A 72,089-nucleotide genomic window follows, 5' to 3' on the forward strand; every position below is an offset into this window, starting at 1 on the left:
TGTTGATAAGCATGTATATGTCACATTTTATACCCATATTTATATTAGCTATGATACAATATTTTAGTTACTAATACTATTTTAGTGCTTTTGTAGAAAGTACAAGTGAATTCGATCATCCAGCGAATAAACAGCAAAATGTGAGACTTAATGGTGTTTGCGACGAAAATGGAAAAATGTGGTTGGCCTGGTACTTCCATATATCAGCAACCACAATGATGAAATGTGGTTGGCCTGGTATTTCCATGTATCAGCAACCACAATGATCAATTATGATGGCATGGTATTTCTATATATCAGCAGCACTTATTATGCTGGCCTGGTATTTCCATGTATCAGCAGCCGGGTTGGCCTGGTATTTCCATGTATCAGCAACCACAATATGAAATGGGTTGGCCTGGTATTCCATGTATCAGCAACCACAATGATCAATTATGATGGCCTGGTATTTCTATATATCAGCAACACTTATATGCTGGCCTGGTATTTCCATGTATCAGCAGCCGGGTTGGCCTGGTATTTCCATGTATCAGCAACCACAATTATGAAATGGGGTTGGCCTGGTATTTCCATATATCAGCAACCCAATGATGAAATGAGGTTGGCCTGGTATTTCCATATATCAGCAACCACAATGAAAAAAATGACAAAATGTAGCTGGCCTGGTATCTCCATATATATCAGCAGCATAAAATTGTTTCATAGGCGAGGCACAAACGCAGCAATGAATTGAAATCAAAGTGGGGTGGCACATGCAAACTGAAAATGGGAGTATTTTATCTTTCTTATTTATTACAAATATATTCCACCGGGAAAGATAATTTATTTGCCATGTGAATAATTAATTGAGGAATATTTACACGTGAGATTATTTTGGAAATAAAGTAACTCTTTCTTCATTTGAGATTTTGGAAATAAGGAGAGATTATTATTTCATTGGAAGAACGAGGTGGCAATACTATTTGGGGAAAGATACTGATGACGCCATCAACTTGCATGCAAGATATTTTCATAGAAAATTTATTTTGATTCTTTGATTAATGAAATAAAAGAAAGGGAAGGTTATAAAAGGGGTGTCGACTATTTGAGAGGGGAGGCGGCCGCAGAGCCGTTGACAGAGAGAGGCAACAAGGGTTTGGTGTATTTGAGTTTTCTTTTCTCATGGTTTGCTAATTGTTTGTTAGGGTTTAGATTGAACCAATTTATTTATATGAACTCTACGATGATATTTCCAATAATGATTCATTGATTAGTGATTTCTCTTCATATAGCTTGGTGTTTAATCGATTATGTGATTTTCTTGATTACTTATACTTTTCAATTGATATAGCGTGCTTGGTTAAATTTTGACGCAATATGCTTTAGAATTGATATGTAATACTTTAGAATCATTACCCGTGAAGCGAAGGAAATTACAGCGGAGAAACCATATTTTAGAATTTAAACATATTATCTTCCGAGACATGAGATTGATTTCGAAATTTGTCTTGAGTAATAAATAGAGATTAGAGTTTATATGATTGAATTGGTGAAATCGAAAACCTAACAACCCGTTACCCATTTGTTTATTGTTTGAATTATTTATTATTTCATTTTGTCCCGAATATCTGAAAAATCGCCTAACATCACCTTTTGATTTGCTAGTTTTGGTATTAGTTAGTAGTAGTATTTTCACACTCCTCGTGGGAACGACCTGTATTTGCCATTCTACTAGTTAGACATTGTGCACTTGCAGTATTATTGTAGGTTTCCAACCTACCAAGTTTTTGGCGCCGCTGCCGGGGAGTGGTTGCATAATACTCCTGATTGATATCTTGTACATAGTTTATTTTTTAAAATTTGTACATAATTTATTTTTTTTTTTTTAGTTTTCTTTTAGTTCTTTTTACGCAGTTTGCTTGGAAATTTCCAGGTACCTTAGTTTGAAGTGCAACCAGCGAAAAGATGCACTCGCAAAGCTTTTGCAAGAGCCACTTGGAAGATCCACTAGAGGTTTGCTTAGCTTATTTTGGGTATGATTTTGATGATGATAGTGTTATATGTGAAGTCAATACCTTATTAGACTCCACACCACTGCTAGACACTAATAAATGGAAACCCAAACTAGAACCTCTAATTTTGTCAGAGTCTCGACTAGTTCTATTAGACGAGAAAGCTCCGACCTTGACCCTTAAGTCATTAAGTTCTGAATTTTTTTGTCTTGATGATATTGATAATGAAACCGTTTTAAATGATAATGGGTCTATGAGTCGTGATATTATTGCTCCATTGAGCTATTTCTCCGCGGATGAATTTGAACCAATATTAGCTGCGGAAATCATTTCAGCTGATTTAGAACCTGATTTAGAAAGTGCTATGCGAATAGAAATTGTCAAATAATCTGAACCTGTTGCTTATGGGAGTGATGTAATTTGCACTTATAAATTTCTAGTGGGAATGAATTTAAACATCTTTCTGGAGGTTTATAGTATTTGCAGGTGCATATTTTCAGCTCACCGGATTAGTTGGGATGATCCTCAACTTTTTAGACTCTATATATATGATGATTGGATGTTTACTTTAGGGTATTAACCTCACCTTGTTTGAGACTACATGCTATTGGCAAGTTGGGAAACAAATACATTTCGCTTCATGGGAGTCAACCCATCAGATTTGTTCCCTCTACTCTATCTTTTATTTTTGTATTTCCCATCTTAATTTCTACGTTGGATGACTCAATTGCATTGAGGACAATGTAATGTTTAAGTGTGGGGGAGTGGGTAATAATCCATATTTTTGCAGGTTTTCACTTTTCTTAGAATTAAAAAAAAAAAAAATCAATTGCATAATATCTCTGTTTTGCTCGAGGACTAGCAAAATATAAGTGTGGGGGTGTTGATAAGCATGTATATGTCACATTTTATACCCATATTTATATTAACTATGATACAATATTTTAGTTACTAATACTATTTTAGTGCTTTTGTAGAAAGTACAAGTGAATTCGATCATCCAACGAATAAACAGCAAAATGTGAGACTTGATGGTGTTTGCGACGAAAATGGAAAAATGTGGTTGGCCTGGTACTTGCATATATCAGCAACCACAATGATGAAATGTGGTTGGCCTGGTATTTCCATGAATCAGCAACCACAATGATCAATTATGATGTCCTGGTATTTCTATATATCAGCAACACTTATTATGCTGGCCTGGTATTTCCATGTATCAGCAGCCGGGTTGGCCTGGTATTTCCATGTATCAGCAACCACAATTATGAAATGGGGTTGGCCTGGTATTTCCATATATCAGCAACCACAATGATGAAATGAGGTTGGCCTGGTATTTCCATATATCAGCAACCACAATGAAAAAAATGACAAAATGTAGCTGGCCTGGTATCTCCATATATATCAGCAGCATAAAAATTTTTCATAGGCGAGGCACAAACGCAACAAATGAATTGAAATCAAAGTGGGGTGGGCACATGCAAACTGAAAATGGGAGTATTTTATCTTTCTTACTTTATTACAAATATATTCCACCGGGAAAGATAATTTATTTTCCATGTGAATAATTAATTGAGGAATATTTACACGTGAGATTATTTTGGAAATAAAGTAACTCTTTCTTCATTTGGGAGATTTTGGAAATAAGGAGAGATTATTATTTCATTGGAAGAACGAGGTGGCAATACTATTTGGGGAAAGATACTGATGACGCCATCAACTTGCATGCAAGATATTTTCATTGAATAATTTATTTTGATTCTTTGATTAGTGAAATAAAAGAAAGGGAAGGTTATAAGAAGGGGTTTCGACTATTTGAGAGGGGAGGCGGCCGCAGAGCCGTTGACAGAGAGAAGAGGCAACAAGGGTTTGGTGTATTTGAGTTTTCTTTTCTCATGGTTTCCTAAGTTGTTTGTTAGGGTTTAGATTGAAGCCAATTTATTTATATGAACTCTACGATGATATTTCCAATAATGATTCATTGATTAGTGATTTCTCTTCATATAGCTTGGTGTTTAATCGATTATGTGATTTTCTTGATTACTTATACTTTTCAATTGATATAGCGTGCTTGGTTAAATTCTTTGACGCAATATGCTTTATAATTGATATGTAATACTTTACAATCATTACCCGTGAAGCGAAGGAAATTACATCGGAGAAACCATATTTTAGAATTTAAACATATTATCTTCCGAGACATGAGATTGATTTCGAAATTTGTCTTGAGTAATAAATAGAGATTAGTCGAGTTTATATGATTGAATTGGTAGAAATCGAAAACCTTAACAACCCGTTACCCACTTTGTTTATTGTTTGAATTATTTATTATTTCATTTTGTCCCGAATATCTGAAAAATCGCCAAACATCACCTTATTGATTTGTTAGTTTTTGGTATTAGTTAGTAGTAGTATTTTCACACTCCTTGTGGGAACGACCTTTATTTGCCATTATCTACTAGTTTGACACTGTGCACTTGCAGTATTATTATTGTAGGTTTCCGAACCTACCAACCTTGTCGTGGATATGACTCTTTGGTTGACCGTGTCTTCTGAGCTTTGACAGTGAAGGGATTCCGTGTAGATCCTCAGTCCCCAAGTGTGGTTTACATGTTTCTATCTTGTATGGTCGGTAGGTTGACCATGATAAAGATATCACCCTCTTGCATTCGTGCTGGTGACTTTATTACTTCTTCCACGTCAAACTAAAATATGGAGGAGTACGAGTTACCTTTGTAGTGATTGTTGCTATGGTGAAGCTCTGGCTGATATCAATAATGAGCAGTAACAGTTCTTAGGCAGAAAAGACTACGTCGTCGTGGGAACCAAAATAGTTTGGCCGGAATTACATGCGCGTTCATGGAAGCAAAGGGATTGGTTGGATGCGTAAGCGGGTAAAATTTTCATGACTTGGAAGGAAGGGGTGTGGCGGCTACGACACGATCTTTGGCAGTAAGGAGGCGTTGAAGCGGCTTCGACTCTTGGAGAGGACGTTGAAGCTTATGGAGCAAAACACTGAAGCTTCAGCCCCGGATCCTGGAGAAGCTTATGGAGAGAAGGCTGAAGCGGAGCGGCTGCTGGAGCAATCGTTGAAGCGGAGCCGCTGCTGGAGAGCGTTGAAGCGGAGCGACTTCTGAAGAGAACGTTGAAACGGCTCCTGGAGAGAAATGTCGAAGCGGCTCCTGGAGAAAACTCCAGTGAGGGCGCTATTAACCCTTGACTTCGAAAAACGACCTGATACGATATGGTATATGGGAAGACGACACAAATAGTGCTGGTCGGCAAGTCGTGTTTTTCTCTCATGGGAAAGAATACGCTTCTTTTGTTTGATTTTCCCTTGCAACTCTCAGAGCCTTGATAGTTACAATGTTGGAGTCGGAGGCCGCGTCAATCAGCATACTGTCAAAATCGACATCCTTTAAGTGAACAATAGTTAGGAGTCCCCATTTCCATCTATCAATCATTTTTTCCAGGAGAGGTTAGGGTTTGGGAACGGCTTCCCTGGCTGGAAACAGCTGCTTTACTGATGTGGTGCGGTTGAGGGCTGCAAATATTTCTTGATGTTGCGCCTTGGAGAAATATAGAATCTCACATAAATGTTTCATCATAGACTGCACGATTTTGTGGGCGAAGTCCCCAGAAATCATGCAGCTCCTGACGGGAAGAGGGTCTCTGTGAACTCAGGAAGGTTGCTGATTTTCTTTGCCTCGATTTTGGAGAAGTCGTTCCTGATATTCACGTGTGATGAAATTGGATTGCTGATTCCCTTCTATTGGGCGTTCAAGAGCAACGCGAGCCTCTTCATCTATAAACGCGCGTCCTGCTGAAGTGCCTGTGCCGGATGTTAAAAGTATTCCTTGTAAGCTCCATTTGGGGTTGTCCTGACTTTTGTGGTGGCCGCTTCGTCAGTGTCTTGAGGAAAATAGGTATCTCTTTCTGAGTTGTAGCCATGTCTGTTTGAGCCTTACGAGAACCTTTTATCTTTCCGTCAAATCAACAGTGGTAAGAGGAGGTCGGCTTCTTCTGGCTCCTCCAGTCCCTCGTCCTGACGGTGGAGTAGCAGCGGCTCTGGCAACGGTTGGAGTTGTCACGCTTGAAGAAACGTTGGGGGTTTCACCGGGATATGTGCGTAGGCTTTGAGTTCAATGTCTCCTAGTTCTTTGAAGGCTTTTACGAGATCCAAAGGTTGCAGTCTGAAGCGGTCGATGGCCCCTCTGCGGATGTGATCAGTCAACAGGAAGCAGAAATCGAAAGACTGGCCCAGGAGTTGAAGCTGAAACAGGCGGCTCTTCAAAGCGCGAAGAATGCTTTGTCCAAAAAGGACAAGCCATCGCTGAATGATTTCCCTTAAATATCTTCTGTCTTCTTGAATTCTTTTGCTTAGGTTTTTTTTTTTTGAAAGGCAAACGTAAAGCCTAGTTTACGGTTTGATTTTATGGTTTTTGGACCGATAGATAATTGTTACCTATGAGGGTTTTGGATTATTCTTTGGAATAAATTATTTTAGAATAATTTCGTTTTGATTATGACTGTAAGTATCACAAATATGCCAAGAGAGTCATGGAACCATGAATGTTGTATGACGGTGGAAAGTATGGGATGAAATTCGGGAATAACATGGTTATCGGTTTCCACCATCGGCGCGGAAACTCAAAGTAATAGGTTATGTACTTTTCTTAACAAGACTTACTCGTTTTTAGGGTCTCCCACCAAAATGGATCCTCAGGGACGCCGTCCTGACCGTAAGAAGTCCCCAGTCATTCTCGTTGTGTGATAACTGAGTCGTTGATTCCCGGGAGGATTGTTTGCTTCTACCATCTTGAGATCGGGTTGAAGAATGGAATTGGAAATTGGAAACTGATATTGTAACCGAGAGATTAATCTCCCACTGTGGTCGCCAATTGTTTGTGGGTGAAAACAGTTTCTGCTGGTTTTGGTAATTTCGTGTGTGTGGATGGGAAAGGAGTCTAAACCCTAAACAATGTACTACGCGGGAGTACTTTTGATTCAAGAGATCAATATGTACAAATATGGCCTAAACCAAGAAATGGCCGTTCCAGACTTGCTTCGGTCACAAAGTGAAGGAGAAGGGTTGGTCTTATGGAGGGAAGCGAAGAAAGTGTTGAGACCAGAATCGTTGATTCTGGAAGTATGTGAGTTTTGTGACTTGTATCAGAAAGTTGAACTGGCTAGCTGACTGAAAATCTATCAGGTGATTTTTGGATGTTGTATTGTTCTCCTGACAAAAACTTGTTGTCTGGTGGAAATATGTGAGACCTATTTATACAAGTCGCAACAAAACGTACCCTGGTCTCGTAGGAAGTGGAAACGATTGAGTGGTGGAAGAGTAATGTGTAACGTTGGGATTTATGTTTCCATAATAAGGGAGGTGGATCCGCTCACGCTATTACACTTTTCCATTACTAACCGCCCCGCTTTATAACACTTTCTTGTAACGGGTGTATTGCACGCCGCACGATGCAAACCGCCAAACCAATATCGTGATGAGTATCCCACAGTTTGTGACATGTTTGATGTCTCGAGTGTTTTCGTGGAAAACATGTAGCACTTTGATACATGTGGCAAGTTAAAATCAAGAGGCTTGCCGCATGAAAATAGCATGTGATGCTAGTAGGCTCGTCTTGGCTGGTTGCCTGAAACTTGCCACAAGTCTGCCAGTTCGGTTGCGAACTTGGATGGCTGAGATTGCATCTCATGAGGAAGGGTAGCCGTTGATTATGGCTACCTTGTGTTGGCGCCTGAAAATGGCGCAATGGCGTTTTTGGTGCACACCAGTGGAAGTGCGACATGGCTGGCATGGCTTGTGCATGCTAGTGGCACGGTGGTGCAAGTGGCGTCTGGCGTATCCATGGCCACTAGTTTTAGGCGGCTGGTCGCCTGAAAGTTGCCACAAGTCTGTCAGCTCGATGGAGAACTTGGATGGCTGAGATTGCATCTCATGAGGAAGGGTAGCCGTTGATTATGGCTACCTTCTGTCGGCGCCTGGCAACTTTGTCTAAATTAGGGTTTAGCATGCTGAAACCCTAATTGGCATATATGGCACACCGCATGCGGTAGGTGGCGTGTTTGGCATGTTTGGCATGCCATTTGGCATGTGCGCCTGGTATGTGTGTCTGGCCTATTTGGCATGTGCGCCTGGTATGCGTGTCTGGCATTTTTGGCATGCCGATTGGCATGTGCGCCTGGCGTGCGCGTCTGGCCTGTTTGGCATGCCGATTGGCATGTGCGCGTCTGGCGAGTTTGGCATGCCGCTTAAGATAAGCACGTATGTGCTACATTTTATGCTCATATTTATATTAGTTAGGACTCGATATTTTGGCTAATGATATTATTTTGGTGCTTTTATAGAAAGTAGAACCAAATTCGATTTCCGAAACAACAAATGGCTGAAGGAAAGCAAAAATGACATTTGCTTCAGAGAGATGCAAATTTATTGGCAGCCCACAATTTATTTATATAGCAGCACCTGCGTGGCTACATCTCAAGGTTAGAAAGCATCGGGGAAACAGTGCTCTTATGCAAGCACGTCAAGTCCACTAGGAGTAACGAGTGGCACATGGTGCTGTTGGAGGCTAAGGCGTGGCGAACCGTCCACCAAGGGTTTCTATATGAAAGAAATTCTCATTTTCATTTCTTAAGCAAAATGGTGTTGAAATTCCAAGCAGCTGCAGTATAACCGGGTGCGAGATTGAAATGTTACGGAGTAGTATATTTGGTAGACGAACAGGGAAAGAAGGATGATGTTCTTGATTGCCTTTCTCTTCCTTATCTCTTTGCTGGAGGAATTTGAGTTCTCGGTATGGGTTAATGGTGTTGAATGAGTCTTGGGACTGTGAAGCCAATTGATGGTTCATCCACAGCACCGATGGAGATTTCTTTTGGTAGTTGATGCTGTTCAGGTTGGATTTAAGTCGTTGCTGCTTACTGTGAACTATTGGTCTTGAAAAAAAAGAATAAATCGCAACAGCTTCAGGGTCACTGTATTCGACTAAATTGAGTCAATGGTGACTGATATGATTAATGAAGTGGCCGGAAGGGAAATGTGATAGTTGCTGGGGATAATAATTGCTGCCGTGTTTTAGACAAAGTTATTGCAGTTCTACATTGTTCCATGGTGGTGAGATGGTCGGAGAGCAGTCGTAAATATGGATGGAGTGAACCTTCGTTTCAGCTGCGAGTTATAAGGGTTTTGTTGCGCTCTGAATTTGGGTCTGATTCGAAGTTGGTTTTGCTGGCAGTGATTCGAAGTCTTCAGCTGAAACGAGATGGAATAATTTGCATGGAAAGCTAAGACGTAAATGGAGTTAGTGGTGCTGATGGATGAAGTTAAATTGGTTTGGATTGGTTGTGAGAACTGAGACGACTGTTGTGATGCCTCATTGGCTGGAAACTAAGAAGCTACTTGAAATGTGTTGTTTGATCGAATGGAGGATGGGTACTGTGCACGGAAGATGAATCTGGAGCTTGGGAATTTTATGCTGTGATCGAATTAGGTAGCTGAAGCTAGACGGACAGAATGGATCTGTAGTTGGACCCACGAAAGAAGGGAAGAAGCTCTCTTAACAGCAACGATGGGTATCCTTGTGTGTTTGCTGTTTGTGATGATTTGTTGTGATTTTGGAGATGGATCGACCTCAGAAAAGAAGAAGAAGATGGTGTTGGTTATGAGCTGAGTAGTGCAGACGTGAATGGAGAATGCTGTGTGTGTTGGCTCATCGAGTGCAAGTTCGATTGAGCTGAGATGGTTGCAGTCGGATTTGGATCTGAACAGGAATTAACGGAGAGGGGTATTAGCTTGAGTAAGGGTTCTGAATGTTGTGTTTGAATGAAGCAAACAAAGAAAGAAGAGATGACAGTAATAAGAGAACAAGTACTACAACGTAGTGATTCTTGGCATCGTGTCTATCTATCTGACGATGACGTACAAGTTCTTCATCTTAGTCCAGCAACAGTTGGTGCTGGTTTGTTGTTAACCGAAATGTGACGAGATTTAGAAGGCCAGGACTTTGGAAGCTGGTGGTTCGCCGGACTTTGGCAATTGCCTGATTGTGGAAGGTGGTCTGGGGATAGAAGTTGGAGTTATTGCTGTGATCGAGGTTGACTGAGTTCGAGATATTATAAAGCGCCGATGTAGATGGACGATGGAGGAAGTTGGTGCTTAGCCAATCAGGGAATGGTACTTGGCAGCAATGATTTGCGTTGCCATCAGTCAGAAGTGGTTCTCATAAGAACTGGTTGCAGGAGACATGGTTGAGTGCAAGAAGAAATATGGGATGGACTTTGGTGGACTGGGCCTAGGCATTTTACTAGGTCCTAGTCAGATTTGTTTTCAATACTATAAGAAGGAAACGAGAAGAACAGAAGGGAGAGTTCGGACAACGGAAAGCTGCGGCTACAGAGCCAAGAGCTGGAGAAGAAAAAGAGGCGCCGCTAGAAGCTATCAACAGGGGAAGACAGGGGTTTGCGATTCTTGTGTTTTCATTTTCCATATTTATTAGCTACTGAATCTCTTTAATATGTTAATGGCTTTTGGGGAAGCCATGTTTGGCAAGATATTTTTGTAACTAGGGTTTATGGTTGAAACTATTTGGGGATATTGGGCTATTTGAATTGATGAATTTAGCAAAAGACCATTATGATATGAATAAATTAATCTTGAATATTGTTTATAGATTTATTGAAAATTAGTTGTCGCTTCGCCGGTTTTATAAAACCTATGTGCATAATGAATGAGTTTTACAAATATGTTTCTTCTTATTATTTGATAATCTATGCTTCGATTAATTCCTTGATGGGTTATGCTTAGAAAAGCCGAATAATATTTGTGAACTAAACTGAGTTTCGTATAATTTTCTCGCTGATGCAATTTGATGGTGCATGCTTGGATTTAGTCTTTTGATGTGCTATGCTTAGGGTATACCAGTGATATTTGCGACACTAATACATATAATAGGTGATGTCGATAGAACGGACATTAAACATATTTTCATGAGTTATGTTTCATTTCAGTAATTGAATATAAATAGTAGTTGAACCTATAAACCCTGGTTATTGGCTCTCTCACTGCGAGTTCACTTTAATTTATTATTATTATTTGTTTTCATTTTCAATTATAAAAATCTCAAAAACATCATTGTTGGTTGATTAGAGATATTGATTACAATATTTCCACTGCTCCTCGTGGGAACGACCCGTACTTGCCTCTATCTACTAGTTAGACACCGTGCGATTGCGGTTATCACATATAGGATTCTTCCGGAATCCTATCAGCTTGGCATGTCAATTGGCATGTGCGCCTGGCATGCGCGTTTGGCGGGTTTGGCATGCCGATTGGCATGCGCGTTTTGGCGAGTTTGGAATGCCGATTGGCATGCGCGTTTTGGCGAGTTTGTCATGCCGTTAGCATGTTTGGCATGCTGATTGGCACATGCGCCTGGCATGCGCGTTTTGGCGAGTTTGGCATGCCGATTGGCATGTGCGCCTGGCATTCGCGTTTGGCGAGTTTAATGCGATCTGATTGGTCGATGAGAAGTAGGGCCGGCAAGTATGGGCCCAGCCACGACTTATGGGAGTGTGGCAGGTTTAAGGCGACCTGACCGGTCGACAAAGGAGCAGGGCCGGGTTAGGTAAAATGGGGGCGTGGCCAACTGGCGTCGGCTGGCCTGTGGCATGGCCATGCTTTTGCTCCTTCTCTGCGGCTCCGTTACTCTTTGTTTTTCTGATTTTGGGCAGGACTCTGCACCTATTAATCCGCGGCGGATCAATTGCTTAGTTGTTTAAGCGTAATTTCGACCAATGGAATCTAATATACTGCGCAGGGCGCAAAACCCTAATTTTTGCAAATTAGTGAGGTTCATGAGTTTTTTGTGAATTATCACAATTATTGATTGGATTTTGTGTGCTGCCACAAAATTCATTTTTTACAAAGTGCAGTGTGCTTTCTGTCTGAGCATTTCGTGCAATGGTCTTAACTTTGGTACTTGGAGATCTGTGCTACTCTGCTGCGAGTGAACATAAATTCGTCATTCCATACCGATATTAAGGGTTCTGTCGGAGAACATAGCACAGAAAAAGTATTCAGTGAGTCTTAAGTAAGCGAAGTGCTCAAATTTACATAGTGTTTGGATGGTTGCTACATCCGCCAGTCTGGGTAAATTTCATGTAGATATATTGAACACCTCAATAAGTATTCCAGTGGAGAGGTTGACACTCATGACTCTGTTTCCTTACAGAGTGATGTCACATCAGATGTAAGGTTTTATGATTTTAACCCTAAGCTAAAAACCACCATCAACAGAAGGGTACACTTATCACACAAAAGGAAACCAATGATTCTATGTTAGAACTTCGTATGATCATGGATGGTATAGATGAGGAAAGAGATGGTGGATTGTTTGTTTGTCAATAGCTTCTGGAGTTACGCAAATTGCTGCAAGTCAAGTACGTTTTCAAAATTAATTCAAATATCCCAACCTTTTAAAGTGCCTTAATTTTAATAATCCAAAGTATGTTTTCAATTCAGTCTTCGATTGTGTTTTTAGGGTTTCAAATTTGTTTTTTGGTTGTGAATTCAGGGTTTTTAGAAATCAATTCTGCAATTATTTTAGGCCAATCAAGTTATTTCCTTGGTTTAAAATCTCTGGTAATTGCCTTAATCTGCAATCTGATACTGTGAATAATTTCATTTCCTATTGGTCCAAATCTAGCTTTTCTGTTTAATATTGCATTATGAAGGTGATAGCGTGGAATGTTCAGGGGTATGAGAATATGGCTTTAATTAGGTCTAATGATCCAGATATAGTGTTTCTCTCTGAAATAAAAAAATCTGCATAGAAAAATGATTAGATACATTAGAGGTTTGAATTTCTCTAAGTATTATTTTTCTAATCATATAGGTTCATCTGGTGGCTTGACTTTAATGTGGAAGGAAAGGTTTGAGTTTGAAGTGGTTGAAATGAATGTTAGGTGTATAGCATGTGTAGTAAGTTTTGATGCTAGGAGGTGAAAAACTCGTCTTGTGAACATGTATGGAGCTTTAGATAATGTGGGGATATCCAACCAATGAAGCTTTCTGCATAATCTGGTTTCTAGATTTAATTATCCTCTTGTGATTATTGGTGACATGAATTTTGTTATTAGGCGATGTTAAAAACAAAGTGTAATCATGTTGCTCAATCTCAATTAGATATTGTTATAGGTCAACTTGATATGCTTAGTCTTGCGGATGTTAATTACATAGGGTTTCCTTTCACATGGTCTAATAGGAGGTCTGGGAATGAACTTATTTTAGAAAGACTCGATACGTCTCTTGCTAGTACATATTGGTTTAATTATTTTCCTAACTATATTATGTACCACTTGGTTAGTTTAGGAAGTGATCATGTGCCAATTATGCTAGTGAGTTCTAAGGATGAAAACCCTACTATGAAACCTTATAGGTTTAACAGATGTTGGTTTAGAGATAATAGATGCAAGTCCCTAATTACTGACTACCGGAATCATACTGAGAATGAGTCTCATGCTTTTCGTCTAAACAAGTCTTTGAAGAATATAAAGCATGTTTTTAAGGCAGTGGAACATGAGTACCTTTGTAAACATACGAACTAAACTTAGTCAAATTCGGGGCCAACTTGACACTGTTTTATAGAATGATGATAGAGTCAATAATTAAGAAATTGTCACTGAACTAGAAAATCAACTCAAGCATTGGTATGACGTCCAACATGAATTTTATATGCAAAGGGTTAAAGAGGGTATACCTCTTCAGGATAAAAACACAAGGTACTTCCATGATAAGGTTAAATTCAGAAAGCGAAGGACTCAAATTGAGTCCATACAATCCAGTGAAGAGACCTGGTTAACTGATGGAACTAGCATTGCTAGTAAACTTAGAGAACACTTTTCTAAGGTTAGTAAGACCTTTAATCCTGATAATACTGACGATTTTCTGTTGAGTTTGCAACCTTGTATCACTGATGAAGATAACATTATGCTTCTTCAGTCTCCTACTTCACAGGAGATTAAAAATGTCCTCTTTCAAATGAAGCCATGAACCTCTTCAGGTCAAATATGGAATGTAGTTGGCGAAAATGTTGTCAATATATGGTTAAGGATTTTTTCCACTCTAGACATTTACTTGAATCATATCTTTATTAGTTTCATACCTAAAACTGAAACTCTTAAAAATGCATCTGATTTTAGGCCTATTAGTCTTAGTAATTTTTCGTACAAAATCATTTCTAAGTTGTTGGACACTAGATTGAAAAAGGTTTTGGATAAACTCATAAGTCTTTATCAAGCTGTTTTCCTCTCTTCTAGGTTAATAACTGATAATATAGTTATAACTCATGAAGTAGTTGACACTATGAAAAAGTGTAGAGCTAAGAAAGACCTTGTGGTAGTCAAGCTTGACATGTCTAAGGCCTTTGATTGATTGATTGGAATTTTTTGATTGTTACTCTTAGAATATTAGGTTTCCGTGAGGATTGGTGTGATATAATTCATGAATATGTGTCGACTGTTTGAACTTCTATTCTTCTTAATGGCATCCCTGGTGAGGTTTTTTATCCTACAAGAGGTCTTAGGAAGGGAGACCCCATGTCTCCTTGTCTTTTATAATTTGTATGGAATATTTTTCTAGAGTGCTTGTGCATGCTGAAAATAGTGGGAAATTTAGGGGGTTAGAGTTACGAAACATTGTCCTTCTATCAGTCACTTATTCTTTGCGGATGATTTTCTATTGTTCACTCTTGCTATTGTTGATGGAGCCAAACATTTAGATGAAATAATACATATGTTTAGTAAATACTCGGGGTAGTCCATTAACTTTAACAAATCAGGGTTAGCTTTCAGTCCAAAGACTAACCTTAATGTTAAGAACCAGATTGCTACTATTTTGAATATTAGGAGGATTTCCTTACAAGATAAATACTTGGGAGTGCCACTTTCTAATATAGAAGAACAAAGTAGAGAATTTTGAACATCTCTCTGAAAAATTTGGTAATAGGTTGGCCGTAAGGAATGGTAAACACTTAAATCAGCCTCGCAGGACTGTGTTAGCGCAAACTGTCTTCGGGTCTTTAGCTCTCATCATTTATCTGTTTTTCCTATGCCGAAAATTGTTACTGATTAGTTTTATAGGTTTCAAAAGAATTTTGTCCTTAATAAAAAACTGAATGGTATAATTCTTAATATTATTAAGTGGAAAATAGTTGCTCAACATAAAGAGTTTGGAGGTATGAATATCAAAAAAAAACTGAAGTGATGAATAGTGTTCTTCTAGCAAAATTGTCTTGGCGATTGGTTACTGAAGAAAACACGTTATGGAGTACAGTCATGAAAGGTAAGTATTTTCCCTTTCATAATCCCCTTCATCATGTTTATGAAAACGATATTTCTTGGATATGGAAAGTCTGTGTAGGGGTATTAGTATCATTAAAGAGAATTATTTTTGGGAGATTAGGGATGGTAAAAGTATTTCAATATGGAAATATGTTTGGATTCCAGGTTGGAAATCTCCTCCAACTTCTCAATTTATTTCTCCGTCATTGCAAACAGTTGACCAGCTAATTGACCACAACACTAAGTCTTGGAGAGTAGATATTTTAACATGTTTGTTTGATGAGGAAACTGTTAGAGACATAATGAACATAAGAAAAAAAAATTCTGGTAGTAATCAATTGAGATGGGTCCCAGCTGAAAATGGTCTTTTCTCAGTTAAGACAACTTACAGAGTATTGACTCTACTAATATGGTTTTTGGTGTTGATGCTAGGGCTAATAATTTTTTGTGGACTAAATTTTGGAAAGCTTGGTTACCCTCTAAGATTCTGCACTTCCTATGGAAATGTGTGTATGATTGTGTACCGGTTAAAGGAAGATTATCTAGATACATTGTTGATATTAATCATAATTGTCCTTTTTGCAATAAAGAAACTGAAGATGTGGAACATCTACTGACTGATTTTGACATTTCTAAAGCTATTTCGCAAGCTATGGACATTAATAGTGCATGTTTGTGCTCAGGTATGAGACTTAGTGACTGGATTGCAAGTTGGTTTGCAGCTAATGGTAACTCTGCAGAAGCTAACAGAACTATGGTGGAGATGGCAGCTTTTACATTATGGAAAATCTGGAAATTATGTTGTGTTGTTGTGTTTGATAATGCTCAGGTGAATATGTTGATTGTAGTTAGTCTGTCAAAGCAATATAGACAGTATTGGGTCACTAACAATAATAATCAATTTATTAGAGATCATCATAGAACGAGAGTTAGGGTGCATGTCCCTTGGAAAAGGCCTCCTGAATCTTTTACAAAAGTTATCTTTGATGCATCTTTTTCTAAATATATTAAGCTTATGGGTACGGGTCTAATTGTGGTTGATGATGCAGGAGAGTGGAGAGCAGCAGGCTGCACACCGGCAGTAGCTCAAGATGCTGAAAAAGCTGAGGCACGGGCTGCATTGGATGGAATCAAATGGGCAGTTGCAAATCAGGTTGTGAACCTTCAGATTTAAGGAGATTATCTTAAAGTGGTGAATGCAATCAATGCAAAAAAGGGATCAATAAAATGGATAACAAATAGTAATCTACGATTGTTTAGAACTTCTTAAGTTTTTTAATAAATGAGAATATTGTTATGTCCCAGGAGAAACAAAAGAAGTGGCACATCTTTTAGCCAAATATGTTAGGCTAAGTGATAGTACTGTTTTTTGGTTAGAGAATTTACCAGAGTGGTTGATAGACGCATTTATTTGTCTACTTTAATCTCGATTTTCTATATTGTTAGTACCCAATTTTGAATTTATTTTGGCATTTTATGTTTTTATAGGTGTTTTTGGAGAAATAAACTTTTCCGGAGAAATTTGCTCGAAAAATGATACTTAGACCCTCGGAGAAACATTAAAGGCACCAAAGAAAAGTTATGAAGACACCCATGAGTTTTGTTATTTACACCCCATAAATTACTAAGGGGCATCTCACTGCTAAGGGCACTCCTGAATTTGCTAAAGGGCACTCCATCCCCAACCTTTCAAATAAAGTTTTGGCGGGAAAGGAAACCAGTCAGCAACGATTTTCTGGACAATTGTTGGACGAGTTTTACTCGGATTTTGTTACAGAATTATGTTGGATTGTGCCTGTTATAGTGTAACAGGTTTGGCAGTTGAGTTAGTTTCTAGAAAAAAGGGATGAATTGACCGGTTTGATAAAACAGGGCAGTGGAGCTGTTCTCGGTGTTTAGGTTGTATTTTTGGAGATTACGTGGGCTATTAGGATTCATATATATCTGCACGAGGAACTTTGGATCAAAACAGGGGAAGAAATGGGTTTATTCACGAGAAAAGAGGAGTCACGATCAAAACAGGGAACCGGCATAAGTTTGAGATATCGGGGTTTTGTTATATATTTGGAAGTTATCCGAGACTTGGGAAATAATCGCAAATATTAGTTATCTAGTTTAGAGACTTTAAAACAAGGCAGGAAACGCGTGGAGAAGAAAAAGAGAAATAAATTCCCGTAACTTTCTGATGAGGAGAAACGAAGATTTCCGCAAGATTTTTAGTGTTGTGGTGTATAAAAGGAGTTGCTGGGAGGTCATAGGTGGTCAATCGGAAGTTTGGGGACCGAACAGAGGGTTTAGAAGACCTGTAGAGCAAAAAATCAACAGTTGCAGGCGAGTTCATCATCAGCAGAAGAGAAGGAGAAGACGAAGAACAGTCGACGTGGAAGACGGGTCTTATATTCAACATTAGAAGTCAATTATCGTTCTTCAGTAGTTCTGGAAATAGACTTATAGCAACTGTCCTAGCGATGAAGAAACCTCTTCTAACTGTTTTCTTCGTAACAATGATGTCTGTAACACCATTACAGCATTGCAAATTGGTTGTATTATTATTTATCTCCAATAAAAACACCTTTTGAGGCATGTTTCTATCTTTTGAGTGTGTTTTGAGCATGATGAGCTAAACTCCAACATTGGGACGACGAAGGAAGCCATTCTTCACACATGTGGCAATTCTATTTAATTCATTTATGACTTTTGCACTAGTTTAATTTGAATTATGATTTTTCTTAATTGGTTGTGATTTTGTGTGACGATGTATGCTTGGTCTAAGTACTTTTCATGCATCATGCTTGTGATTTACAGTCAATCTTTTAAAATATACCTTGGAAAAGAATTAGAGTCAATATTTATTATTATTTTATCTATAATGGTTGGAATAAATATATGAATCGCATGAATGAGTTTATGGTGGAAACCCGAGTCTTAGTACCTCTCGATATTGTGACAAACTTGTGTATGTATTTGTTAGATTCAATCTAAAATCGAATCTCTACAATTCTTAAACGAACCATATTATTTACCACTATAAAAACTACATCAATTTTTGGTGCCGCCGACGCGGACTTTTATCTAGGTTTTAGATGTATCTTTATTTTTTATATTTTTTGTTCTCTTTTACGCCTTTGGTATTTTTCGATTCTTTTCAGATTTGGAGTGAAGCTACAAGGAAAGAAAAAACGCTATAAAAGAAAAGGAAAGGAAAGCCAAAGAATGAAAGAAAAGAGGAATCCAAAAGGAGGGAAGAAGATTTTTTTATTTTTTTAGATTTTTACTTTTAGAAAATTGTATTAGGGTTTGTTGTATTTACTGTAATTTTTCTTTTTATTTTTTGGAATTTATTTTTGGGACATACTTTTGGACATAATTATTCTTTACCGATCATAAAAAAAGGGTTAATTAAATATGAACTGCTACAGGGAAGGACGATAGTTATGATACTGTCTCGGCCCCTCAGGTTCGTACACTGACAGAGGAGTAGGTGGCTTGAGTCGACTTCAACGGTTCATCGCCCATCTGGTACGGGAGGTAATACTCCATCGACCCACGAATCCACTGTCAGTGGGTTTTCTTTTGTGTTGAGGCTCTAAAAAGAATGTCGAACTGGTATTACAATAGCCAATATAATGAATATCCGACTGAGTTTCAAAATGGAAGTTACTGCTTTGACCATAGTGGGAGCATCAACCTTTTCAAGGTTATGGCTCATACCATGGTGATCCCAATTACTATCCACACACGTGTCAGTCATACGATCAAGAAAATAAGGAATATTATAGTGCTAGTTCCTCGTCTTTGGACAATACAATCAAACTACTGAAAACTAGTCCTTATTATGATCCTTCTGTTCCCATTCTTCCTCTAAAAGAGTCTCTCAAACAATTAACTGAGAATACAAATAGGTTTGTGTTAGAAATGAATAAAAAAACTGCACCCATGAGTGAACCTTTTATACACGACACCCTACGAAAGTCATGTGAGTCGCCTCAAAATCTTTTGTTAGAGGCGCGGAAAAGAACTGCTCAAAATAATCTTAATTGCCAGTATAATGTTTCCGATATTACCCTTGAAAATAAGGATAGTTATTTACATAATCAAGATGACGAGGTTAGAATTGGTAACACTACTTGTTTAGATGAAGTTCAACCATTTTAATGTTATTATAATGAGGATTATGATGAGGATAATGTTGATAAATAATTTGAAATAAGTAGGCATAGTGATCAGGAATTTTCTACTCCAATTGAGATTTATAATGATAAGGTTATTTCTAGTTCAAATCCAAATAATTTTGATGATTATTCACCTCTTCAAAAGGACGAAGGATTTGACTAAAGATAACACTTCCTTAGATGATGTAGTATTTTCTTTTGATTACGAAGCCAATGATGGTTTAGAGGAACGGGTATATTTTGAGTCTAGCGATTTAGAAACAGGAGACTTAGAAAAAGAATATGAACTCGTCGAGATGAGTGAGGATGTACCTAACTTATAAGAATCAATTGACCATTTTCAGGAATCTGATGACCTAGAAATTAGGAAAGTTGTGACTAGTTTTTCTAGAGACACTGAAAACTCTAAGTTTGGAGGTGATTATCATTCTCTGTGTGTTTTAACTCTTAGAAAGATCCCTCACTTGGGACTTGACATATGTGCCTCAACCATTTTAAAAGATTATCTTCATATACATTTTTCTGAACCTAGTGATGTCAAAAAAGAAGTTCAGTTGTTAAAAACCTGTCCTCTGGTTGATGTGGTTTATCCAGGCTTTGATACCTAGATTGACTTTGTTTTCCCACCAAAAACGCTTCTTCCAATTGTGGGAATGTATGAGTTTCAAATGTGTCATTTATTTAGTTTTGAGACTAAGCCTAATTGCTTTAGGAGATTAGAATCGACACTTTTGCTTAAGAATGACCACCACTCTCATTGTGGTCAACTATGTGAGTCAAACCTAATTGACTTTAAGCTCCTCAATTATTCAGGTTATTGTATGTGCTTTTAAATTCGTATATATTTGAGTTTTTCCATACTCTACAACATGATAATTCGGATCTTACCTACGAGGAACACAAGCCCAAAGAAATTTATTTAGACCCTTTCATAGAGCCTGAACCTGAACCACATCTAGATGTAGTTGTCTTAAACAGAAAATTAGGCAAGGGTATGCTTTATTTGTTCATTTTCTTGGGATGTTGCAGATTCATTTTATTTGTGGTAGCTTTATTTGGTTTTGATGACCCACAGATATTTCGGCTATTACTTTATGATTCTATGAGGTGACTAATCCTTTCTTAGTATGGCTGAAGACTTTAAACTTATCACTTCTTGGGAGGTAACCCATGCTCATGCAACACGGTAATATCTTTCCTTAACTCTTTTGCTTAAAATGGTAACATTTTCTCCTTGTTTATGCTTTTAATTTTATCTTTAGAACAATGAGTACAATGTTAGATTTAAGTTTGGGAGTATGGGAGAAACTTTTTAGTTGCATTATTAAACTCCAGAGCCTAGAAATTTATGCCTATTAAGGATGGCACTAACCAATTTAAGTGGATGGAAGCATCTTGATTATAGGAGCTGAGGAACCAATCTGAGTGGATGGAAGCATCTAAATAGAGTCTACTCATAAAAGCACAAAACTCAGGTGTTAGAAATAACATGGTAGTTTCACCATATCTCGTTGAGTCATTTTCACCTTCTGTTTTTATTTTATTTTCTTTTTAAAATATGTTTTTATAAGTGATTTGGTGGGGAAAACTCATTGAATTGTTACCATTGCTAGAATGAAATAGCGTGACTGAGTTACCCAAAAAAAAAAAACAGACCATCAGACCAACGGAATAAATTGTTCAATAAAACCGCCGGTTCCCTTGTATATGACAGTTGTGTTGATATTAGTCCAGACCAGTATCTCAGTCCATTAGTATAGGTTCATCCCGGCAACGGCCTTCAGACATATATGGGAAACACCGATCACCTTAGTCAACATCAGAACCATCTATGTTTTTCTCTATATCCATCTTCTTACTCTAATCATGTGATTTGTTGATTTCGGATATTGATGTCCATAGTGCGACTATCTGAGTATAGCTCTGTCATTTATATATGAATTTTAGTATGTGAGTGTAAACTCGTGTACAACAATTGGAATTTTGCATCAGGATACTTCCTCCTGTAGCCAATGAGCAACCAAGGAGGTTCTTTAGTGGTATTCCAAGGTTCTGGGTAGATAGATAGGATCTGGAGTAAAGGTTTTGTGGGTACACCTCTTGTAAACTCTCCCTAGACTATAACTCGGCCACTAGGGCCACCTAGGGGTTCAAAGGCTTGTTGCACACGCTAAGTGCAATCGTGACGCATGCGAGAGTGGGTTAGGATTTTATTTTCTAGATTATATTTGCTCGAGGACTAGCAAATAATAAGTTTGGGGGTATTTGATAGACGCATTTATGTGTCTACTTAAACCTCGATTTTCTATATTGTTAGTACCCATTTTTTTATTCATTTTGGCATTTTATGTTTTTGTAGATGTTTTTTGAGAAATAAACTTTTGCGGAGAAATTGGCTCGAAAAGTGATACTTGGACCCCGGAGAAGCATTAAAGGCACCCAAGAAAAGTTATGAAGGCACCCAGGAGTTTTGCTATTTATACACCACAAATTACTAAGGGGAATCTCACTGCTAAGGGCACCCCTGAATTTGCTAAAGGGCACTCCATCCCCTACCTTTCAAATAAAGTTTTGGCGGGAAAAGAAACCAGTCAGCAGCGATTTTCTGGACAATTATTGAACTGAGTTTTACTCGGATTTTCTTACAGAATTATGTTGGATTGGGCTGTATAGTGTAACAGGATTGGTAGTTGAGTTAGTTTTGAGAAAAAAGTGATGAATTGACCGGTTTGATAAAACAAGGCAGTGGAGCTATTCTCGGAGTTTAGGTTGTATTTTTGGAGATTACGTGGGATATTAGGATTCATCTATATCTGTACGAGGAAGTTTAGATCAAAACAGAGGAAGTAATGGGTTTATTCACGAGAAAAGAGAATAAACAGGGGAATCTCACTGCTAAGGGTATCCCTGAATTTTCTAAAGGGCACTTCATCGTCTACCTTTCAAATAAAGTTTTGGCAGGAAAAGAAACCAGTCAGCAATGATTTTCTAGACAATTGTTGGACGAGTTTTACTCGGATTTTCTTACAGAATTATGTTGGATTTGGCATGTTATAGTGTAACAGGGTTGGTAGTTGAGTTACTTTCGAGACAAAAGGGATGAAATGACCGGTTTGATAAAATAGGGCAGTGGAGCTATTCTCGGAGTTTAGGTTGTATTTTTGGAGATTACGTGGGCTATTAGGATTCATCTATATTTGTACGAGGAAGTTTGAATCAAAACATGGCAAGTAATGGGTTTATTCACGAGAAAAGATGAGTCACGATCAAAACAGGGAACCAGAATAAGTTTGAGATATCGAGTTTTTGTTATATATTTGGAAGTTATCCGAGACTTGGGAAATAATTGCAAATATTTGTTATCTAGTTTAGAGACTTTAAAACAAGGCAGGAAATGCGTGAAGAAGAAAAAGAGAAATAAATTCAAGTAACTTTCTGATGAGGAGAAACAAAGATTTCCGCAAGATTTTTAGTGTTGTGACGTATAAAAGGAGTTGCTGGGAGGTCATAGGTGGTCAATCGGAAGTTTGGGGGCCGAACATAGGGTTTGGAAGACATGTACAGCAGAAACTCAATAGTTGCAGGCGAGTTCATCATCAGCAAAAGAGAAGGAGAAGACGAGGAACAGTCTACGCGGAAGAACAGTCTTATATTCAACAACAGAAGTCAATTATCGTTCTTCAGTATTTCTGACAATAGACTTATAGAAACTGTCCTAGCGACTGAGGAAACCTATTCTAACTGTTTTCTTTGTAACAATGACGTCTGTAACACCATTACAGCGTTGCAGATTGGCTGTATTATTATTTTCTCTCCAATAAAAACACATTTTGAGCCATGTTTCTATCTTTTGAGTGTGTTTTGATCATGATGATCTAAACCCCAACACTGGGTTGACGGAGGAAGCCATTCTTCACACATGTGGTAATTCTATTTAATTCCTTTATGACTTTTGCACTAGTTTAATTTGAATTATGGTTTTTCTCAATTGATTGTGATTTCGTTTGATGATGTATGCTTGGTCTAAGTACTTTTGACGCGCCATGCTTGTTATTTACAGTCAATATTTTAAAAATATACCTTGGCAAAGAATTAGAGTCAATATTTATTATTATTTGAGCTATAATTGTTTCAAATAAATATATGAATCGCATGAATGAGTTTAAGGTGGAATCCCGAGTCTCAATACCTCTCGATATTGTGACAAACGTGTGTATATATTTGTTAGATTTAATCTAAAGTCGAATCTCTACAAGTCTTAAACGAACCATATTATTTACCACTACAAAAACTACATCAGTGGTTATCTTCAATCATTTCTGAAAACTTGATGTAGTTCAGTAAATTTGGTAACAAAATTGTTGCTTTCTTATTAAAAAATAAAAAATACAAAGAGTTTCCAACTTAAGAAAACATTATTGGTAGACCAAGGAACAAAGAACACTATTGGTAGAAACATCCTTGAAAACGTTATAGGTCACATTCTCGAGTCCTTGGACGAAGTCTATACTAGGGACGAGAAGTTCGTCAAGAGGGAAGACAACTTGAATATCCTAACTCATACCATAAAGTATAAAATTTTATAATATATCATTCTAATTTTTTTCTTTGTTTAAGAATAAAGAATGATGCACCAAGTCCGTCCATAATTTTAGCTTTTCCTCTAAAACTTAGCAAGTCACTTTAAATGGAAAATTCTCCATCATTCTTTATTCTTATCTTTTAATTATTTTTGCCAGACCATGAATTTTGTTGAAAAGTACTCGTGAATACCTGCTTGATTTTAAAGATTTTGAACGTCCTTAAGAAATAATTACAAATTGACCAAACAAAAGGTAGTAAAAAAATAAATGCTCCTCAGTTGAATATCCAATACCTTGGAGAGATATGTGATATAACATCTAACATGTTATACTGGCTATGAATTTATTAATTTCATGGAAATATGATGTCATATGTACTTCACCATTAATACATCGGTTGCAAGAAAATAAATTGCGTTGGATTATATATTATTCGGATAAGCAGCAAGACCCCAAAATATTGGATAAAAAAATCAATTTTTTGCCATGCCATCCTCGTTATGACATTTTTCCTCAATAATCAGTATGATTGCATCCTGCTTTCTTGTGGGTACGGGGAGAAAGTTCATCTTTTTTTATGCATTTATGTTTGTGTTTATAAGAAAACAGTCTTAGGACATGTCTCAAAGCATCGTCTTTCTTTCACAGTGGCTAACAATAATACGTGGTTTACATTTATATACGAGGGAAGATTTACGGATAATCTTATATGCACACTATCTTATAATAATTTTACCTAGTTTTCTTGAGAGTCCATACTAGAACGAATTTGAAGGCAATATTTTGGTGATAAGTTCTTCTTATGAAACTCGACAATCCTACAAAAAATAAGCATAATCTGAGACGTATGACACCATCATCTACCACTTTGAAAATAAACAGTTAAAAATTAAAATCGGTAGACGGTGAAGTTTGGTATCTCGAATTACGCTCATTTTTTTTGTAAGAATTAAGAGTTTAATAAAAGGAATGTATCATTAAAATATAAGTTTCAAATTCATTGTTTTTTGGAACTCTAAAGAAAAATTGGTACAAATCTTGTAAGATAATGTCCAAATAAAATTATTCATGATTCTCCCTCTTCATTTATTGAAACACAATTATACCTTCAAAGCTATGTACAATTCCACATCATGAGGCCCATGCTAGGGAATCTAATATCTGACATCATATCGGCTTGGGATAGTCTAGTCGTGCAAACACTAGACTATACTTATCATTTCAGCATGTGTCGATCTCTTGAAAATTTTACCCACTTTGCTGGAAAAAAATAAATGCGCATGCATATAGATAGACACGGTTTGGCATGCAAATTAAGACTGGGTGAGAAGAATAAAAAATAAGAAAATAAGCTAATTGTTTATATAGTGGAACATTTTTGAAATGGAAATATCTAAAATAGTATGTTAAATATCCTGGACAGTTTTTAATTCTAAAAGAATGTATAGAACCTATAAGATTAATTCTTAAGAATTTCTCATCTTGAAAGAAATATTACAAGAATGTTCTTGTTGGAATTTGGTCATGTAACAATTGGGATGCATACTAGGTTATCACTTGGATATTGATTTCTGAGATCGTCCAAGTTAGACTTATCTTCATATCAAGTATCAGATCTTTACCACTGATCTGTGCTACTGACCGTGACAAGTTTGTCCATACAGGTTTCCGAATTAAAATTTAGTGGTGCACTTGGTACCCCCTCTTTTTCAACCAATAACAACTACTTCTGAAAGAATTTTTGCAACAAGAACATAATTAGGTAATGGTTGTAAACAGTGTAAGAATGTTTGAAAAATTTCAAATAAAGATAATAGTTGATGATAGTTAAATCTTTAAAATTTTCTATTTGAGGGAGGATCCATGGACAATCTTATATATATACTATATCTTACAATATCTACACCATTTTTTTAGAGTCCAAACGACAATGAATTTGAAGCCAATATTTTGGTGATACGCTCTTCTTATGAAACACGATAATCCTACAAAAAATGAGCACAATTTGAGACGTATAACACCACCATCTACCACTTGGAAAATCAACCATGAAAATTGACAGTCGAAATTAAAATTGGTATCTAGTGAGGTTTGGTATATCTATGAGTCAGATGATAAGTTAATAGAGGTAGCACCAACATGGTAGAGAGGAACTATGAGTCGGATGCTAAGTTTGCAGAATGATCTAGAAGGTTGGAATAATTTGAATTGAGTCATTCCAAACACAAGACATTTGTTGAGACCGATAATATGATAATTGCTTCCCAGGTCTTAAATCAGAAAATGATCGCAACACTTTATTGTGGGTGAGAAAAAGTGGTGAAGAGCATTCCAACGCTCTTTACAATAATTCTATATTTGATAACATTCAGTAGTATGACCCATTCCCTGAGACATATAATCCTGGTTGGAGGAAAGTCTAAGGGTCAAAACCAATGTCAGACTAGTAATCCCCAAGTTCCACCAGGGTTTAGTTATCCCAAGAATCCACTAGACGAAACCTACTCTCAAAAACCTTCATAGAAAATTACTAGCTTAGAGGAATCTCTTACTATGTTAGCACAGAGCCAGCATAGATTTCAACAGGCAATCGAGCAAAATTTTCATTCTAATGCCTAGACTCTAGCTAAGTTAGAACTCCAAGTAGGTCAGATTGGAATTTTCCATCAAGGATCTTGGTCCTTTGTCTTTATTTTTAAGTATTACGGCCACTTATAAATTCACATGGTATTAGTTAATAACAATATATTCTGAATTTGCTTAAGAAAGCCAATAAGGATAATGCTAAGTATGTTTCTGCTTCAATGACACTACCCTGTCCTTCAGTTGTGTGTAATTCTACTGCTTTTGTTGATCCTACATTGTATGAAGTATTGTAGGTACTCTTCATTATGCTACTATTACTCTACCTGATTTTTTTTTCCTGTCAATAAGGCCTGCCAACATATACAAACTCATAGCAATGATCACTGGTTCCAAGCAAAGAGAATATTGCGCTATGTAGGTGGGACTTTGGAACATGGTCTACAACTTAAAAGGTCCTTTTATATACAGGTTCTAGCTTTTTCATATGTATATTGGGCAGGTTGTCCAACTGACGGACTCTTTACTTGTAGGCTAGCCATTTTTCTTGGTCAAATCTTATTTCTTGGTGTTCTAGGAAACAAAAGACCATCTCCATATCAAATCCTTGCTTGATGAACTTAATTTATGTTCTTCTACTCCTCCAGTTTGTGGTGTGAAAACTTATAAGTTACTTATTTGTCAAAGAATCCTACTTTGGTCATCATTGCATGGAGTATATTAGGTTGCATTTCACTTTGTGAGGGAGTTTGTAGATGCTGCGAAACTGTTGGTGAACTGATAATCAATTCACAGATACTATTACCAAGCCGATATCTTCTGTTAGGTTTACTTTCTTACATGACAAGCTCAGAGTCACTGCTTCTGCAGTGCCACTGAACTTGCGGGAAGTTTAAGAATATAAATGTAAGAAGAGTATAGGAACCATCAGCTATTATCTTTTATTTGTTTGTTTTTTCTGTCGAATGAAAGTCAATTATTCTGTTGACTTGACTATATATACTTTCATTTTCTCTATGAATCTTTTTGTGAAGAATCCAGAGTTATATTCAATAGATAACTAGTCTATCAATCTCTGATATTATCCTAGTTATTTAGGTTTGGTGTTTTGTTTAAAGATAAGTTGCTTGTAAAAAAAGACTTCTCTTATTTGCAGTCCTTATAAAAAAGACTTCTCTTATATACAATCCAATAACGATATTAAACATTTCCGGTATGACTTTGGTCAACATGTATCAATTGTTTATTAATTATTATTCCCCGAAGCTAAACTGGTTACTAAGTTATTAAGTGGATGAGCTAGTGAATCAAAAAATCATTGACAAAATAACCCAATAACATACCATTTTAAGTAAAGATAAATCAAGTCCGATGAATTTATTAAAAAAATAAGATCGACCCTGTAACACCTAATTAACATATTTTTTTAATAAATATTTCTTGTTAACAGTTAACATGGAATAATGTTCATCAGGCTCTTCATCCACAATGCTTAAATTCCCTAAGGTGTATGGAAGAAAGAGAAAAAAAAGGAAAAAAAATGATTGATTGGGGTTTGAACTTTGAAGTAAACAATCGACTTCATTATTGATATGGGTAAATACCAAATCTTTGTAGGGTAATATTAATCCATATATATACCGATCATTGTATCTTTGGACTGGTATCCCCTATAAAGATTTGGTTTCCCCATATCAATCATGGGTGAATTAACTCTTTTAGAGTGAATGTACATGTGACTAAGGGAATGGAATCTTTTGAATATTCTGAGTTATATTTATTCAAAGGGATTTTCATTTTCTCAACCCTCATTTCACCTTTTTCAGTTAGTGTATCGCTTAGATTTGATGGTATTTACTATCTGTTGTATAAGTTTACTATGAAATCTTTCTTCAATCAAGTGACGTTGGTATTAGTTTTCAATGGTTATGTACGTTCAAAGGCTGAAAACTCAGCATCTGAGCACAAGAAGCTGGAATCATATAGTGGAGATGAAAGACGTCTCGCTAAATAGATCCCAGATGATTTTAATGTTATTATTCATGTGGTAAGATGAGTTCTTCAGCATCATGTATCCATGTGCGAAACATCCAAAACGGTTTGGGATAATCTTGAGACAGTATTTGATGGTAACACATCGTAAAAGGAAGATAGATTTCAAACCCTCACTTTTGGTTGGGAAAACCTATATGTGTGACTATAATAATTTGAATAGTTTCACCCTCAAACTTTCTAAAATAGTATAAATGCCTCTTTCTCTCTTGGGAAAACTATTTCAGGATATTATGTAAAATCTCATATCGCTACTCTTGGGAAAACTATTTCAGAAAACGATTTTTCAAAACTATTTAGAAGTTCTCTAGTAGGAAAATTAGAGATCTTTGATGATGAGTTTCATCCCAACCAAGTGAATGATAAAAACATAGCATTTGAAGTTGCAAACAATACTAGTTTGTCTATTTAGAAAGCTAGTATGAGTTGGGCTGAAGAAAGTTATAAAATTAATGAGTTAATTATTGAAGATGAACTTGATTCAATAACATTAATATCACTTATTACACAACGAGTTAGAGACTTTCTAAGGAAAATAAGAGACAAACAAGTCCCTAATAAATCATCTTCAAGAAAACATATTCTGTGAGAGAAAAAAAAACTATCACCGAAGATGATAATGAAATTTGAGGCTTCATACGTCGTGGTTTTGGCCATAAAGCTAAAGAATGTTCCAGTAAAGAATTATACAAAAATCATTCAACCCCTGATGATATAACTGAAGATCAAGTCTATGAAAGCCTAACATGACTACGCTGCATTTGTTGCAAAAACATCAAAAGTTCGTGAAGCAAGTAATGAACTTGAGAATGAGGAGTCTTAAGAACTAATCACCGAGTTATAAGATAAAAAAAAAACTCACAAAAAATTATATAAGACTTTACAGGATTAAAGTTTTATCAGCATAAAAAATTTAATTGTTAAATCTCTATAATATTGGAGATTTCTTATTGGTCGTGAAGTCTTTTAGTTTCCACATGTATAACCCTCTTAAATACACCCTCCCTATATAGTTTTTACATTCATTGTTGGAGATGCTCTAAAATGTTTGGGATTAATGTGCGAATTTCACATTTTCCACGCGTTGTTAAGTTAGCTAGCTTTAATTATGTTTATTGAGATAAGCATTGACTTGAGCGTCAAGCATGATATTTATGCAATATCTGAAAATCAAACAATACATTTATTTAGTTGGCAAAACCCGAATACACATACATGTTAAAAAATGGTAGTTATCTTTTTTTCTTTCACCATGTTGTTTCGGTGTTTATCACTTTAAAAGATCAAAAAAGTTATTATGGTCCTAGAAAAACACCAAAAAGATATCATTTGCATAGAATTTCATATATTTCTTCTACGACTCACCATAAAAAATCTTAATGTGAAACTATTAGGTAAATCACAGTCATTTGAAGAAGAAAAATATCCAATGTCGGCAACTCGTAGATAGTATAATCTAACCACTTCATTATGTCTACGTACAAAGAAAGAACCACCCAGTGATTGATATTTGCATGAATACATTCTTGCATCGTGGTCCAATCGATATTCTGCAACGTAAAAGAAGTGGCTAATGTCGTGTATTGAACAAACTATTTTTTTCCTTCCTTTTCTACTTTGACAAAGTCACAACCAGCTATCTCAAGCCAACAATGGTGAATATGGGGTGGATGGGGCTGTTACACAGATACTTTGGAACAGGTGTCGTAACGAAATCAGGTAAACCATCTTAAAAATAATTCCAAAACTGCCTTTCACATAATAAACCCCAGAGGGATAATCGGAAAACCCTTTTGAAGTGAACGGTAGGTCTCGTACAAAGTCATTGTTAGAGCATTGCTCGGCCGAACTCTCAAGTCTTTCTATCTCAAGCTTGTTGTCAATGTTAGATGCACAAAACTTTATCTTTATTTCTAGTCTACTAAGATTAAGACTCGGACTAGGTTTAGAGGTTGGTAGTTGAGTATCAGACATCACTGAACATCCCTCGAATTAAAGACTGAATATCAACGAGTACATTTGGAGAACTTCATCAACAAGAGGTATGTGAAGACTGAACCATCCTATTTACTAACATGAATTACCATTATATATTATGAGACTATGTCGTATGACTTCAAATTATTATCCGCGTTGGGTAGTCATTAGACTTATAATTATATTGAAACTTTTTTTCATATAGGTTGTCGGTTTGGTGCTTGTACAAAACAACCGACTTTTGGCCATCACGTTGTATCTCAGCTTATCGTTTTTTGTTAAAATATAATTTACATGTGCCAAGAAAAAAAATCATATATATGAAAATACCATTTTTTTTTTCAAATTAATTAAAATATCTGATACAATCGGTTAATTAAGGTCTCTCTTTTCAAATCTACTATCTACGTTCCTAAAAAATAAAGATAAGCCAAACTGAAAAAGCTATAATAATTTTTTTTTAGGAAAAAAGAGAGGTAGTATAAAAATATGAGTTTGTTCAATAGAGCCATAAGCTGGGGTAAAAGAATTGTCAGAAAAGTTTAAGTTTTCACACCTTGCCAAAACTCTTGCATGAAAGAGAACTTTAAATCTCTAATCCGAGTGTCTCTAGCGTGGAACCACATTTAAATTTTTTTTATAGACGTTGGGATTATTGACTTAATATTATGAGTGGATCGATCCTCATCTGCAATAAATAAAAAAAAAACGAAAAAGAAGCGCATTCACAGTACCGCCAAAACACAAATATAAAGAAAAAGCTGACAAACGAGCAAGAATACAAAAATTGCAGATTCGGATGCCATAACAACGTTCATTCATTCAAATATGAGAAAGAACACTACCGTAAGCTCCCCCACTCAAAAAAGAAGGAAGCTACTTTACTTATTTTTTTATTTGGATATAAAAGAAGAATACTAGTAGTACTAAACTAGATTTCATCGTTTTTTGTTTTGTCGGGTAGATTCTCATTTGAGTGCCGAATCTATACTCCTACATCTATGATCATGATGTTCCACTCATCACTTGCCAAGATTCCTTGTTAAACCATGACTAGAGTAAGTATTTGAAACAGCTCATGGAATTATGTCGTAGAGGCCAAGTAAATATCATGATTTATCAAACTGTAGTAATTATGTTTGATTAATTTGGTGATATCTCAGTCAATCACAAAATCATGTGCTAAAGCTGTACACTTGAACTTCCGGTCCGGGAGAAAATCAATAATGGTGCATTGAACAAAACATGCCATGCAAATGAACAATCACTGGTTAAACACCAAACAGGTTGGTTCCAGAGTGTCACAGATGGGTTAGATCAATGGGCTACAACAATATCCTTGCGGGGAGTGCTTTCCAAAGATATGCCGCCTATGACAAATACTAATAATACAAGATGGAGGAGGTGCTGTGCTCACTACGACCACGAGAAAAAGGAATAACCAGACAAATAAAAAATGGGAAACCAAAAAGCTGAAAAAAAAAAAAAGTTCACCGGTGTCATCATCCTAAGTAGCAATTGGTCCTTTGGACAATCAGATTTCTTTTGAAACCTCACTTTAGCTTTGTACGTATTAATGGAGGCCAGACCCAAACATTACTTTTTCTTTTCTTTCAAATCAAAGTCTATGATTTTTTTTTCTCTTTTGGTTTTTTAGTTGATATGCAGAAAGTGTTGATAACAACATTCGACGGATTTCCCATTCTAGTATATAGGCATATTTGCTTTCCTTGTTTTTGTAACAGCAATATGAATTCCAGAATATTTTTTAGCAAATGGTGCAGTTTCCATCAATGAGTTTCTGATGAGCACAAAGAACCATGGGTGTAGGTTCTGCCACCTGAACCCTCGTGGAAGAAAATCACAAAAGGTTTCATTGTCTGAAAAAAAAAAAGATCTTTCAAATCTGGAATAGATTTGCAGGGGTCAGAATAATAAGGTGCAAGGAACCACACCAAGTGGGGAACTGCCTTCCCCAGCCTATAAAAAGTACAGATGCAAATTGGTTAATAGGTACTGTTGAGTTTGCCCCCCTAGACAAAATTAGTGACCTGACTTTACCTCTAGACAAATTCTCGAGGAGATGGAGAATGCAACTTCCTTTGATCTGTGAATACAGGTTACTATTAATCATAGATTCATAGGTTCATGTAAAATTTTCATAAATAGTAAGGTTGATTTTTATTTTTTTTAAATAGAGTAGGAAGGCCCATCCAGGACACCCTCCACCAAAAAACATTTCTAACATGTTACCTCACCTGTGTTGAGAACAAAATACGAGCTCATACATTTGACAATACAGATATCTGGGCCTAATATCTATTCGTCAAGTTAGAATAATAATAATATCTCCGGTCAAGACAAGCAAAAGCTGCAGCCTGCAATTGATGCTCGACCATGATTAAAATGTCCGACTTAGAAGAAACATCCAAAATGTGCGTGCTGTGCTCCATATTAGAATAGTTGTCATACAGAGTTGAGAGGAGTAAGTCTTGTGCAAACCCACATCATGAATTAGCCGACTTAACCTTCTGTGCATTTTTCATTACTCAATAATTAACCTAAACTGCACATAAAGACCAATTACACAGTTAGATGGTAAAAATTACAACTTTGAATCACAGAAACTTGGAGAACTCATACGATTAAGGACCACTAAAATTCTACAATTCAAGTCAAAGTAATAAACGAACCCTCCAAATGTAATTAGTTTAAGAAAAACAATACTTATTGTAAACAAATAATCTGACCTTCTAACTCAGTCTGGAGCCACTCATGTGTGCACATCATAGCCTGTATAACATCTGAACTAAGTGGACTCCAATGCGAAGCAAGGACTCTATCTCCATCATTATTTGCAGAATATGATGTAACTGCCGTTGACATAGGAATTCCCAAGACATCACGAGCTACCATAGACAGAACAGGGTATTTTGGTGAGTTGACTTTCCACCAATTCAATATGTTGAAATCGATGTTCCTAGGAAAGACAGGCTCATCCAAATATTTCTCCAACTCAGATTTTTCATATTGGGTATCAGCTGTTTCATGAACAAACTTGTTGTAACCACTTAATCTATCTTTAGAACCATTGTCAACACAACTCAAGGCAGCACTAAGTCCACCACCCTCACAAGCATAACCTTGATCAAGAGAAGAAAATGCCATGCTCTTATTTGTATATTCCTCGTAAAGATCCTTAATACATTTGGAAATATCACTGATGCGTTCTGCTGAACTACCACCGTAAATTTGTGGGTAGTAATATTCCACTAACTTCATCTTGAATCGAGGATCCAAAATTGCTGCAATTGTTAAAAGCCGGATGCAAACACTCCAATAAATATCAAATTTCTCCTTCATTTTAAGTGCAACAGAACAAATTACACTATCCGAGCTCTTGCACCACTCAATCAGTTGGACATGAATATCACAAACTTCAGGGAAATACAGATTAGCTGTTGGAGATTTCGCACCTGAAAAAACATTTAGAACCTCAACAAACAGCTTCAAATAGTTGGTGACGGCAGTTACCCTTTCCCAGTCTGAATTAGAGATCTTTACATAATTGCTGTCACATTCTTGAAAATGTGAAAATGCAATACGATTTCCCACAGCAGCCTCAAGCATCAGATACGTAGACTTCCATCTTGTAGGAGAATCAAGGCACAAGTTCTTATGAGAAGTAGTGACTTGTAATCCTTGATACAAGTCATTAAAATTCTGTTGCAGGGATTCTGAACTCTTGACATACCTAACACATTCTCGTATTTTATGGATTACGTCATGCAATGCTCCTAACAATTCTTGAACAATCACATTGAGAATGTGTTCTGCACAACATACATGGAAAAGATCATTTCTCGGCAGCAACCTGTTATGAGGAAGTCGTTCTTTAACTCTGGATGCAACATCATCACTCATGGAATAATTATCTAATGTCAACGAGAGCAACTTACTGTCTATGCCCCAGTCATTTATACATGTAATAATAGTTTCTGATAGTTGTAGTGTTTCTTCTGTATCAGGATCAGTCATTACGAAGTTAAGAATCTTTTTCTGCAATAACCAAGCAACATCAATGTAGTGAGCCGTCAAACACAAGTATACATGATCTTGGCCTGATGTCCATGTACCGGCAGTGACACTAATTTGACCAGAAACTTCATCCAAAATCTCATATATTCTTTGCTTCTCTATCCCATATATTTGCATACAATCAGCCATAACTGTATCCAACGTAAAGCAAAACGATGGCTGGAGATTCTCAACAAATCTCTTAAACCCAATGTGCTCAACCATATTTAGTGGGTAGTCATGTAATATAATCATGCGTGCAAGATCAACTCGACTTTGCTCTAGATGTTGGGGGATCGGATCTTCGTCAGGTATGAGACTATCAGGTTCAACAGATCCATCTTCTGTCTCTTCTCTCACTAGAACGTTGTTGTTCACTGGATATATTTGCAAGAGATTCCTCTGTGTTGTATCACTAGAACTCGCAAGACTGTTCCTCACAGGACACCTAAGCAAATGATTCTTCAAATGTGTTGTACCATTAGTACTCGCACCATTAAGTTTCCTTTTGCAGTGCTTACATATGGCAACCATAGCATCACCTCTTTTAACCCTTTCAAAATCATTCCAGACGAGAGATGTCAATCTCTTCCCATATGATATACCAGTCATATCCCCGAGGTTGTTTTTCACAGGACATCTTAGCAAATGATTCTTCAAATGTGTTGTTCCACTAGTACTTGCTCCATTAAGTTTATTTTTGCAGTGTTTACATATGGCAGCCATGGTATCACCTCTTTTAACCCTTTCGAAGTCATTCCAGACGAGTGACCTCAATTTCTTAGGTTTTGGTACAGGCTTCTTGGTTGCAGGTTCCATCAGATTGACTAAATAATAACCTACCACCACACTCTCCACATTACATTGAACCCCAAAGGGTAAAGTAGTCTCACTAATAAACAGACATTAAAAGTCACTAATCAAGTCAAAACCTTGAAGTGAAACTAAAGACTTACTCAAAAACCTAACAATAAATGAATAAATAATACCTGTTGAAATTTGAATTATGAACCAGAACCCAGAAAACTCCTCCAAGCTTTAGAAGCAGAATTTGTTCAAAACAGAGAGAGATCCTGGTTTGGTGTTTGAAGGTTAGAGTTGAGAACAGAAAAACCCTTTGGAAAGGGGTTTCTGCCTTGGGTGTAAAATTTGGTGATATTTTGTTTCAGGGTTCATTTGGTTTTCTAGGAATGAGGCAGATGAAAAAAGGTGCCTTAATCTAACTAAGGGTTGCTTCTATCGCGAAAGGTCATAGCCGTCCATTTTGATACAACTAATCATACCCATCAGAATCTCATCTTTCTTTCACATTCTATATTCTCTCGGCTGCTACTCCTTTCACTTCTCTATTTCACAGTGAAGAAGATATTCACCACCATTATCTCTCAATGCACCATTACATAGTTTCTGCTCCTTCTTCGATTTAGCCCATCACAACACCAGTAAAAGATATTGACTACCACAACAGAACAGTGGAATCTTGAACCGTCACCACCATACCAGTGAAAGAAATAACTGAATAGGTAAGTTGTATGATATTCTCTCTTTATTCTTCTTTGATTATTATGTTATGTGATGTGATACAAAATTGAAGCTAGGGTTTTATGAAATAAAAAAAAATGGGGCTTTTTGGAAATTAAGAACTTCAGTTAGGTTTTCCCTTGGCATTCTGCTTTCTTCTACTTCTGTTCACAACCACCCTTCTCTCTCACAGAACCAGCAGCTACCACTACCACCACGTTACTAAATATATGTTATTTTTTCTTTTCTCAATTGCTGAGTTGGGTTATGAATGGTGTTCGGTTTTGATTGAAATGCTTAAGGTTTTTCAGTGGGTATCTGTACAGTGAAGAGAAGAAATTGTTTTGAGAAGAGTGATGACTCACTAATCCGAGAACTGAGTTGAACAGGTCTGGTTTTTTTCATTGATCCCCTGTTGTTGTTTTTTTGTTAATCAATCAATGGTGTTCTAGAAATCAAATACCCTGTAATTAGGATGTGTACGTAATAGATAAAATTAGTAAATGGAGTATGATTCAATTCGTTATTGCTTAGACGATTGATATAAATTCATCTTTGTTTTCAAGTCTATCTACGTTTCTCATTTAGTGATAATAAATCAATTGATTGATGTTATCTGATCTTCTTTTCCCTTCTTTTTCCTCCTCAGATAGACAGAGAAACACAATGGAAGCGCTCAAGTTTTGGAGAGTATCTTCAAGTCCATTCAAACACTTCATGTATTTCGCCTCTGCAACTACTAAAACCACATCCACTAAGTTCATCTCTTTCAGGTGTTGTTCTTCTTCTCCCACCCCTTCCACTAACACTACCACTAACACTACCACTACCACTACCACTCAAGTAGTTTCAGACCGCAATAATCGTAGAAGGTCATCTTCTTCATCATCATCAACTTCTGATAGAGATTCTATTCGAGCTATTCGTCTCAAAAAGGTATTTAAAGTTCTAGCTTTGTTTCTCTGGAATGAATTTGGTTACTTGGCCGTTTGCTTAAATGTGTGAATTATATTTAGGTAGAAGAATTAAGGACTAAAGGTCATGAACCTTATGCTTATGGATGGGATAGAACTCATACTGCTAGTCAACTTCAAGAAATTTATAAGAATTTAGGTAATGGTGAAGAGTCGAGTAAAGATGTTGATTTGGTGTCAATAGCTGGAAGAATTATTGCTCGTAGAGCTTTCGGGAAGCTTGCTTTTTTAACACTAAGAGATGATTCTGGAACAATTCAGGTATGATTCCGGGGCTTCCTGTCTATATACGTTGAAACTAGTACTCGTTTGTGTGCATTTTGCTTGTTAAATATACGGGTGCCTCTATATTGATTCTGTACGCATTCCTAGTTATAGCTTTATTGCGAAAAGGAAAAGCTTCTGCAAGATCAGTTTGATCAGTTAAAGACGCTTGTGGATATCGGTGATATATTAGGTGCAAGTGGTTCAATAAAGCGGACAGAGAAAGGTGATTCATTGTCTGACATTTGTTGGTCATTTGGTAGATGTTGTTGCACGTATTGATTTTTAAAAGACTAACTAATAGCATTTCAATGTGAAAGCATTAGAAGGTAGTTCCTTTTATTCCTGACATTGGAGTCTGTTTTCAATTAACATTATTGCTAATTCATCTCATGTTTGTTTCAGGAGAGCTTTCTGTTTACATAAGTTCATTTGCCCTTCTCACAAAATCTCTTCTCCCATTACCTGATAAGTTTCATGGTCTAACAGATGTAGATAAGCGTTACCGTCAAAGGTGAGTTTGAAGTTCAAATGTAATTGCAATTTTAGATTTGCAAAGAAGTATTACTGCCAACTGTAAGTTTCACGAACGGGATACTAGTATGGTTTCCCTTTACGAGTGGCATATCCGATAGATTTATGTACATGGTCATAAAATATCCTATTTTTGTACACAAGAAGAACTAGAGCAGTCCTACAATTAACATAAAATTGATTTAGTGGTTAGATGCCTGGGAGTTTGTTGCAGTACAGTAGCTAGTGATGATTGGCAATTTCTAATATCTTTTCAACTTTGTTGTCCATATTCGTTTTTAGGTATGTAGACATGATTGCAAATCCTGAGGTAGCTGACATATTCAGGGCAAGAGCCAAGGTAAGAGGTTACTATTTTCAAGAATACATTTTCTAGTACAACTCAATCAGGGAAATCTGGTTTCCTAATCGTTCTTATGAAGTTCAATGGCCATCTATGGCTACATATTATAGTCATTCTTATGAAATCTGAATTCATGTATGCCTTACTCATTCTTCATTTCAAATTGTAGTCTTTTAAATTTTAATTAATTTTGTACTGCAACTTCTGTATCATGACATGCTGATTTTATGTAGATTGTGTCAGAGATACGAAAGACAGTGGAAGCATTTGGTTTCATCGAAGTTGAAACTCCAGTTCTACAGGCAAGTTTTTTTAGTTATGTTTATTGATTTACTCCTTGATTTGACTGATTAAGTGGCTGCAAGAATATGTACGCCCGAAAGAATCTATGTAAAACTGAATTCGTCAAGATGGTATTCGACTTACTCCAAAGAAATTGAAGGTACCATTAATGGTTGTGTCGAGTTGCATCTAAGTTCAGATCATGTTGAAGTACTATCTGATTCTAACTCGCTTTTATGTAGTGAAAATTGTAGGATATCTTAAATGACCAATTCACCTTTAAATCATTTGAATCGAGCAACCCTTATTGATTTTAACCCTTTGGTTCGAACGAAATTCTGTTGCAAACTTGGTATCAGAGGCGAGAACGGCTCTCTTGGGGGTGTGGCTGAAATAGTACCACATCGTTCAGGAAGCGTCCAGAGCCTGGGCTAATAAGGTGGACTCCGGATTCTCCATGTTGACGAGGCCTTTTTGGGGGGCTAACCCCCCAGGAACAACCACCTACCCTTTGGGTGTCCAAAGGGTGGGCAATATCGTCAACCGTAAATGGTGAGTAATCAGAAGAAAGAAAAAAGAAAGGGTGGGCAATATCGTCAGCCGTAATTGGTGAGAAATCAGAAGAAAGAAAAAAGAAAAAGAAACGCGAGAAAGTATGTTTCAACTAGTGACTCTGATGATCATGATGAGTGATAGTGGAACCCTAGCAGATATCAGTTGCATCCTAATACGAGAAAGTATGTTTCAACTGTAAGAAAAGCAAACTGATCATTTTTTATTTTTTTTATCAATCAGGGAGCAGCTGGTGGGGCGGAAGCTAGACCATTTGTTACATATCATAATTCACTTGGAAGGGATCTTTATTTGAGAATTGCAACTGAGCTCCACTTAAAGAGAATGCTGGTGAGCATTTTGATATCTTGGCCTGGCATGTATTTTCTAGAATGACGCTCAATGAAATGTTATTCAATCTATTGAACGTCTAACATACTCATTTGCAACTCATAGGTCGGAGGATTTGAAAAAGTATATGAAATTGGACGAATTTTCAGAAATGAAGGCATTTCAACCCGTCATAATCCTGAATTTACCACTATTGAGGTACCTCTCATCTTAGTGACATTATTTTATTTTAATTACCACAGAGAGATTCCAAGTTTTGGATTATGTCACTCACATGGTGACTCGTTTTGATGGCGATCATTAACTCTTAGATGTATGAAGCATATTCAGACTACCAAAGCATGATGAACATGACGGAGGAAGTCGTCGTTAGATGTGCTCTTGCAGTTCAAGGGAAGCTTACTGTTGATTATCAGGTTACATACACCTCCACCGAATTTTCCTTTCTTGTTGTTGTTTTATGCTGGAAAGATCAAGTTAGATCAGAAGCGCAAGCACATTAAGCTGCAAATGAGTGGAACTAGTACTTCAGTCCGGCCTAATTTCTACTTATCCAATTGCTTTGAATATTCTGCCTACCTTTAATTGTTTTGGCATGGTTTATTCATTACTTGTAGGGTTTGGAAATAAGTCTAGAAAGGCCTTGGAGGAGGGAAAGCATGCACAATCTCGTGAAAGAAGCAACTGGAATTGACTTTAATGAGTTGGGAAATGATGTTAAAGTAGCTAAAGAAGTTGCTATTAAAGCACTTGAGGTCAAGGATAGGTCTTCTATTGAAGCTTGTCCATCTGTTGGCCACGTTCTAAATGAGGTTGGACTTTGCTACCATTGAAATTTGTCTTTTAGTTGAAGATTTTCTTTTTAGAGCTCTTGCAGTTACCTTAACTTTTACATGTATCCGTATCTGTTTTTCCTCGACTCTATACCCATTTTAGAACGGTTAGCAATAAATCTTTCTGAGCTCGTAAATGTTGTTGATACAGGTTTTTGAGATTGTTGTAGAGCCAACACTCCTGCAGCCAACATTTGTTTTAGACTATCCAGTCGAGATATCACCTCTTGCTAAACCACATAGAAGGTATTAAGGATTCCTAGATTGTATTCGTAATTTGGTTAAGTTTCTAAAATAGATAGAGAGGTGAGACACAGAAGAAAAAATTTGGACTATAAGTTACTGTTAAGCCCACCGAGCTGTACATCCATATCTTCAGACGACTGTTAATATGAATTATCTTAGCCCACATGAGCATACTAACTAAAGTTTCCGGTATTTATTGCTCATTTTAGTAAAGCTGGTTTGACTGAGAGATTTGAATTATTCATCTGTGGTCGTGAACTTGCCAATGCGTTCTCTGAGTTGACAGATCCTTTGGATCAGGTAATCACATTTTCATGGAGACATAATAGATTTTCTTTCATTAATACATTTTTTATTTCTGGCCAAAATGGATTCTGAAGTCAAAATCTTTATTACCTTGTTTAACTTTTTTGTTTTTGTTTTGTTTACGAGTATGCTGATTTTTCTTTTATGGCAGCGAGATCGCTTAGAAAAACAAGTGAAGCAGCATAATGAGAAGAGAGAAGCAAGTGGTTTACATACCGATTCTGCAGAAGAAAGAGAAAAGAAAAACGATGATGAATCTTACGAAGTCACTCTAGACGAAGATTTTCTGACAGCTTTGGAATATGGAATGCCACCCGCTTCTGGAATGGTATGTGTGCCATTTATATTGGCTATTGTTTACATGCTAACTTTGTGATGCAGGGGCATAAGAAACCTTTGTGTAGGTGTACATCCTGATTCTTTATACTAGTCTCCCGTTTAGTTTGCATCACAATCAAGAATTTCATTTCAGAGACCCTTTTTACACGTTTCTATAAACCATTAAACGTGCATAATCCAGCCACAACGATTCTGGCATCATACACTCACCATTCTTTGACCGAGTAAGATTAACCAGTTGGGTGATCGAGGGTATTTTGGATGCACTTATAAAGTGGGTCTGCAAAATACTGGAATTGAGTACTTGATTATATTTATAAGTTTATATTTATTATGTTGGTAAAGAGAGAGGGAGAACTCTGTTTATCATATGAATACTTCTAATGGTCTCCGCAAAAATGTGTGCAGGGACTTGGAATTGACAGGCTAGTAATGCTTCTGACAAACTCGGCCAGCATTCGTGATGTTATCGCATTTCCTGTCCTCAAAGTTCAGCAATGATTGGTCTTCTGGATTTCTTAGCTAGATTTTTTGGCATCCTAAGAAGCTCACTACATTATGTGCAGGTTAGGCATGCAGATTCTTAGTTATTTTAATATTGTTACACTGCACAATATGGAATTTTGTTAGAGCATTCCCATTATTGCGTGACTAATAGTGGATAAAATGTCTTCTTTTATTCAAACTGTAAAATTTCCCCTTCAATTATTCATATATCGTCTTTGTCATCACATACAATGTATCTTCACTTTTTTTTTTCTTTGAAAGCAAATTTTGTTTATAGAAAACAAAAGTTACATGCTTCTGTAACAACCTAAGAAGGAAACTGATCCCATTCCTTAGTTGAATTAGATCTTCTAGCGAGTTTAGCTAAAGCGTCCGCCTGTTTATTACACTTTCTATTTACAAACACACCTAGCTTTAACAAGAGTAGACATTCCGATTATACAGTTATTTACAAGAGAAAATTTTGACCAATGCATTGATGAAGGAGCACCATTGATAGCATTGATGATGAGAGTAAGATTGTCTGACACGTACACAACTTTTTCCAGCTTGATTTGTATAGCCTAGGCAATAGCTGTATACAAAGCTTGTGCTTCTGCATCTATTATTGGATCTGCATATGTTGTCCAGCATCTTGCTGCCCCAAATATTCTATTTGCAGATAAGGTTTTAACGGTAATATGTTATGTAAACATTTCCATAGGAACAGTTTAAACTTAGGCAGTAACTCCATATGCCATAGTCTTAACCACTGTTTCGGTTCTTGAGAAGTAGCAGAAAAATGGCACTTGTCAATTGAGCATAAGTAGATTTGGTAGTAAACTTACCTGAGTTTGTGAGAGTCCACCTGATTTGATCCATACCTGTAACAGGTAACGTGATTTTCAAAATCTTGTTAATTAGAGATTCATTGAACAATTATGCTAAAGTGCTTCATCCCAATCATGTGTGAATTGATTAATTAGCTGAGAAACTTCATTGTAATCCTGCAAATGATATTCAGTTGGTTTATCTAAAGAATGATCTTGTTGATACATCCATTTATCCTGCCAGATACTAATGTCTTCTCCATTTCCTACCTTCCACACATGATATTGTTTGACTATATCCAATCCCTGCTGTATCCTTTCCATATCCAGCTACTTTGTTTTCTTGGTTTAGTTGGTTGATAAGGAAACTACAGGTGATAATAGTTGGTTGTTTTCTGAAGTCGTCTTGTGTCATTTGGAGTTCATGCTTCTCATTTTTAGTGTTCTAGAGCCTAAAATAAAAGGTCAGTGTGCTAGCTATTGCTGCTAAACTTCATGGCAGACAAATAAACATTCTACTGTTCTTGGTCTTTCTTGTTTGTATTTCTCAAGATACGGTACGACGCTTATTAGTCACGTTTTGGTTCAAGGAGCCAACTGGGAGTGTTTGTATCTCCATGTTCACGAGCAAATTAAATCGATCACATCAATGCTCTCTTCCTTGGAACATTGAGTACTTAGCTTCACGAGTTGTCACCACATACACACGGAATTGTAAAGGTTCTTGAGGTGTCCAAAGGAATCAATCATCATTTCCAAGAAGGGAAATTAGGGGGAGACCAAAAAAAAATATTCTCATTCTCATGCCCACAATTAATTTTGGGTACTGTGACACCCATAATTATTTCCGTGACATCCATAATTATATGAAATTCTTAAAAACTTCTGCATGACGGATTATGCGTCTGCATGACTGAGTTATGCATCAGGGGTATAAATGACAACTCAACTTGGACATAACATATCTAAAAATCCGCACCTTAGAAATTTACAAATTTTATACGGTTGGAAATCTTTTAAAGAGAGCTACGCAACGAGTACAAACAACAATATCAAATTTTTGTTTTTCATGAAAAAATCGGAGGTGATCATCGTTTTAGGCAAAATTTTCGAAAACTTGATACATAACCATTATGCAGCAACCAAAAAGGATGATGCATAACGCATTATGCAGACGCATAACGAATATGCAACCATTTTCTCGACTGCATAACAAATTATGCATCTGCATAACAAAGTTATGCATCTATAACAAGTCATGTACCCATTGTTTTCGCACCCTTCTTGAGTATAAAAAATTGATGCATAATGCAGTATATATCCATATTTACGGATGCATATCATGTTATGCATCTATTTTCTCGATGCATAAAAGATTGTGCGACAATTTTCTCGATGCATAATGCATTATGCAGTCATATTTTCGGATGCATAACAGGTTATGCATCCATTTTCACGACTGCATAACATGTTATGTATATATTATTGTAGGTGCATGACAAGTTATGCAACCTTATTTTTTGTTGGTTTCAATACTAACAAAAATGTTGTTGTATAACATGTTATGCAATCATTTTTCGGACTGCATAACACGTTATACAACAAATTTTGTAGATGCATAACAGGTTATGCAACTGTTTTTAGAGTTGCATAACAGATTATTCAACCATTATGGACAACAACAACACCAATACATCTGTAGCTTTCCAACCAACAACACCTATCCCTTTATTTCATCATCTTTACTTATACTACCATCAATACTTCTTTTTCTTTTGGTAATGTTGTGAATTGTATACGTTAAGTTGAAGATCATCGTAATGGAGGAATATTTACTAAGAGCAGCAACTAATTGGTTTGATGGGTCAACAGAAGATGATGCCGAGTTAGTAAGAGAGCTTTACTGCCATATACAAACCCATGATATCTGTGCCATAAACCTCCTTATCCTTGTTCATCTCAGACTTCTAAACCACGCCCTGAGTCCTCAAACACAACCGCAAATCATCCCAGCAGTACACGGCTTAGAATGCCATCATATCTGCCTCTTATTGTTATATCTCCTTCACTGACTCTCTGTAAATATCATCAGCATCCCTGGAAAACAGCTGCAAATAACCATAGCAACAATACATATCTTAAGACTGAACTTCATCTCAACATACAACCAAAATAAGTCCCAGACTTGGTCATTCCAGCCTCATTCCTTGCTTGCCTGAACTGCCCTTTATTCAACAGCTCTACTTCCGACGTAGCAGCAACACCAGCTCCTTCGCCTGAGAAAAACTTGACCAAACCCTTACAAACTTGAGCTACACTGCTGTCAACACTAATCCAATTCGAATCCCTGTAAACAATTCATCATTCAGTTGTATAGAAGCAACATTTTACTGCTGAAATATCATCTCAAATCGAACCCAGTTCAGCTCCAAACTCGGCTGCAAACCACCAAAGCACAGGCACATCTCCTTTTTCTTGTTGCAATCGAAGTGCTCTCAAAAACCCATTGCTTCTGCTCATGAACAAATCTCAATTCCACTGACATCTTCACCAAACAACAGCCACCATTTCGATACCCAAATTGACCTGCAAATTGAACTACAACCACCAGAACACAGCTTCTACTCAGGTCCAACTATTGGAGATACTGAGACAGCACTATCGGTTACAAGTCATCACCAGCAGCAACACAATGATGAATCTAGTGACATGGGCATCTCAGTTTATTCTCTTCCTCAACTGCTCAAACACTAAACCCAGTCTCATATTTCTTCATTTAAAACCCCCAATTCACAACAGCAGCATATTATCTTCTAACCCTTGAAATTCATCTGAACCACCATTTTTCTATTAATCATCTGTTTCTCAAATCGCCGCTTTGAACTAAAATTCACCACCATTTCCATCTGAATCTCAGAAGCAGATTCAGAATCCGAGCTTCAATTTCTGAGCAACTCTTCTCTTTTTCTCGATCTGTAGCAGCATCAATTTCAAACCCTAGATGCAGCAACAGAGAAGAGATTAATCACAAACATTAACAGCATCACCATCTTCCAGTTCTAACTTGATTTCTTCATCGAAGGCAACGACAACCCCGGCTGTATAATCTGCTGGTAATTTGATCGAAACACTAAAGAACCCATGAAGATAAAGGTCTTGTGAGACAAATCCTGAACCTGCACCAGAGATTTTAACGATTACTTCACAGTTGGAGGAACAGGAAAAAGAACTGAAGAAGAAGTGTAATTCGACCATTAAAACAGATGAAAACATAATTTTTGAAATTGTGGGTTTGAGAATAATTTTCTTCCAGAAAATGGGTGCGCGCCTGTGTTTTTCTGAGCGTGGGTTTCATAGTAGAAAAGTCTGGGAGAATGGTCTCCATGTAGTTTTCACTTTCCAAGATCTAAAAAGAGAAAAAAAATCTGTTCCACTGCCAGAGTTTACAGTTGGGCATTGGTTCCTTGACCGAAGTTGGGAGTTGGAGCAAGTCTTGTGGTGGAAGAATTCCATCTTCCACGCCACCTCAGCTTTTGGAATAGTTCATGAAAGGTCAAGTGTAGTGGTGGAATCGTAGAAACGGTAATCAAAATAGCAGTTTTACGCTAATAAGAATATTCATAATAACACTTTACGCTATTAAGATTAACGCTTTTTCCTCGGCCATTAGATTTAAAAAACGCTATTCTGAATAGCGCTTTACGCTATTTAGATTAAAGCGTGTGGAAGACCCAACTTGGAGGCCATTAGACTTGACATTTCACAATTTTTCTGCACTTGGATTATGTTGGATTCCACCAACAAACTTGCTCTTAGTGAGAAAATGGAAGGAGAAAACAAAAGAGGGTATAAGGGCAAAAAGATAACAATGGAGTGGAGGAAGAAAACTGAGGAGGACATACAGTCCACCTAGTGCTCCTTCCAGCCTGACCAGATAATCAACAAAATACTGACTCCTACTTCCAAATCTTAAGTCTTCGTCAGAAGTTGAAAACTAACAATTTAATGAACAGTTGCAAACCATATTATAGTAATTTTTAGAATAGTTATCATACATTTTCAGTTCTTCCCAATAAATACAATCAATTGAACCTTGGGGACACACTAACCCCAATGAATCTATACAGAAGTTTAACTGGGTTAGATCAATATGAATATATTATCGCTGTCGACAATATCCAAATAAAATAGTGATAAACACTAATAACCATAGCGTTTTACTAAACAACAAATGCAAAAGGTTGAGAGTTTTCATTATGAGATTCAATAATCAGAAGTTTCATTTTTCATCGAAAGGTGGAAGAAGTAGAACGGGAGCTTCCGTCAGAGTGCGAATGATCTTTCTTCCACATGGCCTCAAGGTGGAAGCATTTCAATCGTTTTGTCTGTCAAAAATCAAAAGGTGGCATAAGCAATTAATATCCCAGCAGGATTATTATGAGAAGAGAGTTTCCGCACGAACTAGAACGTTGTCATGTAATCAACAGGACGCTAAAAAAGGCTTTTCTGTCAACCATGAAAGGGGATATTGACATTTGGCAACAGGGAGCTAAGACACTGCATGTTACATAGTATCTTTCTAGAGTTTGCGTTTCAGTTACGATTTGTGGACTTTACTACAAATACGATAAATATTTAGTACGCACCGTCCAGCGACGCTTGTGGTCGAAATGCTTAAGAATGGCATTCAACTTTTCTATTATTTGCTTGAACGTTGGTCTATTGGCAGGCACCTCGCTCCAGCATTCCTCTATCAATCTGTAAATATTGCAAGGTCAAGGCTCTTCATAAATAAAACATCATTGAATTGTTGGACAGTGTGAAACTAAACAAAACCCACATAGTTGGGTTGGATAGAAGGAAACATCAGAGAGAAATCACATGAGAAGTTCCAGAAGACTTTAGTTGTTGGTGCAAAGATTACTTAAATCCTAGGAGAAAAAACTGGCAGCAAAGGATTTTTACAAATACAAATAATTGGATAACTATTGTGAGTTCCGATTAATTTGTGAAATCTTCAACATGTATTTTGTAGGGATACTGATGTCTCCTCTCTAAGTTTTTTCCCATTTGAATTTGTATTTGTTGAATTGTACTACATTATGTAGCTCAGCTTATGCTTGATAAAGGGGAAACAACATTGCCCTCACCAAATGGTTCCGGTAAGGTTCTAGGTATATAGTATATTGTTAAAGGATTAAGATAGAGCTAGACATATGTATTATTTACAGCTTCCAAATAAGAAGACAAAACAAAATCCAGTTGAAGGACTTACTCTCTTAAGCCATGTGAGTAAAGCTTATGTGGAGCTTTGAAGGGTGGACGCTCTTTAGCAGCATAGGCAGTAGCAGCTTCATCTTCTTCTTTTGTGGAAAAAGGTGGTTGCCCTTCAATCATCTAAGGAACAGCATAACAACATTAATTATTACCAAGTAGGTAGTGGAAGTGAATGATTCCAGTGCCACTATCGGCTTTGAAATTTGCATAACATAGCAACAGACCCCTTATATAACTAGATTGACATTATTCATTATGGTTTCTTCATTTAGAGAATGTTGATTACAGGCTGCACTATATAACAGGCTTCCTTATCTTTTATACGAAGTGAAATTGGCAAGAAACCACTGGTGAAAGTGTCCCAAAGAACTTAGGTGGAGGCGTGAATACATAATCTTAAAGTTCATAAAAGCGATCACTTAGTATGATAAACTTAAGCTAGTATGAAGTTTGAAATGCCAAGTAAGGCAGCAAAAAGTGAAAAGCCAGTTATGAAAAGCTTAACAATAGCTGACTAAATTAGGAATTTGGTTTAAATCCAGATTAATATGAAAAATTCTTTGCAGCTCCTTTCCTAGTCTTTCTTCTTTACATGATGCAATTCACCTTATCATGCAAGAATTAATATGAAAAACTGCAAAAATCATAAGCATAGTGAATATAACATGATGATGCTTGGTAAAGCCTCACTATATTCCCCATTAGCAATAAAGAAACCAAATTTATCCTTTACTGAGTAGTACCACTGTGAAAAATATAGAGATAATATTCCCTGCATCGCAACAGAAACCCCATTTGAGTAGCCCTAATTGTGGATTGTGAAAACAAAGAGAAAACCTAACCAACTCAAGCTGCAAAGAATTGTCAAACACAACTACATAGAATATAGACTACCCTCTTGTCTAATTGTTATTTAAGAATAAGACCAGCATGTGGGAGAAGGTCGAACTGAAATATAAAAATCGGGTTATGATTTAGCATAAATACATGTTCCATTACAGTCATAGGGAAAGAAAACAAAAGAATTGAACATGATAGAAAACAATGCATCCACTTAAAGAAGAAAAGTTACCTCTTGCAGAATTATAGCAAATGAAAATACATCCACTTTTGTGTCATATTCTTCATTTCTAAAAACCTCGGGAGCTACATACCTGCCTGTTATGTGGAAACAAAAATTAATGGATGGGATGCGTGGAAGAAAGGGAGGATGAGCAATGATGATACAAGACACACTGACATCACAACAGGGACTAGCAACTTACAGGAATTGTCGCGACATGTCACAGGTTTATCTTCTCTGACAGTTTTTGCAACATTTAGTATCTTGCTGATTCCAAAATCTGCAACTTTAAGATGCCCAGTATCATCCCGCAAAATATTTCTGTAAAGTTACTCGAAAGAATTTGATGGAAGTTCAATGAGATTCAGGAGAAGATCATTAATTTCCGAAAGAATAACAAAGTCGCTGTATGTACGAAATTCACAAAAAGCAAGTAAGACATGAACACTTACGAAGGCTCAAGATCACAGTGAATTATGGCCTCAGTTTTATGCTCATGCAGATAACTCATTCCCCTGAAAACCAAGAACCAAAAGATCCATGATGTCAGAAATGCAGCAACAAATGCCACTATGTCAATGTTGGAATTTACGTGAACACATCAACTAAAAGAGGAGGGTAAGAACCCATCACACTTGGTATGATGTTCAGTAGCATCCATTTTGCAGGAATAAGAATATATCAGGAACACCATTTGTATTAACATTTGCGAAATAGCAAAATCTACGGAACTTGGTTAATAAAAAGGAGATGCAAAATTCCAGCATATAAACCTTGCAATATCAAGAGCGAATTTAACTGCCGTTTCTGGCTTTAGTGCTCCTCTTCTTTTCAAAAATGCACGGAGATCACCCTGCAAAATATGTAAGACGGTAAGTAAGCATCAATTCTACCAATGAATCACCCTGCGAAAAATACCTATTAATGCATAAAAGCTGGTTATAAAAATGAGGAAAGAAATAAACATCAATATAATGCTGTAGCTTACTACATATACATATAGCTAGCAGAACATGATGAAAATAAGGTAAACACGAGTATTTTACATAAAAGAATAAAAAAAATCTGAACACTAAATTCCTGAAAGTGAAATATCCATGCAATATCATATTCCACAATGTTGTTTAAAAGTTTGAATCCTGGACTGAGATATGCAAAAACTGAAGCAAAACCAGCTTGGCTGCACGAGAAAATTCCCAGCAAGGATAATGTGGTAAACTGTAACTAAACCCATTGACAAAGTAAAGAGTAAACTCCTGTCATTTTTAATTAAAGTTCAAGCATCGTCATCACTTGATAAAATTCCTATAAAACTTGGGATTTTGAAGTTCTTGCATCTTCATTTCAAAACATACATCTTCTCCTACAAATATTGCATGTGCTCGACATTGTATCTCAACCAATACTATCAGCGATCTGATGAGTAAATTTTTTATCAGCCAAGCTAACTCTGATAATAACATACTAAATTATTTACTTCGACGCTGAAGTAGTCTTCTAGAAATAAGAGTCATTCAACTCAACTACTTTCATTATCTCATCATAGCAAAAGTTACTACACGTTGAAGTTCTACTTGTGGCTTTATGGAGTCATTCTTGTGTAGATAAAGTAAGAATACATTTGGTATTGCAGAGTGTCAAAGATCAGCAGAAACCTTTGGTAAATATTCGGTGACAATCATCATTGGACTACTTTGAGTTACAGCACCAAGAAACTGAACTACATTTGGATGTCGTATCCTCTGAAGCAGTGCAAGCTCATCCCTAAAAGCATTTCTGTTGATGTGACCAAAGAATGAGTACTTCAAGGATGAAGAATGGTTCAACAACGAAACAACAAGCAATAAGAAATAAAGTTCATAATCCATTAAAAAGATATGACCAACCCACACTTTCTCCTCGTCAGCCATGAAATCCTCCTGAAGTTCTTTCACCGCAACTTGAATTCCACGCCAGGAAGCAATACGAAATGTTCCCTGCAATACTTTCGGTAAGACTCATTAATGGGTGGGAAAAACCGAAGAGAAGTCAAAGCAGTCCGATAGTTCATTAACTTGCAGTACTTAAGATGCACAACATGGGAAACACAAACTTTCACAAAAACTAAGATAACTGAATTTGCCACATGGCACATATAGTAGATGGCATTATAAACAAAAAACCTTGTGAGGGAAAATAAATAAAAAGCAGTTGCACAAATTAAACACGGCTCATAATTTAAATTACTGGCCCAAGTTGAAGCAATGTCAAGAACATGTTATACCAACAGAAATTATTGATGCGAGCAAGTGAATTGTTTTCTTGAAGCTTCAGTGTCGCATACAGTCAAGAGGTTAAACATAAATAAAAATAACATATTAACTTTTAAGGTAATTGCGAACCTTAGTTATGACAACACTTTCAGAAAAATCAAGCTCGTTACAGTCGATTTCATATTCTGGGATTTCACGGGCAGTAAGGACGTGCATGGGAGCCATCTGTATGAGTCACAAGAAGAAATATTTAAACGAGTGAATAAGAGTCAGAATAAGAACCTGAATGCCACTCTAAGTAGAGAATAATGTGATGCAGAATGCATACCAGAGGCTTTGCCCCACTCTTCTCTAGCAGCTTGATCACATTGTGGTTTTTGTAGTGTATCGCATCTGCAAGAGGCTGTGTAGTATAATTACTGTGATTGATTAGTTAGAATTCCCATTCAAATGACATATTCTATAATAACAAGTGACAGATAATAATGGAATATATATATAATCTGCAAAGTTTATATCGCATAACCATAAACATGAGTTTGAGGATTCAATAAGATGTTCGGCTCTTATCTGTACCTTGTAAGATGGTGGTTAAGTTTCATGAGAGAAAGAAAGAGAGAGTTCTATTCAACTTTGGATTTTTGCCACACAACCATTCATAAGTCGGCTAAACTGATCATGGATGTACTTGAAAAATTATAGGTATCTCTAGCATTTTAGCTCATGGTCTGTCTAGTTTGACACCATATCATGTGATCGAGCCTACGCAAAGCAGAATATCTAGGTTTCATTTTAATTTGATCGTAAGAGTATGTCAATGCCTCAGAAGGGAGGTCACATAACATGCTCTGATACTTGCAAACCCTGTAAATTGCCCCAAGTTCATGTGCGATAGCCATAATGAGCTCAAACTTAGTTCTAGAGGAATAGAGCGTATCAAATTTCACGGTTCAGATGCCATTACATTAACGTTACATTAAATACTCCCATCGATTAGAAAAAAACACATAGACGAGAAATTAAAGAAAAGGATCGAAAACCATTACCGTACTACCCCACCGATCAGTAGGATCAATATCAGCACCTCTTGAAATCAATAACTCAACAACATCAGCAACACCTTGACAAGCAGCAATATGAAGAGCTGTTCTTCCATCAATATCTTGAAAATTGATATTGACTCCCGAATCTAATAACTCTGTTATACCTTCTAAATCACCTTCATTAGCTAAATACATTAATTGGAAAGTTGGATCAATTTCATCAACTTCTTCTAATACCTTTTCTTCTTCTTGATCTCCATCATCACCAAGCCCTCCTTCGGGTGCAAGAGATGATTGTCTTCCTAATGTAAACCTAACCGGCACTAATACATCAACCAATTCTCCTTCTGCTCCTATAATCTCCATTTCTGAAACACGACTGAGAAAACCTAATTTCGATTGATTTTTGAGGATTATTGAAACGTAAGAGGCTCGAAGATTGAACAGTCTTCTTTGGTTAGGGGTATTTATTATTAAATGAATAAAAGAAGGAAATGTCACAGGAAAATGTTTCAGGTGTGGACGATGATTGGCTTGGCCAGTCCAGAGAAGCTGGCAGAAACCCTCCCTTCGCTCCGATTTCCTCGGCCCGCCGAAATTAGTATTGTAAGCCTGGCACTCAGACAAACACAACTATGTTGTGTTCCTTGGGAAAGTTATCAGCGTATTGTCTGGGATATAAAACACGCAATTGGCGGTGTTATAGGAAGTCAAGTCAACAAAACACTGAAATCAAATCCACAATTTCGACTTAGCTTCAGGTTTGGTGTCTCGGTTTGATTTTTCACAGCACTAGCGCGTGAGGCTTTTGAGTCCCAAGAGAACAAGTTGATGATTGTTGGGAATTTTGAAGAAATGCCACACTTTCAATTTCCGATATAAGAAAGTGCCATTGTTTTTTTCAAAATATATAAAATGCCATCTCTGTTATATTTTTCATTTGAGCCCACGTTTTTGGTCAATTCTCGTTGACATAGTCCATTCATCACGTGATTAAGAACAATTTTGGAGACGCAATTACTACCATATCCCTCCTTTCCCTTTCATCGTTTCTAACAGTGCCTTCTTCTTCATCCATGGGTTCATGAAAATTCATCTTATTGATGTTTATTTGAATTTCAACCGATCAATTATAGTTTGTTGTAAATATCAATTAGAGGATTCCCCTAAATATGGTGGTAAAATGGGTCAAGACTTGGCAGGGAAGGGATCTGATGTTGCTATTGTTTGGTGGCTGATTTTAAAATTTCCAAGATTGGTTTTCAGCAGTTGATTAAGATATAAGACAAGGGTGCGAACTCGTTTCGGATTTGGTTAGATTTTAAGCTCGAAACATCACTCGAACCTGTTCCTGCAACAGATGGAAAAGAATGGCAGAAATTGAGAGAGATGCAGTTGACGAGATGGAGAAGAGGAATCAGAAGTTGAAGGTGATCTTTTGATTTGCCGAGAAGTAGGATTTAATCCAGGGTTCCTGAAATTGATTGAATAAACAAATCTACGGTTTCTGAAGTGCTTCAATCGATTGAGAGAGGGGTTTGTTGTGAGATGGGTTCAATATTTGTAGATGAGATTGAATCTGAGAACAGAATTGAAGATGTATTCAATAAACAACAATGAAGAAAGAGTTGAAGAAATCAGATGGAAGATGTTAACGGGTATGAGGTTGTAATTGAGGGTCGAGATCGAGAATCGAAGAAGAAATGGTGTTGTTGTGTCACTGTTGTTTTTGCTTCCATGAACACAGTCGACATGAAATGTTATTATCGTTAATTGTATAAGATGCATAACTTAGATCGGTGACATTATAGAGATTGTGTACGTTTTGATTGTTGGGTCTCTATCCTATTCATATTTGCAGGGAAAATTGGTAGTAAAGGAGTCTTAAACCATCAACAGAGATGTATCCATAGTTCACCATCAGTATGCACATCACATGTTCGACAGAAGTTCCCTTTCAGTTCACTAACCAGTTCTACTAGCAGTTTCACTCGGTAGTGACTCACGTTACTAAGTCGATTTGAATCAGTCCTAGTTAGATGATTTGAGGGCTTAAATGTCTTTTACTAGGATTCATTTACTGCCACATAGGCACTAACGAAAGTTAACGGTTTCTCAAAAAAACAGGATGGAAAAGGTCAAGAATATGGCATTTAATAAATTCTGAAAAAAACGGTGGCACTTTCTTAAACATAAAATCTGAAGTGTGGCACTTTATTAAAATCCCCATGATTGTTTATTGTTAATTAGGAATGTGGAAGAATATGTTGTCCATTGTGTTTTATTTGTTTTTTCACTCACATTTTCGCATATGAGTTGATTCTGAATTCTGATTCGTTTTATAACTTGGTTGAAAACTCCAACCCGTTTTCATTGAAAAATAGAAAAAAAAACTAATATTCTAACAAAATTCAAAAAACATTTATGACGATAAGATAATTTAATAATAAAAAAATATTATATTTGCAAAATGGGACGTCGTCCCATATTGAATTTGAATCTGTTGAATAGAAAAATTTATCAAAAAAGTAGCCTTCAACATGTTTTTTTTGCCAAATTGTTTCGATAAAGGTGCAGTATGGCTTGAGGTAGGGCAATGATAAGGTTTTTGCATGTACTTATATGTGAGTCTAGTTATTAGGAGATCACGCCTCATTATTGGTTACAGCAGTATCCAGTTAGTTGATTGTGGCATGTGCAAATACTGACTCATGAAGTAAAAATTTTGTAAGCCAAGTAACTACATGTTGGAATGTTTGCGCCTCTGCATAAAAAGCTGAGAAAGCAGATCCTGGGCTAACCATCAAGTCATCTCATGTTTGGTTATCTCTCAAACAAAGCATGACAACAAATCACATTGAATAGTCTTTTGATTTAGTAGAGGCGTAAATATTAAGAACTGCACTAGAGATAAAATGAGTGGGGTGAGTTTTTGACAAGGAAAAAATTGATAAGTGAATAGAAAACTAGTTGTTATATTAAACAGAAGGTGATAAGGAAGTATCCTCGACAACGATATTTCTATATGGACCAATGTACAGTGGTAATGATATGCGTCAGATAGATGGGGATAGAAATCCAACCAACAATCCAATCTTTCATAATTGAGTAAGGAATAGATGCTAGTAGTTGTTGTAACTCAAATAGGTATGTATATAGGACCTGAGAATTGCAATGAGGGTCAAGAGAAGCGACAAAAGGAAATGAGATGTGCGAGGTCGACATCATACATGAATCCAGTTTCTGGAGGAAGATAGTTGTTCTTTGTTAAAACATCGCTCGGTGGAACCTACAAGTATTGGTATGCCAAGCTTGTTGTCAATGTTAGATGACCAAAACTATTTCCAGACTTATTGTCTATTAAAATCATTCTCGGACAAGGATTAAATTTAGGTAGTTGAGTAACATAAATCACTGAATACCCTTGAATATTGAAGACTGGAGAACACGAAGACACCAACGAGAACTTCACCAAAAAAGGTATGTAAAGACCAACCATCCTATTTACCCGTTATTTCTACCATTATATCTTCTGAGACAATGTCGTATGGATTTAGTATATTATGAATTACGAAAAAGAAGTTTCGAGTTCAAGCTTATACTTGACTGATCTCGAAGCACGAACTCAAGCATTATATGTTCATAGGATTTGCGCCATTCTTGGTTGAGAGCAATATTAATGTTCGATAAACTATGTTTTCAAAATAAAATCCCAAATACATCAAGTTGCAGCAGAGTTCGTGAACTGAAAATGGTAGTTCGTGAACTGTATGCAAAACTTGATGTTACTGAACTCCAAAATGCGTACAACTGACTTCGCCGACTGATGTTCTTAGTTAGTGAACTGTGTACTTGTGGGTACGTTCCTGGATACTCCAAACATCCACGAGTTCGTTAACCAACTTTCATAGTTCCCGAACTGTACATTTTTGAACATGTCTTTGGACGCTCCAAATATTTCGAGTTCACGAACCTAGTTTCTTACTTCACTAATTGTGCCGGATTTTGGGTGTTAATGAGCTACAAATTTGCTTGATGGTTCATGGACCATATTGGTTAACTCGTGAGCTAACTTTTGTGCACAGTCCTTAATCGACAAATACGCAGGTGCATATTTTTTTTTGCATTACAAGGAAAACTTTTCACATATTTACATGTTTTCCATTTTTTATACCGAGAAGTTAAATTTTACTTGGGATCGAAGTAATTCGTAAACATGGAAACTAGTTCACGAACTGGCTTTGGATGCAAGGAAAAGTTGCTTGAAATTTAATCAACTTTATCCTTATACATCATCATAAGTAAATGACTCTCTGCAACTAAGATTCTAAAACCCTGCATGTTTTGCATCTTGTTGCTACAAGAGTCGTTCTCCAAAGACCTAGGTTTTCTCGAGAAACATAATTAGGTTACGACTTCGAAAACTTCACTTGGGATTCGTGAAGCATAGTCAGACTATCTTTTACCTGATAGATCTTTGTTATCCATATACTTATCTTGATAATCATAGTTCTTGTATATTCTGAATGTACGTCTCTTCTTCTATACACCCATTTAAAAAATATTGACGAGGAATGAAATTGATAAAAAAATAAAAAGTTTTTCTTCTCTGATCTTGTAATTCTGTAAAATTAATATCTAAATTTGATTTAAATAGATCTTGTGAGGTAGAATCAATTAGACATCTCTATAACTTTTGAATAGAGTAATTTCTCCCAATTGTTGAGGTTTTCTTGATATCTTTTTTCACCTGGAGATCCCTCCAAAACAAATAGATTTCCATTAATTTGATTGAAACCAATATAAAGGAGATCAAATAGGTGTCATGTTGGAGACAGTAAATCACTGCTCTTCGCAAAGGAATGTGGAGCAACTCTTAAGCACGTGAGGACGTCGCATAGGGAAACCAAGTTCATAGGGTCTTCCGAGATCCAAGAGATATGAGGAGCATGACTAAAGCTGAATTGCTCAAAGAGTTAATTCAGTCTCAACTAAATTACAATCCAAAATATGATAGTAGGCTAGTGTTTGTAAAGGTTTATATTGTGGTGTTCAAATTGGACGAGGTCTCGAGGTTTTACTACTAGATTGTAGGTTTTTTCGTTAACAAAAATTCAGGTGTCTTGTGTTATTTCTTTTTTTTTTTGTAATACATTATTTTATCATTATATCTTAAATATTGCAAATAGTACGTGAAATCAACCTAGATAATTTTCAGCATGATAATAAAGATCTTACAAGACTTGTTCTTGTTGAATTCGTATCTTGGAATATATATCACAGAAGACTTTTTCTTGATTGAATTCATATCTTGGAGGTTCCAGTACATACTAGGTTGACCTTGTGGATATGTATCGTAATTGATCATCCAAAGGATTCCTTATGTTACAATCTTGAAAGCAGATTTTGTATCTGAATGTTTTTGTTGTACAAGGTTTGTTTGTACAAGCTTATGGCATAGTATGGACCCTGAAGCTCCTTTTTATTTATGAGATAGCTAGAAGACACCAAAATCTATTTTAAAAAGGATCACGTTCAGTATAAATAATCGAAGTAGATACAAAAAAAGTTGTAGGCATTTTTGGTGGAGCAGGACCGACAGGGGTGATGTTTTCATCTGATTGTATCTGGTATCGTATAATCTTAATTTTTAAAACAAAATGGGGGATAATTCGGGGGAAGATGAAAAATTCCAGTTTTACGAAATCACAACCAGTTGAAGAATAAAAAAATGTACTTATTATTATTGGACATCCATCCCTCAAGCTGATTTGTCGGGGTTAAAGGAAAATATAAAAAACGAATCCACATATCACACCCGATATGAGACGGTACCTAAATTATTCGTATATGAATATGGTGAAGGATACAAAGCCCTTTCTTAAGCTTGACCAGATACATGGTAGGTTAGTTTTCTTTGATGGGAGAAAAGGATGAGATCTCATGAAGTATTTATCTTTGGGAGTTGGGCCCGGAGTTGATTTTGATATTGGATTAGTTTTCTCGTTAATTGAATCGATGGAAATTCTGAAGACCAAGGTCTCCCTATAATTGTATACTATTTTTCTTTTTGATTTCTGGATTTTATCCATCTTATCTAGAGTGAATTTGGGTATAGCAAAATCTTGCATCTGGTAAATATGATTTGATTTGATGACTTATTTAATAAGTTTAATCTTTGAATGGTATAATAATATTTATAAAGCAACTGTTTAAAATTTTCTTCCCGATTTTTGTCAGAAAGGAAAAGAGTTTTTAAAGGTTTATCATTTTTGGAGATCTTTGAGACCTTTAAAATTTTTGACAAAATATAGCGGTGTTTATTATGGATACTCGGATTAAACAAATTCCTATTTTCTGAAAGTTAACCATTTGACCCATGATCTTTCCAGACTGAAAAAGGATGGCGAAAAGATGACGTATTTTCACTATCGTCGTGTTAAAAGTTGAGCAAATAATAAAATACTCCCTCCGTCCCACTATTAGATGACCTACTTAGTTTAAAATTTTGTCCCACCATTAGTTGACTTATTTCATTAAACAAGAGAATATTTCTAAAATTATCCTTTTGCTTGATTATCGTTAGTATAAGAAATGTATATAATCTGATATTCATGTTTATACTCGTTATGTAGGTGTTTTAAAATGCTTTCCAATGATACAAAGTTTACCAAAATCCATGGTATAGTTTGAGAGATAAATCATTTCCAAATTTTACAAATTGTTACCAATAAGGGTATAATTGTAAAAAAAACACTTAAAAGTACTCCTTCCCATTTCTTGCCTTAATAATTGTGCAAACTTCAACTAGGTCATCTAATAATGGGACAGAGGGAGTATATTTTTTTATTATTTTGTAAAAGTTTCCTGATTTTCATTCATAGCTTTAAATCGATTACATTATGGTTAACAACATCAGGAACAAGTTTACAAGTAATAAAACCTACATTCAAATATTCCTTTGAGAAGAAAGTTGGAATACCGGATAAAGTTTCAAATACGTGTAGAGATCCGATTAAATCGGAAAGAGGATGGTGATTGGAATAAAATCCCATCACTTGATAGATATCTTCTTAAGAAAGAGATGACTCTTAAAATAAAAGAATGCGATGCTCATATTAATCTTGACAACTTCTAAAACCAATGGAATTCTTAGATCTCTTTTGTTGAAAACGAGATTCAATTTTTGCCGGTGAGACTTGAAGAATCTCTTCACCATTACATAACCAACATCAAGAAGGTCATGAAAACTAAAAAGAAACATTACAAGAACGCATATAACAGCGCTATGGGAGCGAAAGAGAAATCTGAAACAACAACAAAATATTACAGAAAAGCGATAAAGCTAAATCCAAATTGGCCAATTCCACTAACCTACTTGAAAGTAGGAAATTGAAAGAACCTGCTTAGATTCAACTCCAATGAAACTAGATCTGAACGGGAAGAGAGATGGCGATTTGGGTTTTCTATAGGGTTAGAGAGAGAATAAAGAAAATGGGATAAAAAAAAAATGTAGAATGAAAATAGTATTATGTATAACTAACATTCATATTTGATAAAGATGTGTATAATGTATAACTACATTTTTTTTTAATTTTTTTTTTTTGCTCTTTCTTAAATATGGTGTATATGTCATTTTTCTTTGTTTACATCAAGGAGATGAAATTATCTCTAAAAAAATTAAGGAGAAGAAATTCGTGGGCTTCTCAATTTACCAGAAATGTAATAAAAGAAATATGAATCTTTCACCCACCAACAACGATCGTGGCTTCAATAAAAAGAAAAGAACGTTCTTTGCGGTCTCACACTCCCACTTTTTATATTCTTTTTTATTTTCTTTTTTCTATTTTGACAATAAAGTATGTTATCTAGATAGACAAATAATAAATTTCATGTTTCAAAAAATAAATAAATCTGGATAGACAAATCAGCTAGGTTCACTTCATATCCAATTTGTAGCTAATTTAGGAGAAGAGGATGTAATAAGTATACAACATTAAAGACCATTATAATTAAACCCACCCCCCTCTTCTAATAACATTATTAATGCTACTCAAAGTCAAAGCAATGAATCTATAGTGGCTCGACTTTGTCATGAGATGCTTGTGAAATAATGCAACTGTCAAGCTAAGCTGGTGTCTTCACGGGCAGTGGCATGACAAGATCACCTTCTCTGTACTTCGAATTTGTAAACCACGAGATAATGTGACTGATAGGTGAAAAGCGTGAAATCGACTAAACCGGGTGTATCCTCAAAAAAGCTTACTCTAAATACAATCATAGTTGCACAAACGATGGAAAGCATTGAGAACATCCAGTTATGACATATAAATGTGCTACCCACTTTCCAGCTTGTTTCGATCCGATGAACTCACGGAAAATTCAAAGAAAGATGGAGATAAAGATAGAAAAGTGGTATAATATGCTTCAAAAAGAAAAAAGTGGTATACCACCGACAGAATGATAAATTCGAAATCTTCAATTCTAAAAAAAAATCTTACATGAAATGTCTCAATTACAAAGAAAGAAGAAAACAAAGAAATTCATCATTCAAAAGTGTATATAGATATGATGATATCCACCTATATAGTACTATATAAATGAAATATAATTAGCTTGACTTCTATAATCAAAATATATTTTAATAATTATATAGTAACATTTAATCAACTTAATGGTGTGTCTGGTATGGAGTTCGGTCAACCGACGTAGTCAAGGTGGAATTCGGATATTCAAGTGTTTGGTATTTAATGAGTTACAATTCTAGTGGAAACTGTATCCTACAGTGGAAAATCAAATAACAACTCCCCATGAAATTTCAAACTCCATCCTTTCGACTCCATCAGTAGATCATATTGACATTTTGGTTTCCTTTTTCTTTTTATTTTCTTAATTTCAACATATTTGATTTCTAACAATTACATTGTTTTTATAATAATTCATTTTTATTTTTTAGTATTACCTTAATAATATTATGTTAATTTTATTATTATTCTAATTAAAAATATTATTTTAATTTAAAATATCAATTATTGCTTTATATTAAAAAAATATTTTTTCTCTTTTTATTATATGACAAAGTTAGCAAGAAACTAGTCGGAAGCCTAAAAGGCTAAGATCTAACAGTGTATTACTACATTAGTTGAACAGGTTGTCGTGATAGCCTACCAGCGAGCCTCATGAGGAACCAGTCAAAGGAGTCGAAACGGATAGGGAGACTGATTATGTCGCAAGGGGGGAAGCTAACTCTACCTTGAATGTCAAATTTTGAAATATTGCGCAATCAGGGACTCGAACCTGAGAGCGCATCAAACCTTTAAGGAATGGGGATGACCTGTTGAGCTAACTACCCATTTTCAAAATATTATTCTATTTTAAAATATCAAGAAAATTCTTTAAAATTTTACTTACTTAAGAGATTAAATAAATAAATATTATTACTTCAATATTATTTTAATATTTTATTAGATTTTTTTTTGAATATACAAATTTAATTTTAAATCATAACTAAATATAAAATAACTTTATACTAATAAATACTGGTGTTAATAATAAAGTATTGTTTTTATTCAAAATACAAAAAAAATTAGTTTTGTTAAATTAATATTTAATCATAAATATTAATTTAATTATAAAAAATTAAATTACTTTAATATTATTTTAGAGTAAAGCTCCGGAATATAAGTCAAAAGGTTAGGTTAAGGGATATGAATTGGGTGTACGCGGACATGAAATGGGTTCCATTTATAGGTTAATTTGGAATGCTTGTTAGAGCATTGATCGGTCAAACTCACAAGTGTTGTTATATCAAGCTTGTTGTCAAATTTAGTTGAATCAAAATTATATCTTGGTTTCTAGTCTATAATTAGTCAAGTCTCGGATTATGATAGCTTTGTAGTTGAGAATCGGACATCACTGCGTTCCACCATTTGAAGAAGAAGATCAACCGAAGCTTTTGGAGAACTTATTCAACAAAGCTAAGTGAAGATTGAACCACATATTTCTCAAGTTATATTCATCTTTATATCTATGAGACGTTGTCGCATGACCAATTAGACTACTGCAAGCATAACAAGAATTTCGAGTCAAGTTTATCTTGATAATTAGTTCTTGAAATATATATGACTAATCTTAATAAACATTTGTTCATACTTGATGAATTTCAGTTAAGGACAATTTATTGTTCATAATCTAAATCGTGATTCAAGACCATCATTCGAAAATAGCATGGAAGAGTAATATGTGTCATTGATGTTATTTGGGAATGTTTCGAATTGATTTAGAGAGAAATATAGAACTACTATAAGTCCGGATACATGACAATATGCATATCAGTTCACATACTGAAGAAAATTGTTATAGGTCCGGAACCGTAGCACATGTACTTAATACACGTACCAGAGTAGCTATATGTCGACAACAACTTTTTGGTACGCATACCTGGTATCTACTTGGCAGGCCTCAAAGATGGGTAAAAAATTAAGCGCAATAAAAACGGGGGCCTACAGTAATACCGCAAGTGCACGGTCGTCAGTTGTAGCTCGTGCAAGTACGGGTCGATCCACAGAGATCGGGAGTGTTTGGAGTGTTTCTAGCTATTTGGGTTCCTAAATTGCTGTTGGGCTTTGAATACCCTTTGAAATGGGTTGAACTGAGCTTGGGCTCAGTTGGTCTTTGAAGTGTAAATGGGCTTGTGATTGAAGTTGGCTTTGGCCTTATTCCTAAGAATGAACTGGGCTTAGTCTTTTGAGTTAGGCTTTTGGGTTAAGCCCACAGTTGACTGAATTGGGCTTTTAGCCTTAACCTAAACTGTGGTTGGGCCTTAATGAACTTGGGCTTTGGTCTTAAACTTAGGCTTGGGCTCAGTTGTACAAACGATAGACAGTGGGCTTAGAACTGAGAACTAGGCCTTGAACTGGACTGATGGGCTTTTGCTTGGCTGCAGGCTTGGCAGCAACAACAGCAGCAGCAGCAACAACAGCAGGGGCAACACAGAGAAGGCACCAGCAGCAGCACAAGGCAAAGATGGAAGCAGCAGCAGGGGAAAGAAAAGGCAGCTGCAGCAACAGCAAAAGAAAGCAGCAACAGTGGAGCAGCACAACGACAGCAATAGGGAGGAAAAGGCAGCTGCAGCAACAGCAGCTGCAGCACAAGCAAGGAAGAAAAGCAATGCAGCAACACAAAGTAAAGAAAGCAGCAGCAGTGCAAAGGGAGGCAACAAGAATAACAAGTAGCAGCACTGCAAGTGCACAGCAGCAGTGCAAGGCAAGTGCAAGAGAGCAATGCAGCAGTAGTGCAGCAGCAGACAACAGCAACAGCAGCAGTGGGGGAAGGAAAGCAAAACAGTGGCCAAAGGCCAAAGATGGAAGCAAACCAGAGAGGCAACAGAGTTGCAGGAACAGCAAAAACTAAACAGATTAAAAACTAAACAGCAACAAAACAGTGAACAAAAACAAAACAAAATGGAGCAAAGTGAAAGTGACACAAAGGCAATTAGCCTAAGGCAGGGGGGATGGTGAAGCTAACATGGAGCAAAACTAAGGCAAGAATACAGGCATACTAAAAGAATGGGAAGAGAATTATCTTGCTATGAGCACTGATTTCTTCCATTGCACAATCAGCACATTGCATCCTAAGCATACAAAAGGAATGGCAAGATAATCAGCTTGCTATGAGCACTGATTTCTTCCATTACTCAATCAGTTCAATGCTTCAAAGGTAACTAGCCTAGCATTCCATCAAACTAACAGCAAATTAAACACATTAACATTACACAAACATCAACAAGAACATAACAAATTAACAGGATATGAAACCAAGCACATTAACAGTAACTTAAACAGGATATGAAAATACATGAAATTAAAACTAACACACATGAACAGAAATGAGTTTGAGCTGAAATTGAAAAGAGAAAAAAACATTAACAGGACATGAAAGTCCTGGATGCTGGCTATTCCAAGCATAAAGTTTTTACAACATCCCAAAGTTCCTATTTATACCCACAGACACAATTAGGGTTCTACCAAAAAATTCCTAAAATCAAATAGAAATTAGGTAAATTATTTCTACCTAAATTGACAGTACAAATCAGACCCATATCTTCTATAATGCTCCTCCATGCTTCTCCCTAACAGTAATTAGAGCTTACTCGAAAATACCCAAATTAACTGAAATTAGGGTTTGATTTTTTTTACCTAATTTGATGTGATAACTCCCAATTCTTCTCGACCCATGCTTCCATTTGTACTCCTCTACCTCTCCATAGCTTCAATTTCTCTCTAGGTCACCTATTTCATCAACCTCTCACGCCTAGGGTTTCATGGATGAAACGTGAGAGATGGAGGGAATAGGGGTCTAGATAGGTAGGGAGTGATGATGTGGTGTTTGGTAGTGATTTGGTGGAGGTTAGGTGGTAGAGATGGTGGTGACAGAGGTGGAGAAGGTGGTGGTGTACGGTGGCGGACATGGGTTTGCAGAGGAGAAGGAAGGGGGAGAAGAAGGGCTCGACTGTTTTGGGAAGAAGGGGGGTGTTTGGTTAGGTGGTAGGGTTCGGGTGCTCCAGTGTGTGGCGGCTTCATCGATTTTTGATGTTCAGCGAGACTAAGCCGTGAGATGTGGAGCTGGTAGGTAGATCGGACGGTGATGCGGAGGCAAGCGAGGAGCGACCGTCGGATGAAGGGATACAACGAAACGAACGGTGCTAGATTAGGTTAGGTGCTGTAGTGTAAGGCGGAGATATCAAACTTTGATACACAGCAAGGGAGCAACCGTTGGATTCAACTACCATCTAATCTGAAGGCTTGGAATTTCAGCGCTGTGGTGCTAGGTAGAGACTTCAGATTTTGATGCTCTATGAAGGAGCGACCGTCGGATGCTTCTGAGAACTGATCTGATGGCTGAGAACGGAGGCGTTTTTGTGTGTAGAAAATGAGGTTGTGCGCACCATTCTTCGCGGCTTCCTTGCGTGATTTCTCCCGGCTTTTCACTATTCTTCAACTCTTTTTCCGCTCCGCAAGTTATCCAGACTTTATTTATTACCTAAAAATGCAAAATTAAGTAAGAAAAATATTTATTCTTGAAAACAATGAAAATACAGAATATGGGATAAAATGTAGAATTACTGCACAAAAGATGAGTTAAATGCCAACAAAAAGGGATAGATATATACAATATTTGGCACTCATCACTACACCATAAAAAGTCTGTTGCCCGTGAACCAGGAATGATACGCATACCATGTATGCAAACCGAAAAAGAACTGTTGGTTTTGAAACCGAAGTGGTATCCATACCCGGTATGCAAACCTTAAAAGTTCTGTAAGTTACTGAACTCGTTTGTGTCTTAATGGTACATATACCTGATACACGTACCATGACATAATCAGTCACGAACAAGGTAGAGTATACGTACTTGCCCTGTCGAATATTTTCAGATCCACAAAAATTATTTTCGTGATATAATTGGCATTTGAATAAATATCTAAAAACACTACATAGACATGATTGATCACATTATAACCTATGGTTGTGACTCAAGTATAAATTCTTAAGTGTCATATGAAAATGATTAAGCTTATAGTTCAATGGGCTAGTCTCGGCTAACCGTCCATGAACAATGTATTTATACAGGGTTCGGTTACGATTCATCCTACTATAGTGTATATCTTGTTATGTTAATATCATTTTGAAGATTCATCTAACGGTGGTTATTATTTGCTTGGTTCCAAATCTATCTTATCTCAAACCTAAAGCAACCTATACTTTGAAAGTCTATATAAGAGAGAACCTCAAGCAACTGGGATTTTTAAATCCCTGACACTATTCTTTGTGTGTCCTAGTTGTAAAATAGGGTCGTCCGCTCCCTAAAACCCTTATAGGGTTTAGTGATGGGCACCTAATATTGCATACATTCTTATCATTTTGTAGATGTTCATAGTATTTTGTTGCACTAATTGCTTGTATTTATGCCAAATTATGTATTTTGTAGTTCTTGTTCATTGCAAGAAAAATATGTGGCAATTGTCCTGAATTTTGTTTTGTAATGATAAGGGAATGAAAAGAATGGTCTGAACATGGGATATGCACAAAGTGGAGCTGTCATGCCTTGTCGAACCAGGTGTCAAGTCGGCTTTAAGGAGGTACGTGCAATGGACAAGGCAATTGGGGTGCGAGCATATTTATGAAGTGAATGAAACCAGCAGTGAACAAGAAGAGCTATAAGAATAAATCAATGGGACGAAATTCAGAACTCAAATTGCATGGAGCAAACTAAGCCCAAAAGCCATTCTTGTATTTCAGAGCAAGGTACTCATGCTTTACACAGAATCAATTATCTTTCCCAAATCCCATTTTCCTTCAGGATAAACAAACTTCTTCTTCTCCCAATTTAGTCGACCTATCTTTTCTGCCTCTCATCTTTTTACCAGCATATCAAATCAGTCTGTCTCACCTTCTCTCAGATCATCAACCCATCACCTTGACAGAAAAATCACTCTCCCAATTTCCATGCAATTGTCGGTATCAGATTGAAACCCTATACCTGCTTTACCCCATTTCTTTTCTTTCTAAACCTATTCCTCCATCCATTGTCAATCAACTGTACTACTCTTTACAATAACCTAGCAACTAGGTAGGGTGGCTTGCACATGGCAAAAGAGGAAGGAAAATATGTTGATTGATTATCTCTATAACTCCAACAACTGCATAAGAAATTGACAGCAATAAAGTGGGTGCGGTGGACACAAGCTACAAGCGTTATCAATTTAGGTCTGAACCTAATTTCTGTACAACATCAAAATTGTCGTCTGTTGAAATAATAGGGTGGTTGTGAATGAAGAGTGTTATATCAGTGGTGAGTCCGAGAACATGAAATCCCAGAATTTTATATTTGTATTTGTTGACAATAGGGATGGAGATTTGAGGAGGGAAAATAGTATAAATAGGGGTTGTCATAATGTATTTGGGGCAGGCAGTGAGTGTGGTTTGAAAGTACTTTGATTAGTTCTATTTGTTGTGCTATTAAGGAAATCAGTTGGAAAAATACTAGAGTTCAATTGCATCAATGGTTTTATCTATAATTGAACTTAACTTTTCTCCTCATTTTATCATATTCTAATTTCTTAAGCTAGGGCTTGGATGTACCCCTTAGCCTACTGCTAGTTGCTTATGTTAATAAAAATGTTCTTGTAGAGCTTAATTGAATATGATTCAGTTTAGTCTTCTTGCTGCAACTTATAACTTTCACCTAATATGTCTTGCATCCTAGGTTGTTAGATCAACTATTTGTTGTTGCATCAACTCATGTTTCATTGGCTATTTTCAATTTGTGATTAGTTATGCCATAATAGACAACTAATACTAGGAATTGATGCCTTAGTTGTGACTAAACTATCCATTTGAAATCACCTTAGATACACGATAGACTCGAATCTTCACCGCTATCTGTTATAAGGACAAGAGTAGTTTCATTAGCTAAAGTAATATCTAGTGTAGGTTATGTGGTAGATTCAATTTCCCTAGTACATCATATTTGACTGTTTTCGATTCTCATTGCATCCATATTTCCATTTCCCTTTTCTAATTTGATCTTTGTCAACATCTAGTCGTTTCGACAAACCCTTTGATTTGAGTTAGTAAAGTAAGGCTTTGAATTTAATTTCACACCAACCAAGTCCCCGTGGGAACGATCCGTGCTTACTTTATTCTACATTGTAGATACCGTATACTTGTGGATAGTATAATTGTAGGTTTCCAGTCTTACCAAGTTTTTGGTGCTGCTGTCGGGGACTCGGTAGCGGTGTAGCTGATCCAAAAGTTCCACTTTACTGATTTTTAGCATATTTCTTGTATATATATGTTAGATTATTGCATCCTGTTCGTTGTAGTTTTAATTTTTTTCAATCTCTTGCATCATCATGTATATAACTTGCATCATGTTCTGTAGCTGAAAACCCATCTTTACTTCACTAGGTTCCATTTGGGTTGTGTATATACTTGTTTATATTTTAGATTTTCTACATAACTTGTGTTCTTTCTACGATGTTAGCATAAGTAAGATCTAGGTCAAGAATCTGTAGTTGTTATTTTTCTGTAGCTTTTCGTAACTTCTGTCATATGTCTTCCTGTTAGTTTAAAGTAGTTTTACTGAATCTCAGTGTTGATGGTGGTTTTTAGTATAAGGTGAAAACTGTAAAAGTCTATTTACCTGACCCGACATCAGATGTAGTAGACATTGATATGTTTATATTCCGCAGGGAATTTGGAAAATATATCAAAATCTGATGAGTGCCTATGTCTCTCTTCATATTATATTGAAACTCAAGATCCTAGATGAATTGTTCACTAGTATAGAGCCTAATGAGTATATAAGATCCTAGCTGCATTACTCACTAATGCCGGAGCCTGCCGAGTATTTTTCCTATGCTATGTTCCCTAGCTGAATCCTTAATATTTATATGGCATGACAATTTGTGTTCACTCGCAGCAGAGTAGCACAAATTTCCAAGTATCAAGGTTAAGGTCCTTGCATAAAAGTACTCAATCGGAAAGCATACTGCTCTCTGGAAATAAACTTAAAGAACTCTGTATCAACACATAAAATTCAATCAATTTTGCGATAATTCACAAGATTCAGATATTACCCTGACTAATTTGCAAAAATTATGGTTTTGCGCACTGCGCAGTATATTAGACCCCGTCGGTCGAAATTAAGCTTTGGCGAACTAGGCAATTAATCCGCCATGGATTAGTAGGCACAAAATCCTACCCAAAATCAGGAAACAAGGAATAAAAGGATTCGCGGAATAGGAGCAGCAATAAAGGGAGGTGTGGCCATGCCATAGGACAGCCGACGCCACTTGCAAGTGGTCACACCCCATGTTGCCCGACCGGCCCCTGTTTCCCGTCGACCAATCAGGTCGCCTTAAACATGCCACACGCACATGAGTTGTGGCTGGGCCCATACTTGCCGACCCTATTTCCATCGACCAATCAGGTCGCTTTAAATCCGCTACACGCACAAGAAGCGTGGCCACGCCCATGCTTGGTCCTCTTTTTATCCACCAATCAGGTCGCTCTAAACCTGCCACAGTATTAAAAGAGGAAAAATTGCGCCAGATGGTCACAATGCCAAATTGGATTTCCAAAACCGCGCCAACATGCCAATGGAATTCCAAACATGCCATGCCGCGTCAATGCACTAAACTTGCATGCCAAAAATGCCAAACGTGTCACTTTGCTGCAGCAGCATGCCGAACGTGCCATGAATAGCGCGCCTATGCGCTAACCCACCTTATGTTCATGGCCAACGCCATAACAGACTTCAATTAGGGTATCCTAATCAGAAACACGACCTTGCTTTAATGGTGTTAGTCGAAACCCTAATTCACTTCAATCACCAATCCCAAACACTTCCAAAGCCGTTGATGCTCGAAATCCAATCACCGTGGAAGGTATGGAAAAAATATTAGAAGATGTTGTCGCAAATCAAGCTGATATTGTCAAGCCGCAAAATGAGATGTTTTGTCTCTTAAAGAGTATGGCAAACCGGTTGTAGCAAGATCCAGCAAACATTCGCTCGGAGAAGGCCACCAATTTCAAAGATGGCACAAAAATGTTGAATTCTTATCTGAGGTCTGTGCCCCCACCAACGACGATGCAGACAAAGTATGTGGACGTATCCAACGAGAGCAAAAAGGAATGACCAACACCAATGTACCGTCCGCAAGTGCAGTCAACACATTCCATGGTGTTACACCCTCTAGCACCAACACTGGAAGCATCCCCTCTGGCGTGACACCTCCTATTACCAGATCCAGATCCACCACTACTCCTAATATTCCTTTGAGCGTGACGCCTCCAATCATCACCATGGCTGCTACTTCTTCGTCAGGACGAGAGACTGGAGGAGCTAGGGGAAACCAACCTCCCATTACCATTGTCGATTTAATGGAGAGACGGGAAGTTCTTTCCAAAACTCAGACGGACATGGCCACAACTCAAAGTGAGCGAAACAACGAACATCCGAATGATTATGTCAAGGGATTCAGAATTCGAACCTTAGATTGTCATGATCCAAATGTGACTGAACATCAATTGGTGGAGTTGTGCGTGCATTAACGCTTTCTGAGGACTCTGTTCACAAAACCGCGTGATCTATGATGGAGCATGTATTTTCATCCCTCAACCGTTTTGCATCGGGCAGGAGATTGTGTTCAACTGGAGAAGCTACCCCGAAATCCCAGTCTCTCTTGGAAGGTACAACTGGTAAATGTAACTGGGGACTCTTAACCACTACTCACTTGAAAGGTGTCGAGTTTGAAAGCACACTGATTGACGCGGCCTCCGACTTCAACATTGTAACCATCAAGACTCTGGGAGTTGCAAGGGAAAATCAAACAGAAGTAGCGTATTCTTTCCCAGGAGGGGAAAACACGACTTGTCGACCAACATTATATGTGCACCGTTTTCCCATCTGCCATATCATGTCAACTCGTCTTTTGAAGTCAAGGATTAATTGTTCCCTCATTAGATTTCGCTCTAGGAGCTGCTTCAATGTTCTCTACAGAAGCCGCTTCAACGTTTCGCTCCAGGAGCCGCTCCGCTTCAACGTTCTCTTCAGAAGCCGAAGCCACTTCAACGATCCCTTCCTGCCGAGGTTCGTGCCCATAACCGACACTCCTCCCTGTCAAGGATCGTGATCGCAGCCATCCAAGCCAACCTATTTCGTTCCCACGACAATGTAGTCTCTTATAATCACATATGCTGCCAAGAACCGTTGTTGCTCATTTGTTGATACCAGCCAGAGCTTCACCATAGTAACAACCACTACGGACAGAGGTAATCCGAACTTCTGCATATTTTAGTTTCATAGAGGAAGTAATAGAGTCACCAGTATGGAGGCAATATGGTGATACCTTTATCATGGTCAACCCACCAACCATACAAGATATAACCACGTAAGCCACCCTTGGGGACTGAGGCTCAACACAATATCCCTTCATTGTCAAGGACCTCTTAAACTCAGAAGAGACGGTCACACATGAAGTCATAATCGTGACAAGTTCACCACTCTTCAAATATGTAGCGCAGGGATATCACCGCCTCCTTTTCTGGAAGGCGCCTGACCAACAAGCAGTATTTGGCTCAGCCATTCATAAGCGTTGTTGTTAGTGAAGAATCAAAGAAGAAAGTCGCGCCTCAGCAATCCACACATACCAACTACACCATGTCTGCCACATCACCTACTCAGAACTCAGCACCGCCTACCCAAGGCCTGCATTAAGCCGCATATCGCCGACAAATCCAAATTCAGTGTTTCTAAATTTCCAATCTCCTATGGAAGGGGTGCATGGGCTGCCAGAAGTTGGATACAATGCAGAGCTATCAAATGCGACTCCCACCCACTGATCAACAAAAGACGAATCCAAAATATTCCCGCCTTCATCAATTCGTCAACCACCTTACCAGCGAATGCAGTAAAAACACATCTTCCACGAGAAAATAGGCTCAGGATAATTACACATGGGGACTACCAACATGGGATGCCTTCACTTCCCTCAACCAGGTTATTTCTGATGTCAACATCGTCACTGTCGAAGCTTTACGAGCCGCAAGAATTTCACAACATGAAGCCATACACGTGCATCAAAGACTCCAGAAGCACGCCGCAGAGATATTCACATATCCGGCCACGCCATTGGATCTATGACCAGACATAAGTGTAACTGGGGACTGCTCATCGTATCCCATTCGATACAATAGTCCAAGATTCAGAAGGTGGTTCAAAGGATGTCGCTT

General features: G+C 36.8%; 4 protein-coding genes across 9 annotated transcripts; 2 read left to right on the forward strand and 2 right to left on the reverse strand.

Annotated features, from left to right (window-relative positions):
- Positions 1–15,759: 15,759 nt before the first annotated feature.
- Positions 15,760–16,524, forward strand: LOC113291639. The gene has a single exon (XM_026541150.1). The coding sequence runs from the start codon at positions 15,760–15,762 to the stop codon at positions 16,522–16,524; it is 765 nt and encodes a 254-aa protein (XP_026396935.1).
- A 16,393-nt stretch (positions 16,525–32,917) lies between these two features.
- Positions 32,918–35,932, reverse strand: LOC113289757 (zinc finger BED domain-containing protein RICESLEEPER 2-like). 2 transcript variants are annotated; one of them, XM_026539127.1, is made up of 3 exons: positions 35,784–35,931; positions 33,468–35,686; positions 32,918–33,283 (listed from the first exon to the last, which is right to left on the reverse strand). In XM_026539127.1, the coding sequence occupies exons 2-3, from the start codon at positions 35,611–35,613 to the stop codon at positions 33,279–33,281; spliced, it is 2,151 nt and encodes a 716-aa protein (XP_026394912.1). In that variant the 5' UTR covers positions 35,614–35,686; positions 35,784–35,931; the 3' UTR covers positions 32,918–33,278. The 2 variants fall into 2 exon arrangements, with proteins under 2 accessions (XP_026394912.1, XP_026394913.1); XM_026539128.1 differs by having other exon boundaries at positions 32,918–33,278; positions 33,468–35,932.
- A 221-nt stretch (positions 35,933–36,153) lies between these two features.
- Positions 36,154–42,077, forward strand: LOC113289758 (lysine--tRNA ligase, chloroplastic/mitochondrial-like). 4 transcript variants are annotated; one of them, XM_026539130.1, is made up of 16 exons: positions 36,154–36,317; positions 36,618–36,704; positions 36,965–37,251; positions 37,332–37,550; positions 37,668–37,779; positions 37,959–38,067; positions 38,370–38,427; positions 38,664–38,732; positions 39,508–39,615; positions 39,721–39,813; positions 39,927–40,031; positions 40,233–40,427; positions 40,600–40,694; positions 40,904–40,994; positions 41,152–41,328; positions 41,748–42,077. In XM_026539130.1, the coding sequence occupies exons 3-16, from the start codon at positions 36,982–36,984 to the stop codon at positions 41,838–41,840; spliced, it is 1,794 nt and encodes a 597-aa protein (XP_026394915.1). In that variant the 5' UTR covers positions 36,154–36,317; positions 36,618–36,704; positions 36,965–36,981; the 3' UTR covers positions 41,841–42,077. The 4 variants fall into 4 exon arrangements, with proteins under 4 accessions (XP_026394915.1, XP_026394914.1, XP_026394916.1 ...); XM_026539129.1 differs by having other exon boundaries at positions 36,627–36,704; XM_026539131.1 differs by having other exon boundaries at positions 36,642–36,704.
- A 4,579-nt stretch (positions 42,078–46,656) lies between these two features.
- LOC113289760 (integrin-linked protein kinase 1-like) lies at positions 46,657–52,932 on the reverse strand. 2 transcript variants are annotated; one of them, XM_026539134.1, is made up of 12 exons: positions 52,294–52,929; positions 51,576–51,650; positions 51,377–51,472; positions 50,886–50,971; positions 50,651–50,771; positions 49,769–49,848; positions 49,448–49,510; positions 49,198–49,316; positions 49,005–49,090; positions 47,931–48,052; positions 47,302–47,413; positions 46,657–47,040 (listed from the first exon to the last, which is right to left on the reverse strand). In XM_026539134.1, exons 1-12 carry the CDS (start codon positions 52,654–52,656, stop codon positions 46,942–46,944), a joined length of 1,422 nt encoding a protein of 473 aa, XP_026394919.1. In that variant the 5' UTR covers positions 52,657–52,929; the 3' UTR covers positions 46,657–46,941. The 2 variants fall into 2 exon arrangements, with proteins under 2 accessions (XP_026394919.1, XP_026394918.1); XM_026539133.1 differs by having other exon boundaries at positions 50,651–50,971; positions 52,294–52,932.
- Positions 52,933–72,089: the final 19,157 nt, after the last annotated feature.

The sequence above is a fragment of the Papaver somniferum genome, chromosome 6 (genome assembly GCF_003573695.1).
Source record: "Papaver somniferum cultivar HN1 chromosome 6, ASM357369v1, whole genome shotgun sequence".
In the NCBI taxonomy this organism is placed as follows: Eukaryota; Viridiplantae; Streptophyta; class Magnoliopsida; order Ranunculales; family Papaveraceae; genus Papaver; species Papaver somniferum.

Bases quoted from the DNA above. Each gene is read 5' to 3' on its own strand.
- LOC113289757 (XM_026539128.1), bottom strand. From the start codon at position 35,613: ATGGAACCTGCAACCAAGAAGCCTGTACCAAAACCTAAGAAATTGAGG.
- LOC113289760 (XM_026539133.1), bottom strand. From the start codon at position 52,656: ATGGAGATTATAGGAGCAGAAGGAGAATTGGTTGATGTATTAGTGCCG. The intron at 50,972-51,376 runs GTTCGCAATTAC...AAAGTATTGCAG, and splicing joins AAAGTGTTGTCATAACTAAG to GGAACATTTCGTATTGCTTC. The intron at 49,849-50,650 runs GTTTCTGCTGAT...CATATTTTGCAG, and splicing joins TCACCGAATATTTACCAAAG to GGTGATCTCCGTGCATTTTT.
- LOC113289758 (XM_026539130.1), top strand. From the start codon at position 36,982: ATGGAAGCGCTCAAGTTTTGGAGAGTATCTTCAAGTCCATTCAAACAC. The intron at 38,068-38,369 runs GTGAGTTTGAAG...ATTCGTTTTTAG, and splicing joins GATAAGCGTTACCGTCAAAG to GTATGTAGACATGATTGCAA. The intron at 38,733-39,507 runs GCAAGTTTTTTT...TTTATCAATCAG, and splicing joins TTGAAACTCCAGTTCTACAG to GGAGCAGCTGGTGGGGCGGA.
- LOC113291639 (XM_026541150.1), top strand. From the start codon at position 15,760: ATGGTTTTTGGTGTTGATGCTAGGGCTAATAATTTTTTGTGGACTAAA.